This window comes from Hemitrygon akajei, unplaced genomic scaffold (genome assembly GCF_048418815.1).
Source record: "Hemitrygon akajei unplaced genomic scaffold, sHemAka1.3 Scf000078, whole genome shotgun sequence".
Classification (NCBI taxonomy): Eukaryota; Metazoa; Chordata; class Chondrichthyes; order Myliobatiformes; family Dasyatidae; genus Hemitrygon; species Hemitrygon akajei.
This window is the reverse complement of record NW_027331964.1, coordinates 1,926,919-1,999,007: the sequence shown is the minus strand read 5'-3', so window position 1 is coordinate 1,999,007 and position 72,089 is coordinate 1,926,919. Positions and strand designations below refer to the sequence as shown.

Below are 72,089 nucleotides of genomic sequence, written 5' to 3'. Positions count from 1 at the left end.
GACGTCATCTGAGGAAGCAATACACAATTCATGTTGGCTATCTTAGCAACCGGAGGGGAATAAAGTTGATGAGACCAAATACGGGCGATATTTCATTATTCAGCGTCAGACATCGTGTCAATGAGAATTTGCAGACAATTTATCTGTTTCGCAAGGCCACAGGCCCACGACAATTATTCCTCGGAATAGCATTGACTTGCTGCGCGTCGCCGCCTGACACCAGTCTCACAGTGTTACATGTCTTTCGTCTGTTAATCACTGGGCAATCCTTAACCCTTAAGAAAGATAAAAATCCTACTGAATGTTCATCATCTTGGCCTATTTCGTTATTAAATCTGGACGCAAAATATACTTTCTGAGATAATGCCTAACCATTTGGAAGTGCTCGCTGAAATTATTTCTATGGCTCAAACAGGTTTTATTAAAGGCCGTTCCTCTTTGTCCAATGTTCCGAGATTGATTAACATTATATCTTCATCATTATCTGAGAAACCCCAACGAGTTATTTCTATTGATGCAGAAAAGGCATTTGATAGAGTTGAGTGGGCATATCTGTTTAAGGTATGAGAAAAATTTGTTCTGTTGATAATTTGAATAGATGGATTCAAATGATCTATAAGAATCCTACTGCTACTGTTATTACGGATAATCTTAGGTCCTCTTCTTTGCACTTTCACGAGGTTCTAGACAGAGATGTCCATTCAGCCCTTTAGTATTTAATCTTGTACGGGAGCCTTCGGCCATAATAGTTCGTGAACCTAAAAATATTCATGGTATCTCTATAAATGGGACTACACATAAGATTTCTCTTTACGCAGATGATCTTTTGGTTTGTATTTAGAACACTGAAGAAACTATTCCTAATCGTCTGGACATAATAAATGATTTTAGACAATTTTCAGGATATAAGCTGACTTAAATAAAAGTGAATTGTTTACACTAAATGCTTCTGTTTCCATATATAACGATATTCAATTTAGAATTGTTAATTCTTTTAAATATTTAGGTATTATAATTACGAATAATATAAAGATCTTTATAAAGTTAATGTAGTTCCATTAATGGACTTTATGAAACAATTATTTTCTGGATGGAAACCACTTACACTTTCTTTGATAGGTCGCATCCATGTCGTGAAAGTGATGATTTTATCCAGATATTTATAAATTTTCAACGTATACCTATCTTTTTTAATTAAAAAAATTAGATTAAGTTGACTGTATTATTTCGTCCTTTATTTGGAATAATAAAAGACCAAGAATTAATAAGTATCATTTACAAAAATCTAAAAAAGATGGCGGACTTACACTTCCTAATTTTAGACTGTATTATTAGGCTGTTAATACTCGTCAATTATGTTTTTGGCTATATTGGCAAGACAAGAGCCAAAAACCAGCTTGGATTGATTTGGAATTAAAAGCTATCAAACAATTTCATTTAACCTCACTATTCGGAGCTCCATTACCTTTACATCTCTCTAAAATTCCAAATTTAATCTCTATCCTGTTGTTACACAGTCCTTACGGATTTCGTTTCAGTTTCGCATTTTGTTTTAAATTTTAAACAATTTAAATTGTCTAGCTCTTTATATCGATATGTTTTATTTAAACCTTCAATATCGGATCCTATTTTTCTATTATGGAGAAATAAGGGGTCTGTTTTTTGCTGATTTATATTGTGATGGTCGATTGATGACTTTTGAAGAGTTAATTAGTAAATATACTCTCTTTCATACACACTTTTTGCAATATTTTCAGTTTAGACATTTTTTCCAATAATACTTATCTAAGCTTCTATATTTGCACGAATCTGATTTGCTCAATACTACTTTGAATATGAATCCTTTAGTAAGAGGTTCTATTGGTAGAATTTATAATTTATTTTTACTACAAAAAATAACCTCTCACTAAAGGTTAAACAACATTGAGAGAGAGAACTTAATGACTTTTGTTAACGAAGATTGTTTGCGAGTTCTGAAAACTGTCAGTTCTTCTTTGATATGTGCCAATCACTGTTTAGTTCAATTTAAAATTGTTCACTGTTATTATTTAACAAAGGAGAGACTATCTAAAGTATTTCCTAACATAGACAATTACTGCGATAGGTGTAAAACTGAATTAGCCACTTTGTCTCAAATTTTCTGGTCATGTCCTTCATTAATATCCTTTTGGAAATCTTAATTTTCTACAATTTCTAAAGCTCTGAAAATTAATTTACAATCTAATACATTAACTGCTCTATCTGGAATAGTTCCGCATCATATTCAGGGTATTTCATCTTCAGACCAACATGTAATTGCATTTGTTACATTGTAGGCAAGAAGGGCTATTTTATTAAAATGGAAATACACCTCTGTCCCTACCTTAATGCAATGGTTTTCTCAAGTAATGTTATATCTCAGTTTGGAAAAAATCAGAAGTAGTACTTTTGATCCTCGATTTCATTTTGAGAGAGGATGGGGCTCTTTTGCCAAATATTATCATTTAATTTGAATTATTTTATATGGTTTCCTTCCAATTTCATTTACAATAAACATGAATTGGCGGTTGATGATTCATTTTTTATGTATATGGACGATGGTAAGTCGTATTGCTCCGGGAGTTGATTCCTAATGTTTTTTTTGTTCTTTTTTTTTCTTTATCCTTCATTTCTTTATATAATTTATTTCATTATCATATATTATCCCTTTTTTGATAAGTTTTTTTCTTCAGCTTTATTAATTGTTGAAGCTCTGTATCATCTTATTACTGTCGAAGATTATGTATGAATAAAAAGATTTTAAAAATGAAAATGAATATATTTCATAACTGAAATTAATTTCCTGGTTTATTGATTTGTTTCAGCCTGTTTCTTTGCTACAAATCACAAAACAAAACAGGTGAGCTCTACCTGCAGTCTGTTTCTGAGCCACCTGGAACCTCCTGTACACACCAAACACCGCGCCCTGTTACTGAGCTTAATTACCCTCACTCCTCTGACTCCATCTTGCATTACACACAGACACACACCCACTGTGTCTTCTCGCTCAAAGTGCGCACCTGCTCTCCTTTTCACTCTCCAGGGGTCCTCTGGTTTATCCTGATTTTACTATCAAATTACATATCCACCACCCCTTGTTACCACTGTCCATCACCTCTCAACCCCTGCCGTGGTCTCCATTTTTACACATCTGACGTCACTCCCATTTTCCAATCAGCCGCGTTTAACTGGATACCTCTGTCACGTGTCAGCTGCCATCGCACCCTCCATGCTCGACTCTTTATATAAATATCTCCCTCTTTATCATTCAGAAGATGACAGGCGATGTCAGTGGAGAATTCCTTGATACATTTTCTAACACCATTTCGACTCTCTGCTCGAAGCAAATGCCCATCAAAGCCTCGCTGCTGGATCACTTATCCCACACTAGATCTTGCACCAGCCGACTTTGTAAACTATCTCACTGCCCTGGTGGTGTTCAGTATCGCTGCAGGGTCTCGACACGACCGGTGACGGCTCATTGCCCTTCTCAGATATTGCATGACCGCTGATTTCTCAACATTTATTGTGTCCATAATTTCCACACCCTCTCTCCTGTCCTTTCCAGTAATACACTTTGTGCGTGACCTGCTGTAGTCTTAATTTCGCAGGTGCATGTTCTGTTTCCTCAATAATAGACCGCTGCAAATTCCCCAAGCTAGAGGTCAAACTTACCTCGCCTCATTTCTCCGTTTCTGCTTCTTCCGCTTTCATGAAATAGCGAAGTCTCCTTCACCGCGCTCTGCAGTAACTTCGGTAAAACATAAGGAATTGGAGAAGAGGACAACCAAAGGTTCAACACACTCCATTGTCAGACCTTGTGAAACCTCCTGTTGCAGATGGTCAGATCCAAGAGCCGAGCTTATAAACATATGTCAATTTCATTTAGACTCTGCTTTCTCTCCGCACCTGCTCCCCCACAAAGTTCCGCCTTCCCCACAAGTACAAAACAATATGCGCCAACCTCCTCAGCTATTTGCTTCTTCCTCAATTTACTTCTGTGCGCCCTTTTGCAAAGAGCTGAATTTTAACCCTTGACAGTCTTTTCTAAATATTCACAATTGCAAAGCTGGCTTTTCTTTGCTGAAGATACAAATACTGGAGGTGTAATGGACACTGAAGAAGGGTTTCAAAGCTTGCAGAGGGATCTGGACCAGCTGGAAAATGGGCTAGAAAATGGCAGACGTAGTGTAATACAGACAAGTGTGAGGTATTGTACTTTGGAAGGAAAAACCAAGGTAGAACATACAAGGTAAATGGTAGGGCATTGAGGAGTGCAGTAGAACACAGGGATCTAGGAATACAGGTACAAAATTCCCTAAAAGTGGCGTCACAGGTTGATAGGGTAGTAAAGAGAGCTTTTGGAACATTGGCCTTTATAAATCAAAGTATTGAATATAAGAGTTGAAATGTTATGGTGAGGTTGTATGAGACATTGGTGAGGCCGAATTTAGAGTACTTTGTGCAGTTTTGGTCACAGAATTACAAGAAAGATATTAATAAGGTTGAAAGAGTGCAGAGAAGGTTTACGAGGATGTTGGCAGGACTTGAGAAACTGAGTTATAGAGAAAGGTTGAATAGGTTAGGACTTTATTTCCTGGAGTGTAGGAGAATGAGGGAAGATTTGATAGAGGTGTATAAAATTATGACGGATATAGATAGAGTGAATGCAAGCGGGCTATTTCCACTGAGGCTAGGGGAGTAAAAGACCAGAGGACATGGGTTAAGGTTGAGGGGGGAAGCTTAAACGGAACATTGGGGGTGCGGTTTCTTCACACAGACAGTGGTGGGAGTGTGGAATGAGCTGCCAGAGGAAGTGGTGAATGTGGGCTCACTTTAACTTTTAAGAAAAACTTGGACAGGTCCATGGATGACAGATGTATGGAGGGATATTGTCCAGGTGCAGGTCAGTGGGTGTAGGCAGAAAAATAGTTTGGCACATCCAACAGGGCCAAAAGGCCTTTTTCTATGCTGTAATGTTCTATGGTTCAATGGTTCTATGGTTTAAGGCAAGCACAGATTATATTGATTGGGAATATTTAGAACTTTAGCTGCAGGGAGAATTTGTTTTTCAGTGCAATATCTCTCAAACTGGAACAACGAAACTCTCTAAGTAAACACGTTCTGGTTCACGACTCCAATTCCCATCACTGATGCCTAAAATATAGCAGTTTTCACCGAGGCAGTTGTGCCCGTACATTCCTGACGCCCACCAGCTGTAAGTCTGAGGTTGCAGTCAGACCGGCCGAGATCTCCTGAAGTAGGGGAGCTGGCGCTATATGGCGATGGGCCGACCTGAGTTCATGTTTGAGCTGTCAGCGGGTTAACTTCAACAGTTCGTCCGAAATTCAGTCCGGATTAAAATAAGTGACTAAATAAATTGAAACTCGTAAAAACATGCTTTTGTGATTAGTTTACAAAGGAGCATTTGTGAGCTGCAATGAGGAATTGCCAACACTGACGTCACAACAGTGAACCACGTGGGAGCTTGCGGGGATTTGGTTGGACAAGAGCACAGATGTACAGCTCCAGATTGCACTGCAGACAGGGCTCACGGCCCTCAATATAGGGACCCAATCAGAAAGAAGTAATAAGTTCTTTACACTGTTCCCTATCTGATTTTTTTTTCTTTTAATTCCCGACCAAGAGATAGAGGACTTTAAATTATGAAGATATTTCGGAGAGATAGTTTGAAAACCCTCTGGACACTGACGGGGCGATTTAGAACGTTACATCAACGCTTCTGGCCAATCAGCTACGAGGTTCTTGAGTGATGTTTTATTTACCGTGCGGGTGGAGGCGAAATGGTCATCTGACGTTTCTATTTAATATGATCTGATAATGGTCAATGGACCTGCTGCCCCAGTGACCCGCGACCGGCTGCACTGTGGTGGCGCACCTCAGAGGAAAAGGTTTTGAAATGCTTTCTGATACAAAGCACACAATCCACGACATAGTCAATTGGTCTAGCTTTCCTAATTTCATTTGTAGGCTCCTTCCTGGCATCCTTGTAATTTTCTAGAGCTCTGACAGCACCCCGTTTCCTTTACGCTCCCCTTTCTACGTCCTTTGTACATCATGGTTGTTTAGCTGGACCATCCGTTCCCTGGCTCAATGCAACACACCTCTGCAGAGTAAATGTTTCCTGAACATTTGCCACATTTCTGCTATGGATTCCCCTGAGAACACCTGCTCCCAATTTATGCTCCCAGGTTCCTGCCTGATAGCATCATATTTACCCCCTATCCCAATTACAAGTTTTCCCAAATTGTCTGCTCCATCCGTCTCGAGCACAATGTCAAAGAGACAAAATTGTGATCACTAGCTCTAAAATGGTCTCCAACCGAGGGGTCTGACACCTCACAGTGTTAATATTCCAATACCAGGTCAGGTACAGCCTCTCCCCCAGTTAGCCTATCTACATATTGCGTCAGGAAAACTTCCCCAGCACATCCAACAAACTACACCTCATCTAAACGCCTTGCTCGAAGGAGACGCCAGTCAATATTAGGAAAGTTAAAATCTCCCATTAGAACAACCCCATTATTATTTCACTGCTCCACAATTTGTTTCTCTATTTGCTCCTCGATGCCCCTGTTCCGATTGGGGTGGGGGGTCTACAATAACACCCAGTAGGGCATTTACCTCCCTCCTGTTTCTGCTTTCCACCCACACTGACTCAGTTAATAACCCTTCCATGAATTCCTCCTTTTCTGCAACCTAGACAATATCCCTGATTAGCAATGCCACGCCCTCATCTCTGTTGCCTCCTTCCGTTTCTTTTTTCAAATGTCTAAAGCCCGGCACGCTCCACATTCCGGCCACTGAGATATCGACGTCTCTGTGACGGCCACAACGTCATAGTCCTACGTATTGATCCACGCTCTAAGTACTTTCGCCTTGTGTATGATGCTCCGTGCATGAAAATAGACGCATCTCAGACCATCAGGCTGAGTGAATCCCTGTTCTATCATCAGCCAGTCCTCCCTCACAAACTCCCTGCATACTGTCTCTACTTGTGCCCCGACCGCCCGATCTTCTGCCTCTTCTTTTCGCTCCCCCGCCCCTGTATATGTAGCTTAAGCCCTCCCCAATAGCATTAACAAACCACCCCGCCAGGATATTCATTGTACATGGTTATCGTGATTTGGAGGATTTGGGGTTGGACCGACTGTTCCAAACAGATGGCGGCCATGGAACCATATCTTCCATTCTCCCCGACTGAGAATCAGGGGAATTTCTCCAAAAAAAAAAGAAAAGGAAAAAAAATCACATAGAAAATATGGAGTTACACTAATTTACGTTTGAATCATGAATCTGGAAATAAGAACATCAACTACACTCGTTCGCTACAGGTTTCATTCAATCTCATGGGAAAAATATAAAATCAACCAACTACAGTGTCCAATTAAAGTCTTCACCGGCTTTCATGATTTATTGCTGTACAGCTTTGAATCACAGAATCTTTGAATTAATTCGGCATTTTTGACACAGATCAACAAGTGTGTGTGTGTGTGTGTGTGTGTGTGTGTGTGTGTGTGTGTGTGTGTGTGTGTGTGTGTGTGTGTGTGTGTGTGTGTGTGTGTGTGTGAGTGTGTGTGTGTGTGTGTGTGTTCGGGTTAAAGTGAAAACCGATCTCCACAACGGGATCTTAATTAACAAGAAAGATAAACACAAAATAATTGATTGCATGAATATTCCCCTCCCCCACCGTTAATAGGACAGACCGAATCATTTTGATGCGGTCACTTCGCTACAGAAGTCCCAGAATTAGTTAAACGGAGATAAGTTTTTGGAGACCTCCATACAGTCCAGCTGAACAAATACACCTGCATCAGGAAGGTCCAGCTGCTGTTAGAATGGACCCTGGCAAAAAATTACACCAGGAGGACAAATGAACACTCCAAGCAGGTCCACGGAAAGGAGATGGAAAAGCACATGTCAGGAATGGGTTCCAAGTCACTGAATATTCCTTGGAGTGCAGTTAAGTCAAACGTAGGAAATGGAAAGAATATGGCACAGCTATAAATTTGACTAGAGCAGGCCGTCCTTAGAAACGCAGTAACCGCGCAAGAAGGGGACAAGGGAAAGAGACCACCAAGAGACATATGGAGTTGCAACCTTCAGTGTCTGAGATGGGAGAGAATGCTCACACAACAACTGTTACCCAGGTGCTTCACCGGTCGCAGCTTTATGGGGCAGCGACACAGAGAAAACCACTGTTGAAAAAGAAGACATAGCCACATCAAATCGCACATAGAGCTGCCAGAAGGTATGTAGGAGACTCTAACGTCAGCTAGGGGAAGGTTCTATGTTCTGATGAAACCAAAACTGGGCTTTTTGCCCATCAGACATAATGCTGTGTTTGCCGAAAGCCACACACTGCACATCATCAAAAATGCACCATCCCTACCGTGAATCATGGTGGTCGCTATATTACGCTGTGGGGATGTCTCGCTGCAGCGCGCCATGAAAGGCTGATGATGTTAGAGGGTCAAATGAATGCAGGGAAATACAGGGAGTTGTTGCTGCAGCGACACCTGCTGGTTAAGTGATGTCACAGCAGCAGGTTTGCACTTCGTGTCAGGGAGACCAAAAGGCTGATTGTGGACTACAGAAAGGGTAAGATGAGGGAACACGGGCCAATTCTCACAGGGGGATCAGAAGTGGAGAAAGTATGCAATTTTAAATTCCTCGGCGTCAGCATCTCTGAGGATCTAACCTGGTCCCAACACATTGATGCGACTATATTTTTATAAGGAGTTTGAAGATCCTTGCTTTGTCGCATAAAACACTGGAAAACCTCCACAGATGTACCGTGCTGAGGATTCTGACAGGCTGCAGTGCCATATCGGAGGTGGTGGAAGGATGATTGCAAACTGCGGAGGGTCGTAAGAAGCTACAGGAAGTTGTAAAATCTTCATCGACACCAGCCTTCGCAGTCTCCAAGACATCTTCAAGGAGCGGTGCCGCAGAAAGGGGGCGTCCATCGGAAAGGAAACCCGGCACTCAAGGCATCCCCTCCTCTCACTGCTGCCATCTGTTAGGAGGTACAGAAGCCTGAAGTCACACCCTCAACGCTTCAGGAACTGATTCTACCCCTCGGCAATACGATTACTAATTGGACATTTAACCCATGAACATTACCTCACTATTTAAATTATTTGTGCTTTTCTATAATTTAAATTTAAATACACACACACACACACACACACACACACACATATATATATATATACATAAACATTTATATATATTCTGTCCGTAATTATTTATCCTCATGTATATTTTTCAATATCATAATACATTGCATTGTACTGCTGCCGCTAAGATACCAAATTTCATGACGTATGCTGAAGGGTTATTTCTTTTCTGTAATTCTCAAAACAAAAGACGTGAGTTCCACCTGCAATCTACTTCGGAGCTACCTAGAACCGCCTGCACACAGCAAACACTCCTCCCCCTGTTACTAAGCTTAATTACCCTCCCGCCTGTGACTCCATCTTGCATTACACACACACACACTCCATTGTGATACATTGTAAAACCTCCTGTTGCAGATGGTCAGATCCAAGAGTCGTGCTTATAAACCTATGTCAGTATCATTTAGACTCTGCTTTCTGTCCGCACCTGTTCCCCCACAAAGTTCCGCCTTCCCCACAAGTACAAAACAATATGCGCCAACCTCCTCAGCTATTTGCTTTCTTCCTCATTTTACTGTTGTATTCTCTTTTGCACAGAACCGAATTTTAACCTTTGACAATCTTTTCTAAACATTCACAATTGAAAAGCTGGCTTTGGTTGAAGGCAAGCAGAGTTTATATAGATTGGGAATCTTTAGAACTTTAGCTGTGGGGAGATATTTTTTTCAGTGTGGTCTCTCTCAAACTGGAACATGGAAACTCTCAGAGTAAACAAGTTCTGGTTCACATCCAAGAGACGTGCTTATAAATAAATGCTTTCTCTCCGCACCTGCTCTCCCACAAGTACAAAACAATATTCGCCAACTTCCTCTGCCAATTGTTTTCTTCCTCAATTTACCTCTGTGAGCTCGTTTGCAAAACACAGCATTTTAACCCTTCACCATCTTTTCTAAATATTGTTATTTGCAAAGCTGCCTTTTGTTGAAGGCAAGCGCAGATTACACAGATTGGGCATCTCAGAACTGTAGCTGTAGCGGAATTGTTTTTGTTTCAGTGAGGTGTCTCTCAAATTGGAGCAGAGAAACTCCACGTAAACGAGTTCTGGTTCACGTCTCCAATTCACTTCTGCAAGCTGGCAAAGATATGGCAGTTACGGTGTCATTTATCACAGAGTGCAGTCGTGTCCGTCCGTTTCTGATGCCCACCAACTGTAAGTCTGAGGCTGCAGTCTGATCGGCCGAGATCTCCTGAAGCAGGGGAACAGGCTCTATCTGCCGACTGGCCAACCTGAGTTCACTTTGGAAATGTAAGTGCGTTAACTTCAACAGTCCGCCCGATATCCTTTATGGTTTAAAGTAAGTCATTAATGAAATTGCAACTCGTATAAACGTGTTTCTGGGAACAATTAACTGATGAGTATTTGTCAGCTGCAGTTCAGATTTACCAGTAATGACGTCACCACAGTGAACCACGTGGGAACTTGCGGGAACTTGGTTGGACAAGAGCACAGATGTACAGCTCCTGATTGCACTGCAGACAGGGTTCACGGCCCTCAGCATAGGGAGTCAGTCACAAAGAAGGAATAAGTTATTTACACCGTCTGTTACCGATCTATTTAGAACCATCGAACACTACAGCACAGTAGAGGCCTTCAGCTTTCCATGTTGTGCCGACCCAAATAATCCTCAAAAAAATGTACTAAACCCACACCACTCCATAACCCTCCATTTGTCTTTCATCCATGTGCCTGTCCATGAGGCTCTTAAAAACCCCTAATGTTTTAGCCTCTACCAGCAACCCTGGCAAGTCATTCCAGGCACTCACAGCCCTCTGTGTAAAAAACTTACCCCTGCTGTCTCCCCTAAACTTCCCTCCCTTAATTTTGGACATATGCTGTCTGGTGTTTGCTGTTGGTGCCCTGGGAAACAGGTACTGGCTATCCACCCTATCTATGCCTCTCATAATATTGTAGACCTCTATCAAGTCCCCTCTCGTCCTACTACACTCCAAAGAGAAAAGTCCCAGATCTGCTAACCGTGCTTCATATGACTTGTTCTCCAATCCACCCTGGTAAATCTCCTCTGCAGCCTCTCCACAGCTTCCACATCCTTCCTATAATGAGGTGATCAGAACTGAACACAATACTCTAAGTGCGATTTCACCAGAGATTTGTAGAGTTGCATCATGACCTCTCTACTCTTGAACTCAATCCCCCTGTTTATGAAGCCTAGCATCCCATAGGCCTTCTTATCTACCCTATCAGCCTGTGCAGCGACCTTGAGGGATGTATGGATTTGTACACCAAGGTCCCTTTGTTCATCCACACTCTTAAGTAACTGACCATTAATCCTGTACTCAGTCTTCTGGTTTATCTTTCCAAAATGCATCACCTCACACTTGTCCGGATTGAACTCCGTCTGCCATTTTTCTGCCCAACTCTGCAGCCTGTCCACAGGTGAGTCTTGCTTTTTTATATCCCTGGACCACTTGAAATGGACGCCATCGTTGCATTTGCCTTCCTCAAGCGGCAAGTGAACCTTGAGGGAATCCTGCAGCAGGACTCCCCAATCTATTTGCGCCTCAGGATTTTTTGATGTCACCCCTTCCGCCCGTCCGAACGCCGGCCGCAGTCCCAGCCATGGCCGGGTGGGGACGCCGCTGCGCCGGGTCTTTCGCGGGACGGGACTGCGGGAGAAGAGGTCCCGTTTACGGATAGACTCCCTCCTGCCCCCTCTCACCAAACCCGTCCCGCACCCCCACATCCGAGAGGGAGAAAAAAACACATCGGGCACAGGGAGAGGGAGGAAGAAATAGAGAGGCAGAGAGAGTGAGAACAAGAACAAACAAGTTTATTGGAGAGTTAGTATCGACACTGAAAGATAACAGGTGGGTCGGGAAGCACAGACGGATCTGTCCCCGCTCTCCGCCGCCTCATACTGACCCTCCAGAATCTGAAGTGGATCTGGTGAGTGTTTGTGTTAATAGAACCATAGAGCCACAGGACACTACAGCACAGTACAGGCCCTTCAGCCCTCCATGTTGTGCTGACCCATATAATCCTCAAAAAAGTATTAAACCCATACGACCCCATAACCCTACATTTTTTTCATCCATGTTCCTGTCCAAGAGGCTCTTAAATACCCCTAATGTTTCAGCCTCCACCAGCATCCCTGGCAAGTCATTCCAGGCACTCACAACTCTCTGTGTAAAAAAACTTACCCCTGATGTCTCCCCTAAACCTCCCTCCCTTAATTTTGGACAAATGCCCTCTGGTGTTTGCTTTTGGTGCCCTGGCAAACAGGTACTGACTATCCACCCTATCTATGCCCTCTGGAGTATTCTTTTCATTTCTGACGAAGAGAGAGTGGTTTTGAAATTCAGACGATATTTAGGACGGATAGTTCGAATGAAATTTGGACACTAAGGGGTAAAGTTGGAAAATGACATCACAGCTTCTGGCCAATCAGCCGCGTGGTTTTTGAGTGATGGGTTAGTCAGGGAGCAGGGGAAATGGTCATTTGAAGTTCCTATTTAATATGATCTGACAATGGCCAGTTAACCTGCGACCAGCTGCGCTATGGTCCCCATCTGAGTTGAATAGGATTTAAAATGTTTTCTGATACAAATTATACAATCCAGGACAAAGCCAATTGGTCAGATAGCATCTACGGAAACGCAAAGGAATGGTGTTTCTAACTCGGAACCATTTTACCTGAGCGCCCTTGACACATCCATGCACCAGCCGCTCATACTGCATGAGAATAACAGCGTTGAAGAGACACGTGTTCAGCAACAAATGATGCACCTTCTGCAATCCCACCAGACACCCGCGTGTTTATTCAATCACCGACCGAGTGTTGCATTTTGTCAATATCTCAGACACCTCAAACACGTCGTCCTAGTATTAATGTTCTACTCACGGTCATGGTCTGGGACAGAATTTTGTAATTCTCATTGTATTTGTCACCACAAAGCATTACCATTCTTTCCAAGACTCCTTGATTGCGTTACTATATTGTTTATTTTCCAAACCCGACCGCTAACTCTGTATTTGCCATTGCCTGGAAAATCCCTTCTGCTAAGTCTTTGCGTTAACCGCAGGTCTGTGTCTTTGCTGTCGCTTTGCTCACGCTTGAGTGCTCGGCGGCGGAGCCGATGTTTTTGTTTTTGCCGGTGGGGAGGGGGAGAGGGGATTGTTGCTCGCTGGCGCCTACGGGCAGGAGGGGGGAGCTGGGTGGGACTTTGGGGTTCTAACATTCAACTCTCCTTCATTCTTTGGGGCACTCCTCTGTTTTCGTGGATGGTTGCGAAGAAAAAGCATCTCAGGATGTATATTGTACACAATTTTCTGGCATTAGATTGTACCTTTGAAACTTTGAACCTTTGAGAATGATCCCAAAACAAATAGGGCTGGATGTCATCATATCGCTCAGTATTCAGTGAGCTAATTCTTATAACTTGCTGATACGGACAGCCGGGACGGGTCGGATGAAATCATTGGAATTATTGTCACGTGACCGTTTCAGCTGATGCTCCAGGCTCCCGGACAAGAGAAAATCGAGGCTAGTCTGAAGGTTGAGGGTCACACACTGCTACGTTTCAGATCTGAGCGAAACGTCTTTAGAAACGGAACCGCCTATAATGTGGGCAATGAAATTATTGAGATCGTAACGCACAGCAAATTTGAGAGGGCAAGTGTCGGTGGAAGGATGAGGGTGGCAAACATGGGATGTTGGAGTCCGGGTTGCGGTGAGAGAACTAAGCCGCTACGATAAAAATATGAGCCACACCCTTCAGTGATGTCTCGGAGTGAAGATGTGACACTCGAGAGAGGTATGACGGAGACATGGATAACGCTTGTATATAAAAAGTAAGAGATGTTTTGCACGGTGGCTCCTTCCAGAAGGGTTGTCCTTCTCATGTGTGAATTCCCGGCAAACCGTCCTCTTCCATTCACCAGTGACGTCATCTGAGGGAATAAATAAACAATTCATGTTGGCTATCTCAGAAACTGGAAGGAAATAAAGTTGATGAGCCAAAATACGGGCGATATTTCCTTCTTTGGCATCGGACATCGTGTCAATGAGAATTTGCAGACAATTTATCTGTTTCGCAAGGACACAGGCCCAGGACAATTATTCCTCTGAATAGCAATGACTTGCTGCGCGTCGCCGCCTGACTCCAGTCCCACAGTGTTACATGTCTCTCATCTGTTAATCACTGGGTAACTTGGAATCACTCACAGCTGGGGCTCAGCTCAACTCATCGGCTTGAAAATACTGGACACATTAGCTTTGCAAGTCACATTTGGCATCCACAGCCTCATGTTCTGCTCACTTACTTCTTCAGATCACCGTAAACAGATCGATCGCCCAGAACCAGTCCCTGTGAAACGGAAGTAAATCAGTGTGATTAGCAAAAGTTAATAACAAACGCAGTCTGTGATAGAGGAGAATTGGAAGAACACCGAAAAGGACTGGGACTCATGTAACAAATCGGCTCGGAAAGACCGTGGGACAGAGGGACCAGGCTGTGCTCCACAGTCCAGACTAACACGTGATACTTCATGAGTTCATCCGCCTTTCTGCGGCCCCCATTGCCGCCTCTCCGACGTCATTCTCGCTGTCGAATATCTCACTTCAGGGTCTGTTTCTTACTGTGTGAAGTGGAAACAATTACATCTAAAAGGGAATGACGCAAATAATTCCCTCACCGTGTAAGTGGAGTTTCCATCTTCTGCATTGTTCCTTGCGCCCTGAAAAGAGAAATTGAAGATTTCTATTGTGACGTTCAACCTTGCGCTGAACAGTTGTATTCTGTCTCTCCACATGTAAACCCCGAGTGTATCAATCTTCACATTCATTGCTGCTCGGACGCGACCCAACAAATTACTTATCTTCTCATCCTTCAAACAATGACTGAGATCGTGAACATAATACAAAGATCCAACCTGTTCCTTCCTTGAGAAATTTTCATAGGTTCCCGATGCGTTCACGGTGTTTGTATCCAAGGTGCCTGCGGGAACAATGCAGATACGTCACAGCGGTGAAGAGCATCATGGGCCGTTGTTAATACAGCCGATGTCAATCCGGCCACAAAACAAAATGCCAGCGACAGCACGAACTACATTCCCACAAACGCCAGAAACCGGTAATCCCCTGTATAGACGACCAATAATTTAGATCAGATACAGAAAGGAAAATATCATACCTCCCCTCTAATGATATTGTAATCCTGAGTTGAAAATGTCCACTTATTTAACTGGACAACCCAACAACCCAAGCAGCATTATTAGTGACCATTCGCTCGGATGAAAACCTCCAGCTTCTGTGCACCAGGAACTCCCATATCTAAATGAAATGTTAAGATTTCCAGGAGCTCAGTAGTAAACAGTTGAAATGCAGTTCACTCACCCTTCCTTCCGGAATTGACGCTCGTGTCGTATTGGGATTGTGGGGGATCATTGATCCTGAATAAACAGAAGCAAAGGTCAAAACATGAATTCGGAAGAAGTGACTTTCTTGCACTGATACACCGAATGAGAACGGCTCCTATAGTTCCATCGGATACTCCATGGTTATTCCCTGAATCTATTCCGGTTATGTGATGCCCGATTCCAGTCCTACTCGATCTTTACAACAGTGGCCATATTGGATGCACAGCGATAGTGTTTCGGGCTTTCAGATCTCAGTTTGTCAGGGGAAAGTGACACATGTATCACTGAACGCTTCCGCTTTCAGACAAATGTTCAAATTTCAGGAAAACAACGCCCACGTGAAAGCTTAATGCTGATTCTGTCCACGGACTGTCCCTGATCTGTGGAATAATTCCGGAATTGCTGATCGATTTTAGCAGCTTTTGGGAAATGAGATGTGAAAATGCAAACAGGTAGAGCCCGAGCGGTCCCCGTTTTTTTTCAATCACCAGACGAGAGGCGAGGATTGACCAACTGCAAGATGATTGTTGTCGACAGGGTAATATTCAGTCACATATGGCAAAGTTATTTCCCATGGGAGGGGAGCTTAGGACAAGAAAGCACGGGTTCAGGATTGAAGGGCGTCCATTTAGAACAGAGATGTGGAGAAATTACTTTAGACAGACTGTGGTGGTAAATCTGTGGAATTTGTTGCCACGAACGGCTGTGGAGACCAATTCACAGGACGCATTTAAAACAGAGATAGTTTCTTGGTTAGCCAGGGCATCAAAGGGTATGGGCAGAAGGTAGGTGAGTGGAGATGACTGGAAGAATTGTGTCAGTACATGACTGAATGGCAGAGCTGACTCGATGGGCTGAATGGCCTACTTCTGCTCCTATATGGTCTAACATCCCAATTGTTCTGGCATTCTGAGTCCTACTTCTCTTCCTGCATCTCATGCTCTTATGGTCTGATATGCGTTACCGCCCACAGAAAGGACATCAGTGCCTGTTGAACATCTTCACCCATGCACCGCTCGTGTTCCATTCCTGAGCCTCTCACATGTCCCGTCACCAGATATTTATCTATTTCCCTCTCCAACTTGTGTAATTTGCTTCATTCGCCTGTCGCATCACAAATTCGCATTAAAGCTTCCAATATCCCAGTTATGCTAAAAAAGAAAGAAGTTCGACCGTACGCATTAAAAGTAGAGGCGATATTTTGGAGAAAACATGCACTTACCCGCCAGTTTTCCTCGCGATAAACCATCCACAGGCACCGCCGATCAGGCCCACACCAAGTAAACCAAGTACAATGCCCACGATTGCCCCAGAGCCGAGGGTGCAATTGCCATCTGTTTTTGTTGATAACACACAAGGGAAATACGTCTTTATCAGTGGCAAATTCATTTTCACAACAATTTGACTGAGTCGTATATTGTGTCACAAGGATTATTCCCGAAATGAAAGGGTTAACATACGAGGAACGTTTAATTGCTCTGAGTGTGTACTCGTTTGAATTTAGAAGGATGGTGGGGGTGGATATCCCATTACAAATTTCCGAATGGAACCATAGAAGCATAGAACATTACAGCACAGAAAAAGGCCCTTCGGCCCTTCTTGGCTGTGTCGAACCATTCTTCTGCCTAGTCCTACTGACCTGCACCTGGAGCATATCCCTACATACACCTCTCATCCATGTACCTGTCCAAGTTTCTCCTGAATATTAAAAATGAGCCCTCATTTACCAGTTCACCTGTCAGCTCATTCCACACTCCCACCCACTCTCTGTGTCAAGAAGCCCCAACAATGTTCCCTTTAAACTTTTTCCCCTTCGCCTGTAACTCATACCCTCTGTTTATTTTTCTCCCCTAGCCCCAGTGGAAAAGGTCGGCTTGTATTAACCCTATAGGTACCATTAATTATTTTATTTTCCTCTATCAACTCTCCCCTCATTCTTCTACGCTCGGGAATAAAGTCCTAACCTATTCAACCTTTCTCTGTAACTCAGATACTCAAGTCGCGGAAACATCCTTCTAAACCTTCTCTGCACACTTTCAACCCTATGAATATGTTTTTCCTGTAATTAAGTGACCAAAACTGCATGGAATACTACAAATGTGGCCTTAGCAATGTCTTATACAACCTCACCATAACATTCCAACTCTTATACTCTGTACTTTGATTTATAAAGGCCAATGTGCAAAAATCTCTCTTTCCGACCCAATCTACCTGCGACTCAGCTTTCAGTGAATTTTGTATCTGTATTTCTTAATCCCTCTGTTCTACTGCATTCCTCAGTGTCCTACCATTTACCTTGTATGTTCTACCTTGGTTTGTCCTTCCAAAGTACAATACCTCAGACTTGTCTGGGGTAAACTACCATCAGCCATTTTTCAGCTCATTTCTCCAACTGTTTCAAATCCCTCTGCAAGCTTTGAAAACCTTCCTCACTTGTCCACTACACCTCCAATCTTTGCATCATCAGCAAATTAGATGATCCAATTTACCACATTGTCATCGAGTTCATTGATATAGATGAGAAATAACAATGGACCCAGCACTGATCCCTGTGCGCACCACTAGTCACAGGCCTCCACTCAGAGAAGCAATCCTCCACTACCACTCTGTGGCTTCTCCCATTGAGAAAATATCTAATCCAATTTACTACCTCACCATGTATACCTAGCGACTGAATCTTCCTAACTAACCTCCCATGTCAAAGGCATTACCGAAGTCCATGTAGACAACATCCACTGCCTTCCCTTCATCCACTTTCCTGGTAACTTCCTCGAGAAACTCTAATAGATTGGTTTGACCATGACCGACCACGCACAAAGCCATCTTGACTCTCCCTGGTAGGTCCCTGTCTATCGAAATACTTGTAAAGCCTTTCTCTTAGTAATCCTTCAAATAATTTACCTGCTACTAACGTCAGACCTACCGGCCTATAATTTCTCGGATTACTTTTAGAGGCTCTTTTAAACAACGGAACAACATGAACACCTCACCCGTCGATACCGACATTTTACATATATCTGCCAGGACCCCTAAAATTTCAACACAAGTCTCCATAAAGGTCCGAGGGAATACCCTGTCAGGTTCTGGGGATTTATCTGCTCTGATTTGCCTCAAGACAGTGAGTACCTCCTCTTGTTTAATTTGTATAAGTTCCATGTCCTCACTACCTGTTTGCATTATTTCCATAGACTCCATACAAGTTTCCTTAATAATTAGAGATGCAAAAAAAACATTTAATATCTCCCCCATTTCTTTTGTTTCCGTACATAGCCGACCACTCTGATCTTCAAGCCGACCAATTTTATCCCTTACTATCCTTTTGCTCTTAACATATCTGTAGAAGCTCTTAGGATTATCCTTCACCTTGACTGCCAAAGCAACCTCGTGTCTTCTTTTAGCCCTCCTGATTTCTTTCCTAAGTATTTTTTGCACTTTGTATACTCCTCAAGCAGCTTATTTGCTCGCTGTTGCCTCTATATGTTATACATCTCTCTCTTCTTCTTTATCAGAGTTCCAATATCTCTCGAGAAACAAAGTTCCTTATTATTATTCGTTTTGCCTTTAACCCTGACAGGAACATACAAACTCTGCACTCTCAAAATTTCTCCTTTGAAGGTCTCGCACTTACCAATCATATCCTTGCCAGAGAACAACCTGTCCCAATCTACGCTCTTTAGATACTTTCTTGCACTTTCTGATGACAGTGCCATAGTTGGATGCATCAGCAAGGGAGATGAGGCTGAGTACAGGGCTACGGTGGGAAACTTTGTCACACGGTGCGAGCAGAATCATCTACAGCTTGATGTGAAAAAGACTAAGGAGCTGGCGGTGAACCTGCGGAGGGCCAAGGCAACGGTGCCCCCTGTTTCCATCCAAAGGGTCAGTGTGGACATGTTGGAAGGATTACAAGTACCTGAGGATACGAATTGACAAAAAGCTGGACTGGTCAAAAAACACTGAGACCGTCTACAAGAAGGATCAGAGCCGTCTCTATTTCCTGAGGAGACTGAGTACCTTTAGCATCTGCTGGAAGATGCTGAGGATGTTTACGAGTCTGTGGTGGCCAGTGCTATCATGTTTGCTGTTGTGTGCTGGGGCAGCAGGCTGAGGGTAGCAGACACCAACAGAATCAACAAACTCATTCGTAAGGCCAGTGATGCTGTGGGGGTGGAACTGGACTCTCTGACGATGGCGTCTGAATAGAGGATGCTGTCCAAGTTGCATGCCATATCATATAAAAGAAATGGCAGGTGGAATAGTGCCATCATGCAGAAACATAGAAAACCTACAGCATAATACAAAGCCTTCGGCCAGGAAAGTTGTGCCAGACATGTCCCGACCAATGAAATTACTAGTCCTACCCATAGCACTATATTTTTCCAGCTGCATGTCCTTATCCAAAAGTCACTTAAATGACCCTATCGCATCAGACTCCACCACTATTGCCAGCAGCCCATTCCACGTACTCACCGCTCTCTGAGTAACAAACTCACCCTTGACATCTCCTCTGTGCCTACTGCCCAGCATCTTAAACCTGTGTCCTCTTGTGGCAACCATTTCAGCCCTGGGAAAAAAAATCCTCTGACTATGCACACCATCAATGCCTCTCTTCATCTTGTACACCTCTATCCGGTCACCTCTCATCCTCCGACGCTCCAAGGAGAAAAGGCCGAGTTCACTCAATCTACTTTCATAGGGCACGCTCCCCAATCCAGGAATCATCCTTGTAAATCTCATTGTAAATCTTATTTAAATCTTGCTACAAAACATATTAGGAGAATGGCCAGAGAAATGACAGATGGAATACAGTGCCGGTTAGCGAACGGTCATGCACTTTGTTTGAATAAATGGGAGATAAATCAGTGGAGGGAAATACAAAGTATTGAAGTGCATTTGGACTTGGGAGTCCTTGTGAAAGATCCAGTAAAGGTTAATTTTCATGTTGATTTTGTGCTCAGGAAGGCAAATGCAATGTTAGCATTCATTTCAAGTGGACGAGATTATAAAAGCAACGATGTAATCGTTCAATTTTTAAGCACCAGTGAGTTATCACCCTGAGTACTGTGAGCTTGGAAGTTCACTCATATGAGCATATCATTGAATGATTTTCATATAAAGAGAATTTGATGGCTTTGGGTCAGTTTTCACAGGAAATCAGAAGAAAGAGGGGCGACCTGATAGAAAACTATCGAGAGGTGAGAGGCCTTGTTGGAGTTTACGTGGAGAGGACTATGGCCTCAGACTAACCATCCGCCGATCTCCTAACAAACGACACAGATAGAGTGGATGTGGAGAGGACTATGGCCTCAGACTAACCATCCGCCGAACTCCTAACAAACGACACAGATAGAGTGGATGTGGAGAGGATGTTTCCTGTAGTGGGGGAGTCTAGCACCAGAGGACCCAGATAGAGTGGATGTGGAAAGGATGTTTCCTGTAGTGGGGGAGTCTAGGACCAGGGGACACAGATAGAGTGGATGTGGAGAGGATGTTTCCTATAGTGGATGATTACGTATCTATAGTTTCCTGTAGAGAGGATGATTCCTTTGGTGGGAGAGTCAACGTGAAGATGACACAGCTAAAAATAGAGAAACCTCAGTTCAGAACGGAGTTGGAAAGGTATTTCTTCAGAAGAGGTTGTAAATCCGTGGAATTGTTTGCCACAAACAGGGGTGGAGACCAAGTCTTTATGTATATTTAACGCAGAGGTTGATACATTTTCTATTGGTCAGGGCATCAAGGAATACGGGGAGAAGGCGCTGTTAGCATTCAATTCATGTGGACGAGTTTGTAAAAGCAATGATGTGACCTTTCAACTTTTTAAGCACCAATGAGGCTTCACCTGAAGTATTGTGAGCAGATTTGGGGCACTGTTCTTGGAAAGGATGTGTTGAAACTGAAATGCGTCAAAGGGAGTTCACTCATATGAGTCTATTGTTTTCATATGACGAACATTTGATGTTTTGGTTCTGTATTCATTGGAACTCAGAAGAATGAGGGGTGACCTGAGAGACAGTTTCCTTCCTCTCAGCTCTTCTGGATTCTAGTGAATACAGGCTCAGAGACATTAAAGGCTCATATTATGACAAGTCTTTCATTCCTGGAATCATTTTCGTGAACCCCCTTTGAACCCTCTCCAATTTCAGCACATCCATTCTCGGGTAAGGGGCCAAATCTGCTCACAATACTCCAAGTGAGGCCTCACCAGTGCTTTATAATCTTTCAATATTATATGCTTTCTTTTATATTCTTGTCCTCTTGAAATGAATGCTAACATCGCATTTATCTTCCTCACAACAGACTCAACCTCTAAATTAACCTTCAGACAATCCTACACAAAGGACTGACAAGTCCCTTTGCACGTCATTCTTTTTTGTTGTTTTTTTTTCTCCATTTAAAATATAATCAGTGTTGGACACATGGGCTAATACAGTGATACTGGCGGTAAACGTTCAGTCGATGTGGTGCTCACGGTAATCCTAACGTCAGAGCTAACTGTCCTGATTTCCATTAAAACACGAATAGGAAGCATGTTCCCCTCTTGACGTGCACTCCAAACTAACTGTGTCATTGTGTTCTACCGAGTCAGCGTCATTCGATGTGGTGTTGGGCCTGGATACGGCTTCTGTAAAAATACCACAGATCATGTATCACGTGTAACGTACTATGCTGAAATGATGGCGCCAAGGAGATATATTCTGCTTAAAGGAAAATACTGCAGAAACTGCCTATATTCTTGTCACCTCACGTCAGGAAGGATGTGGAGGCCATAGAAAGAGTGCAGAGGGGATTTACGGGCTTGTTGCCTGGATTGGGGAGCATGCCTTGTGAGAATATGCTGCGAGCACTCGGCCTTTCACCTTGGAGCGACGGAGCATGAGAGGTGACCTGATAGAGGTGTACAAGATGATGAGAGGCATTGATTGTGTGGATAGTCAGAGGCTTTTTCCTAGGGCTGAAATGGTTGCAAAGCTGATAGAGGACACAGTTTTAAGGTGCTGGGGAGTAGATACAGAGGAGATGTCAGGGTAAGTTTTTTTACTCAGAGAGAGGTGAGTGCGTGGAATGGGCTGCCGGCAACGTGGTGGAGGCGGATACGACAGGGGATTTAAAGAGACTTTTGGATAGGTACGTCGAGATTAGAAAAATGGAGGTTATATGTAAGCCTGGCAATTTCTAAGGCAGGGACATGTTCGGCACAGACTTGCGGGCCGAAGGGCCTGTATTGTGCTGTAGGTTTTCTATGTTTCTATACTGTCATAGACATGTGGGCGGCACTGGGGAGGATAGCGTCGTTAAACTTTGAGGTGGATGATTTAGAACTAATCATTTCCAGCTGACTTAAGAAACAGTCCGTTTGCAAAAATAGAGTAAAATACAGCACAAATGATCACTTGATGGCCTTGAAGACGGAACTAACATCCGGCACGGACAAGTGCGAGCAGCCCGCAAACAGAAACGGCGATACACAGCCCCGCACAACAGTGAGAACTGAACAGTCCGAGAGCAGGTCTGGCAGAGTTCACTGGAGTCCAGGTTCTGCGACCACCGTAAAGGTTGTATTGTATTCTTTCCCCACAGGAATAAAATGAAAGTTATAGTCCGAGATCGCATAACTCTGTCTCACTTACCAGTGACACGCAGAGTGACGGTCGCTGAGGTTTGAGAGTCATTCGTTGGAAACATAAACACAGTGTATTCCCCGCTGTCCCACATTTTGACCGACTTCAGCAGAAGCGACCCATTTTGAGGAAATAACTCTACCCGCGATAAGTACGGATCAACTACAGACCCGTTCCACTGGGCGAGTAGTTTCCCATTAAAACTCCAGCTTCAACTGGTGACGTTGCACGAAGGCCGGACTGAAAAAAGCGCATCAGCCCCAGCGGTGACATTTATCTGGCTGTGCTCAACGATAATAGTAAACTGCTGGGACTCACCTGAGAAAGAGAAGATCATATGAGGGAAAAGCGACAGACGCGGATAGACTTGGGAACTGCAATTAACTCAATCTGTACAGATTCCAGGGATCTGTTCTTAGCTCAGTAAGGTCGATAATTATAATCTCATTTTCATTCAACTAACTACCCGTCGTTCTGTTGATTATATGATCACCATTGGTTGGATAGAGTGATACACACCCGCCGTTATGTGGAGACAAAGAACGAGAGCTGCGAAGGGCAGTCCCGACATCCCGAGAGAGCAGCGCCGATCTCTGTTACACTCGGAGACTGAGCCGCACTTCCTGGTTCGCGGGTCAGATATCTGGATTCTGACGTCACAAGCAGCAGCGCTAATTGGATCAGGCCCAATGAGAGAATCTGTACTTTGCTCAAATCTACATCAAATCCTGTGTGCTGTTCTACAGCTATCTGCTGTGGTTTTGCATCAGATAATATTGTCAAAGAGAGTTTCTCTTGCCCACCGACATGAAGAGAGAATGAGAGAGTAAAGTGACCGTTATCTACGAGATCCCGAGAGAGCGGAGCCTGTCTCTGCCACATTCGGGCACGTCAGCGGCTGCATTCCATTAGGTGATAGAAACATAGAAACAGAGAAAGCCCACAGCACAATAAAGGCCCTTCGGCCCACAAAGCTTGAAGAGATTTGGTATGGGTATGTCACCAAAACCTGGGAAATGTACGCACATGCAAGGCGGAGAGTATTCTGACTGTTTCCATCACCGTCTGGTGTGCAGGCTGCAATGCACAGGATCGACACAGATTACAGAGGCTTGTGTACAACAATCACATTCATCACAGTGCAAGCCTCTTCATAATCGAGAAAATCTTCAAAAGGTGGTTCCTCGGGAATACCAGGTCCACAATTAAAGGTGAACACCGTCAGGTATATGCTCTTGTCTCATTACAACCATTCGGGATATACACACTTCCTATTAGTACAATACGGAATATGCTTTTTCCCATTACTACCATCCGGAATATACTCTTGTCTCATTACTACCATCCGGAATATACTCTTGTCTCATTACTACCATCCACGATATTTTCTTATTTCCTTACCACCATCCGGAAGTAGTTACATGACCCTTAAGACCCACGCTCAGAGATTTACCAAAATCTTCTGGAATCAGATTTCTGAACGGTCCATGGACCCATGAAAGCGACCTCAAAATTCATTTTTTATTTGTTACTTAATTTACTTTTCCTTTAGTTAATTAATTTGTTCATTCATTTGTTTGTTCACTTACCGAAATATTTTGTATATTTTATGCATATATTACTTATTCATGCACTGAGGACGCGTTGCGCCACCTGGCGGTTATGACAGCAGTGATGGGACTTTTTCTCTGAATTGGCCAGCCAGATGAAGAAGGATTCTCCATTGTTGGAACGGCCATTGCTGGTGAATTGTTAGAGTGGTCCGGCTTTTGTGAAAGAAGCTTAGGCGAGAACACGCTTGGACAAACACAGCCGCATGCTCGAAGTAAGGAATGAAGTTTCAAGTAAGGTGATTTTTTTTTTAATTATTACATAGCTAGTGCGCTGAGAATAGATGCGGAGTCAGTGTCATGTGTGAGATTTAGGGAAACTGAGATACCGCCTCTATCCCGCATAAATACATCTGCACAACGTGTATCGGGTGCAGCTCCTGAGGGAGCATGTTAAGGAACGGGAGCTGCTGTTCCATGAGCTTCGATTCACACGGGACAATGAGGAGGTGATAGGAAGAAGCTACAGGGAGGGAGCCACCCCGAGATGAAGGGGGCAGTATCACGGGTAACCGGCAGGAGAGGCAAAGGAGATAGACAGTCGCAGCAGTGCCCCCTTGTGGCCGGACCCCTCAATAATAGGCGTGCCACTTCAGATGCATTTGGTGGGTTGCCGGTTGTGGAGATTACCAGGAGGAAGGTACTGAGACCGGCTCTGTGGCCCTGAAGGGGATGCTGAAAGGGGAGTGTAATAGCAATTGGGGATCCTCAATTAGAGGATGAGAACGCATATTCGGTGGACATGGAAGAGACACCCAGTTGCGCTCCGAATCCATGGTTTATCATGAAGGAGTCGCCGCTGCTCTGTTCTTATCTGATGCAGCCTATCGGTCTCTGGCGGAATTCCGCCGCTCACTTCCAGGTGCAGTACTTGCATTGCTGGGAGTCATGTGCGATGAGCCGCTAAAGTTCATGTGGAGTTCGTATGACCGCCGGTGCCTGTAGAGAATTCGAGTGTTTTTGTGCATAATTGGCAGAAGACTGCGGCGATACCAGCTCAGAAAATGTACATCTTGTAGATTTGTGCCCTGCTGGAAATTGTTGCTGCATATAGAACGTAGAACACAGAATAGTACTGTACATTACAGGCCCTTCGGCCCGCAATGTTGTGCCGACCCTCAAACCCTGCCTCCCATGTAACCCCCACCTTAAATTCCTCCATATACCTGTCTAGTAGCATCTTAAATTTCACTAGTGTATCTGCCTCCACCACTGTCTCAGGCAATGCATTCCACGCACCAACCACTCTCTGAGTGAAAAACCTTCCTCTAATATCCCCCTTGAACTTCCCACCCCTTACCTTAAAGCCATCTGCTCTTGTACTGAGCAGTGGTGCCCTGGGGAAGAGGCGCTGGCTGCCCACTCAATCGCCAGTGGCATTTTAATTATTATACACGTTCTGTGCAATGTTTTCAAATCAGACAGGGCGAGGTTATGGAGACAGAAAATATCCTGGAGACAGAAGGAGACGAGGTGCGAGATCAGACTGCAAGGTTTGAGCGGCTCAGGGACCGTGTGACCATTGCTCCCATTCTGACCTCGTCTCCGCATTCCGACACTGCCCCCTTGTGGTGACACTGTGCCGCCTGCTTTCTGTGCCGTTGCTCTTTCAACTTTGCCAATGGAAGTCCGGCCGTCACTGTATTGCCACCGGCGTCAGTTATCACAGTGTGCAGTTGTGCCTCTTCTTTTGTCATGCCCAGTCACTGAAATTCTTGGGTGAAGCTGCCTGATACAGAAATACCCTTCTGATATGTAGGAAACTATATTTGGACTATAAATGAGAGACACCTCTGCATTATCGCGTCTTTAAATTGGTTCTGCAAACGGGTAGCATGTCTTTCGCTTGTTAGTTGTTGTTTGTTAGAGCTGATCCTCAAGAGGACATTTTGTAACAACAGCCGCTGTTCCCGGTGATACACTGAACACAATCTACTTTGCACAAATAGTGATTAAGCGGCATTTTGTTTCATTCATGATGGTATTCGGGAGGATTTTTTCGGCAATGTGGAGAACACGGGTATTTTGGCTTGACACTCCAGCATCTCTGAAGACAAGTATCATGGCGGTTTTAGCACAAGTAGGTAAACCTGGGGAGGTTGGAGCGAGAGGGTGAAGTGGAGATCTGGAAGAGATAAAGTGCTGAGAAGTGGCAATACAATAGGAAAGGAAATAAGACCATGGGAGAAAGGGAAGGGAAAGGAGAACCGGATGGAGGCGATGGGCAGGGAAGGAGATAAAGTGAGAGAAGGAAAAGGGAACGGGGAATGTCAGAGGGGAGCCGAGCAGAGAAGTGACAGAAATGGACCAAGTGAAGTTGAGGACAGGTGGAAGCTCGAGGCAAAGCTGATGAAATTGATATTTTTATAAGGAGTTTCAAGACACTCGAAAACTTCCACAGATATATAGCGTGGTGAGGATTCTGACAGGCCGCAGTGCCATATCGGGGGTGGTGGAGGGGTGATTGCAAACTGCGGAGGGTCGTAAGAAGGTACAGGAGGTTGTAAAATCATCATGGACACCAGCCTGCACAGTCTCCAAGACATCTTCAAGGAGCGGTGCCGCAGTAAGGGGGCATCCATCGGAAAGGCAACCCGGCACCCAAGGCAACCCCTCCTCTCACTGCTGCCATCTGTTAGGAGGGACAGAAGCCTGAAGTCACACCCTCAACGCTTCAGGAACTGATTCTTCCCCTCGGCAATACGATTACTAATTGGACCTTGCACTCATGAACATTACCTCACTTTTTGCATTAATTTTAATTTAAATATTTTATGTATGTGTGTATATATATATTCTGTCTGTAATCATTTATCCTCATTTATTTATTCTCTATATTATAATGCATTGCATTGCACTGTTACCGGTAAGATAACAAATTTCACCACATATGCTGGAGGGGTGTTTCTTTTCTGTAATTCTCAAAAAAAAAACACGTGAGCACCACCTGCCATCTACTTCGGAGCTACCTACACACACACGCACGCACGCGCGCGCGCGCACACACACACACACACGCGCGCACACAGACACAAACACACACACACACACACACACACACACACACACACACACACTCACACACACACACACACACACACACACAAACACACACACACACACACACACACACACACACACACACACAAACACACACACACACACACACACACACACACACACACACACACACACACAGACACACACACACACACACACACAAACACACACACACACACTGTCTACTCGCTCAAATTGCGCATCGGCTCTTGTTTTCACCCTCCAGGGTTCCTAGGTTTTAAACTTCAATAACTGATCCCACTTTTCTATTTTAGAGAAATAAGGGGTCTGTTTTTTTTTTGCAGATTTATTTTGTGATGGTCCATTGATGGCTTTTGAAGAGTTAATTAGTAAATATTCTCTCTTTCATACACACTTCTTGTAATAGTTCCAGGTTAGACATTTTTTACAATAATACTTATCTAAGTTTCCATATTTGCACGAATATGATTTGCTAGATACTATTTTGAATATGAATCCTTTAGTAAGAAGTTCTATTGCAGAATTGGCAATATTCTTGCCAATTATATTGTTGGCAAGAAGTGCTGTTTTATTAAAATGAAAAGACACCTCTGTCCTTACATTAATTCAGTGGTTTTCTCAAGTGATGTTATGTCTCAGTTTGGAAAAAAACCAGAAGTAGAACTTTTGATCCTCAATTTGATTTTGAGAGAGGATGGGGCTCTTTTGCCAAATATTATCATTAAATTTCAATTATTTTATATGCTTTCTTTCCAATTTTATTTAAAATAAACATGAATTGGCGGTTGATGATTTATTTTTTATGCATATGGACGATTGTAAGTCGTATTGCTCCGGGAGATGATTCCTAATGTTTTCGTTTTCTTCTTTTTTTTCTTTTTTCTTTCTCTTTTAATTAGTCGGGTTCTCTTTTTTCCTTCTTTTCTTTATATAAGATTTGTTCATTTTCATATATTATCCTTTTTGATAAGTTTTTTTCTTCAGCTTTATTAATTGTTAAAGCTCTGAATCATTTTATAGCTGTCGAAGATTATGTATCAATAAAAAGATTTTAAAAATGAAATGAATATATTTCATTGCAGTAATTAATTTCCTGGTTTATTGATTTGTTTCAGCCTGTTTCTTTGCTGCAAATCACAAAACAAAACAGGTGAGATCTACCTGCAGTCTGTTTCTGAGTCACCTGGAACCTCCTGTACACACCAAACACTCCCGCCCCCTGTTACTGAGCTTAATTACCCTCCCTCCTCTGACTCCATCTTGCATTACACACTGACGCCCACAGTGTGTTCTCGCTCAAAGTGCGCATCTGCTCTCCTTTTCATCCTCCAGGGGTCCCATGGTTTACCTGGTTTTACTGTCAGGTTGCTTATGTACCAGCCCTTGTTACCTCTGTCGATCACCTCCCAACCTCGGCCGCGATCTCCACGCTTACACTTCTGACGTCACTCCCATCTTCCAATCAGCCGCGCTTAACTGGACACCTCTGTCACGGGTCAGGTCCCATCGCACCCCCCACGCTCTACTCTTTATATAAATATCTCCCTCTTCATCATTCAGAAGATGACAGTGGAGGATTCTTTGATACATTTTCTTACATCATATCCACTCTCTGACCGTCGCAACTGCCCATCAAATCCTCTCACCTCGATCCGCTTCTCAGCCACCAGAACTTGGTAAAGTGGCTCACTGCCCTCCGGGTGTTCAGTATCGCTGCAGGGTCTCGACACGACCCGTTGACAGTCCATCTCCCTCCGCGGGTATTGCGTCACCGCTGCCTTCCCTCGCAAAGGCAAACCTGTTGCTCCAGACGTTCAGGATTTTCACACTCTCTCTCCTGACCTTTCCATTAATAGATCTTGTTCGTGACCCGCTGTACTCTTAGTTACTCTTCCCTCAGCAACACGCCGCTGCAGATTCCAAAATCCAGATATGAAACTACCCTCGCCTGACTTCTCCATTTCTCCTCTTCCGCTTTCATGAAATAGCGAAGTCTCCCTCACGGCGCTCTGAAATAACTTCGGTAAAAAAATAAGGAATTGGAGAGGAGGACAACAAAGGGATCCACACACTCCATTGTCAGACCTTGTGAAACCTCCTGTTGCAGAGGCTCAGATACAAGAGTCGTGCTTATAAACCGATGTCAATTTCCTTTAGACTCTGCTTTCTCTCCGCACCTGTTCCCCCACAAAGTTCCGCCTTCCCCACAAGTAGAAAACAATATACGCCAACCTCCTCAGCTATTTACCTTCTTCCTCATTTTACTTCTGTGCGCCCTTTTGCAAAGAACCGAAGTTTGACCCTTGACAATATTTTCTAAACATTTACAATTGAAAAGCTGGCTTTGGTTGAAGGCAAGCAGAGTTTATATAGATTGGGAATCTTTAGAACTTTAGCTGTGGGGAGATATTTTTTTCAGTGTGGTCTCTCTCAAACTGGAACATGGAAAGTCTCAGAGTAAACAAGTTCTGGTTCACATCCAAGAGTCGTGCTTATAAATAAATGCTTTCTCTCCGCACCTGCTCTCCCACAAGTACAAAACAATATTCGTCAACTTCCTCTGCCAATTGTTTTCTTCCTCAATTTACCTCTGTGAGCTCGTTTGCAAAGCACAGCATTTTAACCCTTAAACATCTTTTCTAAATATTGTTATTTGCAAAGCTGCCTTTTGCTGAAGGCCAGCGCAGATTACACAGATTGGGCATCTCAGAACTGTGGCTGTAGCGGAATTGTTTTTGTTTCAGTGTGGTGTCTCTCAAATTGGAGCAGAGAAACTCCACGTAAACGAGTTCTGGTTCACGTCTCCAATTCACTTCTGCAAGCTGGCAAAGATATGGCAGTTACGGTGTTAGTTATCACAAAGTGCAGTCGTGTCCGTCCGTTTCTGATGCCCACCAACTGTAAGTCTGAGGCTGCAGTCTGATCGGCCGAGATCTCCTGAAGCAGGGGAACAGGCCCTATCTGCCGACTGGCCGACCTGAGTTCACTTTGGAAATGTAAGTGCGTTAACCTCAGCAGTCCGCCCGATATCCTTTATGATTTAAAGTAAGTCATTGAAGAAATTGCAACTCGTTTAAACGTGTTTTGGGAACAATTAACTGATGAGTATTTGTCAGATGCAGTTCGGATTTGCCAGTAATGAAGTCACCACAGTGAACCACGTGGGAACTTGCGGGGACTTGGTTGGACAAGAGCACAGATGTACAGCTCCTGATTGCACTGCAGACAGGGTTCACGGCCCTCAACATAGGGAGTCAGTCACAAAGAAGGAATAAGTTATTAACAGCGTCTGTTACCAATCTATTTAGAACCATAGAACACTACAGCACAGTAGAGGCCTTCAGCTTTCCATGTTGTGCCGACCCAAATAATCCTCAAAAAATGTACTAAACCCACACCACTCCATAACCCTCCATTTTTCTTTCATCCATGTGCCTGTTCAAGAGGCTCTTAAATAGCCCTAATGTTTTAGCCTCCACCAGCAGCCCTGGCAAGTCATTCCAGTCACTCACAACCCTCTGTGTAAAAAACTTACCCCTGATGTCTCCCCTAAATGAGATAGTGATTTAGATGCATATCATATTTTTTACTGAGTTAAGTATTGTATGTAATTAGTTTTGCTACAACAAGTATATGGGACATTGGAAGAAAAAGTTGAATTTCCCCATGGGGATGAATAAAGTATCTATCTATCTATCTATCTATCTATCTATCTATCTATCTATCTATCTATCTATCTATCTATCTATCTATCTATCTATCTATCTATACCGTCTGGCGTTTGCTGTTGGTGCCCTGGGAAACAGGTACTGGCTATCCACCCTTTCTATGCCTCTCATAATATTGTAGACCTCTATCAAGTCCCCTCTCGTCCTTCTACACTCCAAAGAGAAAAGTCCTAGATCTGCTAACCGTGCTTCATATGACTTGTTCTCCAATCCACCCTGGTAAATCTCCTCTGCAGCCTCTCCACAGCTTCCACATCCTTCCTATCATGAGGTGACCAGAACTGAACACAATACTCTAAGTGCGATTTCACCAGAGATTTGTAGAGTTGCAACATGACCTCTCTACTCTTGAACTCAATCCCCCAGTTTATGAAGCCTAGCATCCCATAGGCCTTCTTACCTACCCTATCAGCCTGTGCAGCGACCTTGAGGGATGTATGGATTTGTACCCCAAGGTCCCTTTGTTCATCCACACTCTTAAGTAACTGACCATTAATCCTGTACTCAGTCTTCTGGTTTGTCTATCCAAAATGCATCACCTCACACTCGTCCGGATTGAACTCCATCTGCCATTTTTCTGCCCAACTCTGCAGCCTGTCCATAGATGAATCTTGCTTTTTTATATTCCTAGACCACTTGAAATGGACGCCGTCGTTGCATTTGCCTTCCTCAAGCGGCAAGTGAACCTTGAGGGAATCCTGCTGCAGGACTCCCAAATCTATTTGCGCCTCAAGATTTTTTGATGCCACCCCCTCCGCCCGTCCGAACACCGGCCGCAGTCCCAGCCCTGGCCGGGAGGGGTCGCCGCTGCTCCGGGTCTTTCGCGAGATGGGACGGCGGGAGAAGAGGTCCCGTTTACGGATCGACTCCCTCCTGCCCCCTCCCACCAAACCCGTCCCGCACCCCCACATCCGAGAGGGAGGGGCCGACCTCCGGGAAAAAAAAACATCGGGCACAGGGAGAGGGAGGAAGAAATGGAGAGGCAGACAGAGTGAGAACAAGAACAATCAAGTTTATTGGACAGTTAGTGTCGACACTGAAAGATAACAGGTAGGTCGGGAAGCACAGACGGATCTGTCCCCGCTCTCCGCCGCCTCATACTGACCCTCCAGAATCTGAAGTGGATCTGGTGCGTGTTTGTGTTAATAGAACCATAGAACCACAGGACACTACAGCACAGTACAGGCCCTTCAGCCCTCCATGCTGTGCTGACCCATATAATCCTCAAAAAAGTATTAAACCCATACGACCCCATAACCCTACATTTTTTTTCATCCATGTTCCTGTCCAAGAGGCTCTTAAATACCCCTAATGTTTTACCCTCCACCAGCATCCCTGGCAAGTCATTCCAGGCACTCACAACTCTCTGTGTAAAAAACTTACCCCTGATGTCTCCCCTAAACTTCCCTCCCTGAATTTTGGACAAATGCCCTCTGGTGTTTGCTTTTGGTGCCCTGGCAAACAGGTACTGACTATCCACCCTATCTATGCCCACTGGAGTGTTCTTTTCATTTCTGACGAAGAGAGAGTGGGTTTGAAATTCAGACGATATTTAGGACGGATAGTTTGAATGAAATTTGGACACTAAGGGGTAAAGTTGGAAAATGACATCAAAGCTTCTGGCCAATCAGCCGCGTGGTTTTTGAGTGATGGGTTAGTCAGGGAGCAGGGGAAATGGTCATTTGAAGTTCCTATTTAATATGATCTGACAAAGGCCAGTTAACCTGCGACCAGCTGCGCTATGGTCCCCATCTGAGTTGAATATGATTTAAAATGTTTTCTGATACAAATTATACAATCCAGGACAAAGCCAATTGGTCAGATAGCATCTACGGAAACGCAAAGGAATGGTGTTTCTAACTCGGAGCCATTTTACCTGAGCGCCCATGACACATCCATGCACCAGCCGCTTATAATGCATGAGAATAACAGCGTTGACGAGACACATGTTCAACAACAAAGGATGCACCTTCTGCAATCCCACCAGACATCCGCGCGTTTATTCAATCACCGATCGAGTGTTGCATTTTGTCAATATTTCAGACACCTCAAACACGGCATCCTAGTATTAATGTTCTACTCACGGTCATGGTCTGGGACAGTATTTTGTAATTCTCATTGTATTTGTCACCACAAAGCATTACCATTCTTTCCAAGACTCCTTGATTGCGTTACTATGTTGTTTATTCACCAAACCCGACCGCTAACTCTGTATTTGCCATTGCCTGGAAAATCCCTTCTACAAGCCCATGCTCGTAACCCCCACACCCGCACCTCCCGCGCTGTCAAAATGCATTTGTGCCTCTGTGACCGCGGTGTGCGGCCGAAGGTGAGAAAGTGGTCGCAGGCAGCTGCTGGCTGTAGAAAAGGGCATCGGGGTGGCCATTCCCGTCAAGGTGGGAAAATGGGGGCAGTTCTTCCTCCATTATTATTCAGAGAACCTGTGGTATGTCGAATACCGAGTGAGACGCCAAGTCTTCGGGGTAACCGCAGGTCTGTGTCTTTGCTGTCGCTTTGCTCACGCTTGAGTGCTCGGCGGCGGCGCCGATGTGTTTGTTTTTGCCGGTGGGGAGAGGGAGAGGGGATTGTTGCTCGCTGGCGCCTACGGGCAGGAGGGGGGATCTCGGGGGGACTTTGGGGTTCTAACGTTCAACTCCCCTTCATTCTTTGGGGCACTCCTCAGTTTTCGTGGATGGTTGCGAAGAAAAAGCATCTCAGGATGTATATTTTACACAATTTTCTGGCATTAGATTGTACCTTTGAAACATTGAACATTTGAGAATGATCCCAAAACAAATAGGGCTGGATGTCATCATATCGCTCAGTATTCAGTGAGCTAATTCTTATAACTTGCAAATACGAAGAGCCGGGACGGGACGGATGAAATCATTGGAATTATTGTCACGTGACCCCTTCAGCTGATGCTCCAGGATCCCGGACAAGATAAAATAGAGGCTAGTCTGAAGGTTGAGGGTCACACACTGCTACGTTTCAGATCTGAGCGAAACGTCTATAGAAACGGAACCGCCTATAATGTGGGCAATGAAATTATTGAGATCGTAACGCACAGCAAATTTGAGAGGGCAAGTGTCGGTGGAAGGATGAGGCTACCTATCATGGGCTGGAGGAGTCCGGGTTGCGGTGAGAGAACTAAGCCGCTGCGATAAAAATATGAGTCACACCCTTCAGTGATGTCTCGGAGTGAAGATGTGACACTCGAGAGAGATATGACGGAGACATGGATAACGCTTGTATATAAAAAGTAAGAGATGTTTTGCACGGTGGCTCCTTCCACCAGGGTTGTCCTTCTCATGTGTGAATTCCCGGCCAACCGTCCTCTTCCATTCACCAGTGACGTCATCTGAGGGAATAAATAAACAATTCATGTTGGCTATCTCAGAAACCGGAAGGAAATAAAGTTGATGAGTCAAAATACGGGCGATATTTCCTTCTTTGGCATCGGACATCGTGTCAATGAGAATTTTCAGACAATTTATCTGTTTCGCAAGGACACAAGCCCAGGACAATTATTCCTCTGAATAGCAATGACTTGCTGCCCGTCGCCGCCTGACTCCAGTCCCACGGTTTTACATGTCTCTCATCTGTTAATCACTGGGTAACTTGGAATCACTCACATTCGGGGCTCTGCTCAACTCATCGGCTTGGCAATAATGGACACGTTCGCTTTGCAAGTCACATTTGGCATCGACAGCCTCATGTTCTGCTCACTTACCTCTTCAGATCACCGTAAGCAGATCGATCGCCCAGAACCAGTCCCTGTTAAACGGAAGTAAATCATTGTGATTAGCAAAAGTTAATAACAAACGCAGTCTGTGAGAGAGGAGAATTGGAAGGACACCGAAAAGGACTTGGACACATGTAACAAATCGGCTCGTAAAGACCGTGGGACAGAGGGACCAGGCTGTGCTCCACAGTCCAGACTAACACATGATACTTCATAGTTCATCCGCCATTTCTGCGGCCCCCATTTCCGCCTCTCCGACGTCATTCTCGCTGTCGAATGTCTCACTTCAGGGTCTGTTTCTTACTGTGTGAAGTGGAAACAATTACATCTAAAAGGGAATAACGCAAATAATTCCCTCACCGTGTAAGTGGAGTTTCCATCTTCTGCATTAATCCTTGCGCCCTGAAAAGAGAAATTAAAGACTTCTATTGTGACGTTTAACCTTGCGCTCGACAATTGTATTCTGACTCTCCACAGGTAAACCCCAGGGTATCAATCTTCACATTCACTGCTGCTCGGACGCGACCCATCACATTACTTATCTTCTCATCTTTCAAACAATGACTGAGATCATGAACATAATACAAAGATCCAACCTGTTCATTCCTTGAGAAATTTTCATAGGTTCCCGATGCGTTCACGGTGTTTGTATTCAAGGTGCCTGCGGGAACAATACAGATACGTCATAGCGGTGAAGAGCATCATGGGCCGTTGTTAATACAGCGGATGTCAATCCGGCCACAAAACAAAATGCCAGCGATAGCATGAACTACATTCCCACAAACGCCAGAGACAGGTAATCCCCGGTATAGACGGCCAATAATTTAGGTCAGATACAGAAAGGAAAATACCATACCGTCCCTCCAATGATATTGTAATCCTGAGTTGAAAATGTCTGCTTATTTAATTGGACAACCCAACAACACCCAAGGAGCATTATTCGTGACCATTCGCTCGAATGAAAACCTGCAGATTCTGTGCACTAGGAACTCCCATATTTAAATGAAATGTTAAGATTTCCATGGGTTCAGAAATAGAACAGTTGAAATGCAGTTCACTCACTGTTTCGTCCGGAATCGATGCTCGTGTCGTTTTGGGATTGTGGGGGATCTTTGATCCTGAATGAACAGAAACAATGTTCAAAACATGAATTCCAGAGGAGTTGACTTTCCTGCACTGATACACAGAATGAGAACGGCTCCAATCATTCCATTGCATTCTCCCCGGTTACTCCTTGATACTGTCCCGGTTATCGGATGCCGATTCTAGGCCTACTCGATCTCAACAACAGTGACCACAATGGGTTTAACAGAGAAAGAATTGTTTTGGCCAATTGGATCACAGTTTTCCAGGGGAAAGTGTCTTTCAGACAAATGTTCCCATTTCAGGGGGAAAGCTCAATGCTGATTCTGACCACAGGTGACCCCTGATCTGTGGGATAATTCCGGACCTGCTGATCAATTTAACATGTCCTTGGGAAGATAAACTCTTGTTCCCCCGATCCTGTTCCCGTTTACAACACTGTCCTTTATGAATATCTTTCATCCTCGTTCATCCCACCGAAAGACTCTAAGACCATAAGATATAGGAGCAGAAGTAGGCCATTCGGCTCAGCGGGTCTGTTCCGCCATTCAATCCTGGGCTGACCCAATTCTTCCAGTCGTCCCCTGTCCCCTGCTTTCACCCCATACCCTTTGATGCCCTGGCTAATCTAGAACCTATCGATCTCTGTCTTAAATGCATACAATGACTTGGCCTCCACAGCCGCTCGTGGCAACAGATTCCACAGATTTACCCCCCTCTGATGAAAGAAATTTCTCCGCATCCCAGTTCTAAAAGGACGTGCTGAATCCTGAAGTCGTGCCCTCTTGTCCGAGACTCCCCTACCGTGGGAAATAACTTTGCCATATCTAATCTGTTCAGGCCTTTCAACATTCGGAATGTTTCTATGAAATCCTCACCCTCCTCCACCCCTCCCCCGCTCATTCCCCTGAACTCCAGGGAATACAACCCAGACCTTCCCCAAACGGTAACACTTTCATTCCTGGAATCATTCCCGTGAATCCTCTCTGAACACTCTCCAATGTCAGTACACCCTTTATAAAAATAAGGAGCCCAAGACTGCAGACAATGCTCCCAGTGTGATCTCACGAGTGCCTTATCGAGCCTCAACATCACATCCCTGCTCTTATATTCTATACTTCCAGAAATGAATACAAACATTGCATTCACCTTCTTCACCACCGACTCAACCTGGAGGTTAACCTTTAGGGTATCTTGCACAAGGACTCCCAAGTCCATTTGCATCACTGGAGTTTTAATTCTCACGCCATCTAAATAATAGTCTGCCCGTTTATTTCTTCCACCAAAGTGCATGACCGTACACTTCCCCACATCGTATTTCATTTGCCGCTTCTTTGCCCATTCCCCTAAACTATTTAGCTCTCTCTGCAGGCTCTCTGTTTCCTGAACGCTACCGGTTCATCCACCTATCTTTGTATCAAGGGCAAACTTAGCCGCAAATCTATTAATCCCTCAGTCCACATCATTGACATACAACGTAAAAAGCAGCCGTCCCAGCACCGAGCCCTGTGGATCTCCACTAGTAATCAGCAGCCGGTCAGAATAGGATCCCTTTATTCCCACTCTCTGTTTTCTGCCGAGTAGCAAATGCTCCACCCACACTAGTATCTTCCCTGTCGGTCCATTGGCTCTTAACCTGGTGAGCAGCCTCATGTGCGGCACCTTGTCAAAGACCTTCTGAAAATCCAAGTACACCACGTCTATTGCAGTTCCTTATCGACCCTGCTTGTAATTTCCTCAAAGAATTACAGTAGGTTTGTCCGGCCAGAAATCCATACTGGCTTGTCAAGTGCTACCCGGTACTCTGTAATCTGATCCCTAACAACCGATTCCAGCAACTCACCAGCCACTGATGTCAGTCTAACATGTCAAAAGTCTCCTTTCTGCTGCCTCCCACCCTTCTTAAACAGCGGAGTAACATTTGCCGTGTTCCAGTCATCCGCTACAATGCCAGAATCTTTCGATTAATTCGTCCTGGACAATCACTGCAGATTTCCCCAACGTGGCCGAAAGGGACTCAGTCCATTCTGTCCTTCTGGTTGAATACTATTATCGTCCATTACGTTGTTCCTGCAACTTCACAAGCAGCCGTCAAACATCAGCATCTATTATCTGCATCTGAGGATGGACTATTAACGCCAATCCTCTGACCATCGAATTCTGAGAGCATCAGATTTTCTATTCTATCCTCCAGTAAACACGGACCTGTTCCACTCTTCTCTGAATCGATCAGCCACCATCACCCCTGTTCTCACCACTCAGCATTTCCCACGATTCCCACTCACTCGCATCATGACCTGTCCGTCACCTCACTCCCCTGTCGATCCATCGAGCCTGTCAGCGCTTGCTCCAACCGCTGCCCTACCACTTTGTTGCCCCTCTTTCCTGTCACTACCGAGCAACAATCTCCTTCCACAAAGGCCGTCGGTTCATGTTCCCCCACCAGTAATGCCCGACTCGCCAGTTTCCTCCAGCTCCGGCTTGTGTAACTTGCTTCGGTCACCGGTTCCCGTTAAACCTTCCAATATCCCACTCCTGCAAAATAAAGATCTCCTGCAATAACTAGAAGAAGAAGAAGCGATATTCGGAGAAAAGGGCATTTACCCGCCAATTTTCCGTGCGAACAACCATGCGCAGACTCCGCCGATCAGACCTCCGGCAAGAGAACCCAGTACAATGCCCACGATCGCGCCAGCGCCCAGGGTGAAATTGTCGCCTGTTTCTGGGTCTAACACACACAAAAAAAACCCAAATATGTATCATACATTGCGCAAACCCGTCTTTTTCGGTGTCAAATGGATTTTAATCTGCCTGTGATTCTAACAACGGTATTCTCAAACACGAATAAAACTTATCCGTTCTGAATGGATGCTGTGAATTTAAATTAGTGGGTGCCTTGTGAATGGAGAAGTCATTTTAGCTTCTCCATCCGACATGCAAAGCTTCTGCCATCGTTAAGGGAACATTTTAAAAATTATTCTTATATTTTTATCCGGATAGGAGCGTGGAGTGAGGAGTTTGGAAAGGGAAAAGTTTGGATCTATGATCATCGTGTTTCTGTGCAACAGCGAGAGAGACTTTAACTCACTTTGGTAAACTCGACAGTAAGATTAAAACTGCTCTTGGTTACGCCGTTAGAAACCCGAGATGTATAATTCCCGTCGGTCACCCAGCTCCCTGACACAAGGGTGAGTTCCTGCCCCGACTGCAGGAGATTGTTCCCGTTATACCATGAATATATACCCCAGGGGACTGACAGAGCAATTTCAGGTTTAACACAATATTTTAAACAACTAGACGCTCCGATACAATTCTGACCTCCTTTGGCCCATCTACAAAAATGAGGAAATATGTTGATTATAATCCTCTCCGATAAAAAAAAATGAAGGTTCATGTTTACCAGTGCACCCGCAGTAAACTTGCACGTCAGTCTCTCCAGCGCCACTGCTGAACGTGTTGCTGGCGATACACTTGTACGTCCCTGCGTCGTTTCTGTTCACATTGATTACAGTCAGTTTCGCCTTGTCGGGAGATGTGAATATTCTGCCGTTTTCCTGGATGGGTTGGTCATCCTTGAACCATGTCCGTGTCTGAACAGTGCCCGACGCGTCACAACTTAGTGCGATGGTATCGAGGTTTTCCAGGGGAGTGGAATCATTGGTCACCACGGCAACCCCACTCACTGTCTCTGTAAATACAATTAAAATACAAAATCGTTTTTCACTTGCTTTGGTCTACAACACGTGCACAATATTTGGCTGCCGCCAACTCAAGATTCTCGCCATTCCCAGCTCTTATCCCCCATTTCTTTCGATATCAGGTTACATTGCAGGCTGAACTAAATTCCGGCAGAGAGGTCAAAGTTTTACAGCTGTCACTTAAGGTGAGCAACATACTAACCATGTAACCATGTAACAATTACAGCACGGAGACAGGCCATCTCGGCCCTTCTAGTCCGTGCCGAACGCTTACTCTCACCTAGTCCCACCGGCCCGCACTCAGCGTCATTCAATGTCTGCAGTGAGATGCTGAAGATGTTCTATAGGTCAGTTGTTGAGAGCGCCCTCTTCTTTGTGGTGGCGTGTTGGGGAGGAAGCATTAAGAAGAAGGACGCCTCACGTCTTAATAAGCTGGTAAGGAAGGCGGGCTCTGTCGTGGGCAAAGTACTAGAGAGTTTAACATCGGTAGCTGAGCAAAGGGCGCTGAGTAGGCTACGGTCAATTATGGAAAACCCTGAACATCCTCTACATAGCACCATCCAGAGACAGAGAAGCAGTTTCAGCGACAGGTTACTATCGATGCAATGCTCCTCAGACAGGATGAAGAGGTCAATACTCCCCAATGCCATTAGGCTTTACAATTCAACTGCCAGGACTTAAGAACTTTTTTTAAAGCTATTATTAATGCTTTTTGAGTTAGTGATTTAGATGCATATCATATTATTACTGAGTTAAGTATTGTATGTAATTAGTTTTTGCTACAACAAGTGTATGGGACATTGGAAAAAATGTTGAATTTCCCCATGGGGATGAATAAAGTATCTATCTATCTATCTATCTATCTATCTATCTATCTATCTATCTATCTCTATCTATCTATCTATCTATCTATCTATCTATCCATCTATCTATCTATCATAACCCTCCATTCCTTTCCTGTCCATGTACCTATCCAATTTTACATTAAATTACAATACCGAACCTCCCGCTACCACTTCTACTGGAAGCTCGTTCCACACAGCTACCACTCTCTGAGTAAAGAAATTCCCCCTCCTGTTACCCTTAAATTTTGCCCACTAATTCTCAACTCATGTCCTCTTGTTTGAATCTCCCCAACTCTCAATGGAAAAAGCCTATCCACATCAACTCTATCTATCCCCTCATAAATTTAAATACCTCTATCAAGTCCCACCTCAAACTTCTACGCTTCAGAGTGTAAAGACCTAACTTTTTCAACCTTTTCCTGTAACTTAGATGCTGAAACCCAGGTGACATTCTAGTAAATCTTCTCTGTACTCTCTCTATTTTGTTGACACCTTTCCTATAATTCGGTGACCAGAACTGTACACAGTACTCCAAATTTGGCCTTACCAATGCCTTGTACAATTTTTACACTACATCCCAACTCGAATACTCAATGCTCTGATTTATAAAGGCCAACATACCAAAAGCGTTCTTCACCACCCTATCCACGTGAGATTCCACCTTCAGGGAACTATGCACCATTATTCCTAGATAACTGTGTTCTACTGCATTCTTCAAAGCCATATTATTTACCATGTATGACTAATCGTCATTGAAGAGATTTGGTATTGGTGTGACACCAAAGACCGGGAAATATGCAAGAAAATAGTTTTGAGAAAAATGCTACGTGAGCTGATAGAGGACGGCAGAAGAATATCAAGGGCCGAATAGCCTCCTGTTCCCGCAGAGTTTTATGTGCGTTCAGTGCATTGGTCACCTGGACAATGCAAACACCAATGACAGGACGCTGTTCATCGGCTGCAGCTCAGCATTTAACATCATCATAAATTGGATTAGTAAGTATGCAGATAACGCTAAGGTAGGTGGCGTTTTAGATAATGAGGTAGCTTTTCAAAGCTTGCAGAGAGATTTAGACCTTTTGGAAGAGTGGGCTGAACGATGGCAGATGGGATTTAATGCTGATATGAGTGAGGTGCTATATTTTGGTAGGAATAATCAAAATAAGTCATACATGGAAATATGCAAGAAGGGTAGCACTCTGACTGTTTCCATTGCCCTCTGGTCAGCAGGCTCCAATGGCCAGGATCGACAAAGCTTGCAGAGGGCTGTGTACACAATCACATCCATCACGGTACAAGCCTCACCATAATCCAAGACATCTTGAAAAGGTGGTCACTCAACAATACCAGGTTCAGAAATAAGGGCCACCACCTTCTGTGACCTGGTCTCGTCTCATTACCACCTTCCGTGACCTGGTCTCTTCTCATTACTACCATCCGTGACCTGGTCTCTTCTCATTACCACCTTCCGTGACCTGGTCTCGTCTCATTACCACCTTCCGTGACCTGGTCTCTTCTCATTACTACCATCCGTGACCTGGTCTCGTCTCATTACAACCTTCCGTGACCTGGTCTCGTCTCATTACCACCTTCCGTGACCTGGTCTCTTCTCATTACTACCATCCGTGACCTGGTCTCGTCTCATTACAACCTTCCGTGACCTGGTCTCTTCTCATTACTACCATCCGTGACCTGGTCTCGTCTCATTACTACTATCCGTGACCTGGTCTCTTCTCATTACCACCTTCCGTGACCTGGTCTCTTCTCATTACTACCATCCTGGATATGCTCTTGTCTCATTACTACCAGTCGGGATATGCTCTCGTCTCATTACTACCATCCGGGATATGCTCTTGTCTCATTACTACCATCCGGAATATGCTCTTGTCTCATTACCACCATCCGGAATATGCTCTTGTCTCATTACTACCATCCTGGATATGCTCTTGTCTCATTACTACCAGTCGGGATATGCTCTCGTCTCATTACTACCATCCGGGATATGCTCTTGTCTCATTCCTACCATCAGAAATAAGCTCTGGTCTCATTACTACCATCCTGGACATGCTCTTGTCTCATTACTGCCATTCAGGACATGCTCTTGTCTCATTACTACCATACGGGATATGCTCTTGTCTCATTACTACCATCCGGGATATGCTCTTGTCTCATTACTGCCATGCAGTACATGCTCTTGTATCATTACTACCATCCGGGACATGCACTTGTCTCATTACTACCATCGGGATATGCTCTTGTCTCATTACTACCATCCGGGATATGGTCCGAGAGAGCAGCGCCTGTGTCTGTTATACCTGGGGACAGAGCCATACTTCCTGGTGCTCGGGTCAGATAATTGGATGCCGTGAGTCATAAGCGTCAGTGTTGAACAGAAACAATAATTTCTTCAAAAAATGATCAATTCTTGTGAACTATTCCACAAACATCTGCCACTGTCTCAGAATGAATTGCTCGGTCTGATGTCTCGTTGGAGGAATACTGAAGTACTCAGGACATCTTCAAGGTGTGGTGTCTCAGAAAGGCGGGGTCTATGACTAAGGTACCCAGAACCCAGGACATCCCGCTATCTCACTGTTACCGTCAGATATGAGGCAGGCAGGCCAGAAGGCGACCACTCAGAGATTCAGGAACAGCTTCTTCCATTCTGCCATTCGATTCCGAAATGGGACATTGAACCCTTGGACACTACCTCGCTTTTTAATATATATCATTTATGGATTTTAACACGGTTTATAATCTAATCAATATATGTTTACTGTAACTCAATTCAATAATAATAATAATAATAATAATAATAATAATAATAATAATATTAGGTAACATTATTATTAGTAGTAGTAGTAGTATTTTTCCCTCTTCTTCTAATTCTGTATTACGTATTGCACTGAACCGCTGCTGCGAAGTTAAACAAATTTCACCACAGGTGCCGGTGATAATAAACCTGATTCTGATTCTGAATCCACTGGTGGAATGAGGTTGAAAATCTCACCGCGGACAAATATTGTCCCTGCACTGGAGTTTCGTCCTTTGGCTCCTCGGAACAGAAGCCACGATAAAACAGAGAGTGGACAAAGAACGTTGAACCAAGTGTAACTTACTGCAGTAAACACAGATTCTGTTTACAAACGGAGCAGCCACTTGAAGCGGGGTTGCGACCAGACCTAAAAGGGGGACCGGTAAATGTCACTGGAGGCTGGAACCTGTGGCTCTGTCTTGTTAAGTCGATATCGTTTCTCTTTCGCAACGAACAAACAGTAAAGGTGAAATTGTATTCTTTCACCACAGGAATAAAATGCAAGTAATCTTCCGGGAATGCGTGACTGAATACGGCGAAATCTCACTTACCGAGGACTTGCAGAGTGACGAACGCTGTGGTCCGGGAGCCGCTGGTTGGAAACATTACCACACGGTAATCCCCACTGTCCGCGCTGTTCACCGACTTCAGCAGAAGCGACCCGTTGGAGGCGAATAACTCAGCCCGAGAAGTGTATTCTTTAGTAACAGTCACTTTCTGTCTGAACCAGGAGGCGACTGTTTTATACTTAACACTCCAGACCCAACTTCTGACCGCGGCCGACGGCCGCACGGAAAAGAACGCATCACCCCCCTCGGGGACATTTATCCGGCTGTGCTCCACGTGGATGGTAAAGTTCTGAGACTGACCTGAGGAAGAGAAAACCGTATCAGGGAAAAGCGACAGAGGCGGATAGACTCGGGACTACACAGATACTTACACAGAACAATAAGTACCGACATTTAAGCTGTAACTTCTCTCGTAATCTATTTTCTACAGCAACCACCCGCCGCTCTGTCGGTTCTCTGAACACTACCGGTCTGTGAGAGAGAGACCCTCACCCGCGGGAATGAAGAGACAAAGAACAAACGCCGAGAAGGACAGCCCCGCCATCCCGAGAGAGCAGCGCCTGTCTCTGTCACACTCGGAGACTGAGCCGCACTTCCTGGTCCCCGGGCCGGATCACTGCAGCCCGTCATCGGAAAAGGCGGAGCTGAATGGATCGCCGAGCGAGAACGTGTCGGGGAGAATGAACGAGCCTGAAACACGGAAGATGTAGAAGGCCCTTCAGTCCTCGCTCCTCTTCTTTCCTCCTCTACCAGCTCACGTGACATTTACCTGAAAACTACTTTCCAACCAGATAGGTAGACTGGCTGCGTGGCGCCGCCACGACAATTTTGCACACAAAGACAACACGACGAAGGAGTTGATTGTCGACTTCACGAAAGAGAAACCGGGAGAACATACACACGTCCACATTGAAGTGGTGCAAACGGCGAGCAGCTTTAAGATCTTTGGCGCGGAACTTCGTGGAAGATCTCCGCTTGGCCTGACATACTGATACATTCACAAAGAAAGGCACATCAGCGGCTGCAGCTTATTAAGAGTGTGAAGAGACTCGGCATGTCAGAAATGACACGGGGTGGTGTACAGCATGGACAGAGGCTGCAGAGGATTGTAGGCACAATCACATACATTAACGGCACCAACCTCACCATCACGGAGGCACAAAGTCGAAACGCCCCGCAACACAGAAACAGGAGCTTCTGTCCATCTGCATAGACCCATCGACCTCGATGTTGTACATAGTTAATGCTTGATATCCCACACCCCATCGCTGCTTATTTGTTCATTTGTCATTCTTTCTGTGTGTTTTATTCCTACAGTGTGCAGTCGTTTGCACACTGCTGGAACACGTAGTGGATTTGCCGTTTCCCTGATTCTAATACGGTTATTAATCCAGATTTACTAAGGATGCCGCAAGAAAATTATCCCCGGGGTTGTATCTGGCGACAAACGTGGACTTTGATGAACGTCCTTGAATGAGATGGAGCAAGTACATTTGTGTGCAATTAGCTCCTCCTGGTTCGTCACCATCGGTGGCGTCGTCAGCAGACGTCAACATGTCATTGGAGCTGGGCATAACCTCATTGTCTTCCATCAGTGTGAAGCAAATAGAGCAGGGAAGAGAAACTCGCTTCTGTGAAACCTAACTTAATGTACCAAAGACAAACAGCCACCGTGAGATGTTCCAGAGCTGACCTCAGCATCCTGGAACGAAGCAGAAATCAGGATGTGTCAGTGAAGATGTCCCACACCTCCCTTGGGAGGACTGAGAAGGTTCATGTGTGAGTTTGTATCTGAGAGATCAGTGGGTCAGTGAGATCACGTTTGACACCGAGGAATTTAATTTGCACGATTTCAGTGGAGGTGAGGTCAGAAAATTCAAGATAGTCTGCACGTACAGACACATGAGTGGAACCCCATTTTACCGGGCGCGTCCAGAAACACCGCTGTTTAGCCCCTCGTTAACAGGCCAATCAACACAACGGTGAGAAAACTATTTTTCTCGAACTCCGCACCTCTAGCCGTGATATGACTTGTTTCTCACCAAACAGAGAGACCCGGGATATATTGTCCACCCGCACCCCAATCTGAGCGAAGACTGTGTAAATGCTGCCCTCTTGCAATTTCCCGTCCTCAAGATATCACCGATCGTACACTGCATAGAATAGAAAAGGATTATTTATGAATGCCGACTTAATCAAACAGTGGTTCAGGAAGAGAAGAAAGGGATAAAAATTAAATATTATTGCCCATTATAATCAAAAAAAAATAAAAATGTGCACAAAGTTGGAGCTCAAATTTTCCGGAAGCTGGATGTTTCTTCCCGTTCACGGCGACAACTCCTTTTCGCCGATCACCGACGGAACTTTACACCTTGCACCCCACTGAAACGTGGATCAAACCGCACCGCCGCTTCTCTCCATCTTCTTCTTGGGCGCGCTCAGCTGCATCCCCAGTTACATTGGAGTCCAACTTCCCTTCATCGTCGAACATGGAGTCTGCCTGTCCACTGCTAGTCCACCTCCCACCCCTACTACCTCTGTCAGCGTGGGGAGGTTCCGGAATATCTTCATCAATGGTTGGGACGTTTGCATAAAGTAACGTTTACCACACCCCCAGTTCCTCATCCTCTGATTCCAGTGATTACTAGAGTCTGGATGTTCTAGTCACAACGTCTAGTGATTACGTCCCTTGCAAGTCACACCGCTGATTGCCGTTCCCCCTTCTGCAAGAATTCTCCTATGAGGTGCAGGGTCAATACAGGCTCTAGTTCAACATGTACCGTCTAGCCAAGAGGCAAAATGTGATTCCGATGGAGAATATTAACACGCCCTTTACTGTCTTCTGCCTTTACCCGGCAAACAGGCCAATCTGGCATCCGACTCTCCAGTCCGGGATGTGTCGCCACCAAACGTCAGCCAATTTAATCCGCAAACACGAGGAAATCTGCAGATGCTGGAAATTCAGGCAACACACACAAAGTGCTGGTGGAACGCAGCAGGCCAGGCAACAGACGTTTCTGACCGAGACCCTTCGTCAGGACTAACTGAAAGGTAAGATAGTAAGGGATTTTAAAGCAAGAGGGGAGGGGAATGCGAAATGATAGGAGAAGACCGGAGGGGGTGGGGTGAAGGTGAGAGCCGGAAAGGTGATTGGCAAAAGGGATATAGAGCTGGAGAAGGGAAAGGATCATGGGACGGGAGGCCTCTGGAGAAAGAAAGGGGGAGGGGAGCACCAGAGGGAGATGGAGAACAGACAGAGTGATGGGCAGAGACAGGTAAAAAAAGGGAGGAGGGGGAAACTATAACAGGGATGGGGTAAGAAGGGGAGGAGGGGCATTAACGGAAGTTAGAGAATTCAATGTTCATGCCATCAGGTTGGAGGGTACACAGCCAGTATATAGGGTGTTGTTTCTCCAGCCTGAGTGTTGCCTCATCTTGACAGTAGAGGAGGCCATGGATAGACATATCAGAATGGGAATGGGACGTGGAATTAAAATGTGTGGCCGCTGGGACATGCCGCTTTCTCTGGCGGACAGAGCGTCGGTGTTCACCGAAACGATTGAGCCAATTTACCAAATGCCTGGTATGGTGACTGTATGTGTTCCTCTTGTTGATATCCATGGCTCCGAGCAGGTCTCGCCGTATCCGGTTGAAACCACCAGGCTGGGGATCATCCTGAGGGCGATGAGACGTGGTTTCCACCGGATCAGTCCTTCGCGAGTCTCTTGTGTTACCCACAGAATCTAAGGGACGGGCGGACAGCACGCATATTCCTGAGCCGTGATTTTAGAGAAGAACATTACAGCACAGAAACAGGCCCTTCCGCCCTTCTTGGCTGTGCCGAACCATTTTGCCACCCAGTCCCACTGACCTCCACCTGGACCATATCCCTCCATACACCTTTCATCCATGTACCTGTCCAAGATTTTCTTAAATGTTAAAAGTGAGCCCGCATTTACCACTTCAGCTGGCAGCTCATTCCACACCCCCACCACTCTCTGTGTGAAGAAGCCCCGCCCCGATGTTCCCCCTTCACCCTTAACTCATGTCCTCTGCTTTTCTTTCTCCCCGAGCCTCAGTGGAAAAAGCCTGCTTGCAAATTGACCATAAATCCTGCCTCTCGCGATCTTCTCCAACATCCTTCCCACCGTTGAGGTAAGGCTCACCGGTGTATAATCTCCTGGGTTAATTTAATTATTCGTTCATTCATTTCTGTCATCAATTTACTCATTTATGTGCTTCGTCTGTCTGCCTGTTTGTTTATTCTGCAGCTACGTTCGCCCGGAGAATAGAGACGATTGTCTCACCAATCCGCACAGGTAAAGTCCACCACAGCGAGAGGAAGGACAGATCGGGGTTGTATTTTGGACAGTATTTTAATAGGCAAATGACACCTGAGTCATTGACTCAGAGACGGGGTCTGACTGTCACGTGACAGCTGAAGGATTATAGTTCAACTTAGCAAGTAAATCAAAGTCAAAGTAAAACATATTATCAGTGTACATACATACACGTCACCACAAGCATCCTCAGATTCTTTTACTGTGGGCATATTACCAAATCTATAGAACTGTAACTGTAAACAGGATCAATGTAACTGTGCAAATGCAGATATAAATAAATAACAAGGAATCACGACTATGAGATAACAGGATAACAGGGTCCTTAAATCAGAATGGTAATCTACTTTTGGTGAAGAGTCTGATGGTTGAGGGTCAGTGACTGTTCTTGATTCCGGTGCTGCCAGTCCCGAGGCAGCTTTACCTTCTACCTCATGGCAGCGGCGGGAAAAGTGCACACACTGGGTCGTGAGGATCTTTGTGATGGTGGATGATGCTTTTCTCCGACGCGTTTCACGTGGATCTGCTCAGTGGTTTGGAGGGTTGTGCACGTGACGTGCTGGGACGACAGCGCCACCTGCTGGGTGATTTGCCGCTCGAAGACATTGGTCTTCCCACACGATGTCTGACTGCAGACTCTCAGTGCACTTCCCGCAACACATCCACAGAGGTTTGCCGCGGTATTTCATGACATGCCGGATCTCGGCAGGCTCCTGAAGAATTAAAACAGTTCTCGTGCTTTCCACGCAATTACATCTCTACTGTGGCCGCAGGACCGGACCTCTGAGTGAGTAGCTCCCAGAAATTTAAAGTTACTGACCCTCTCCACCTCTGATCCTCCGATAATTACTGGCTCATGGCCCTTTGGTTTCTCAAAGGCCGAACATTTATGTGATGATTACGGAGCTTTGTTCGTGACTCGCCCTCCAGTAAAAACAATTTACTATCACACATAGAACTGTACAGTGCAGGAGCAGAGCCTTCGCCATCGAAAAAAAAGTAAATCACATGCCCTCTCCATGACCCGGTGGAACTGACGCCGCGCCCTCCTCTTCATGGGCTGTCATTCATTTGCCATTAGGACCAATACATCGGTCACGATCGGAATTTTGTCTACAGCTTCGCAGCTGAAATGATTGGACTGCAGTAGAAAGGAATAATTCCGTTCCTCTTTCAGTTCTATTGGCAGAGCCCGTGTCTCGTGTCAATGTAAACATCAACTATTACACTCTCAGAAAAACAACGATACAGTTGTATTCCCCTGTGACGCTAAGGGCTCAATTCAGATAGAACATGCTGAGAAGACATCTAACCAACCCAATATATTGTAGGTACGCAGTTAGGTCATTACGTTAGTTTACACTCAATATCACCGATCACAGAAACAGTATACAATATCTTTTTCTGTTGTAGATGGGTCAGGCAACATCGGGATTCAGCCGCAGGGTCCTGTTGTCACAGATACTGTCACAAGTCTGAAATTAACTTGTTCTGTCCAGTCATTTCCCAATGCTGTCTCTAGATGGCGCAGTGGAGCTGACAGCAGACAGGACAGGGCGACACCATCGAGTCAGTTGTCAACGTTGCCAGGGGAAATTGTACTTGCCAGGTTCAGAACAACGTAACGGTGAAACGCAGCGGCTTTTCAGTAAAGATCAGCCTGTCACGTAAATAAAAGTTTCTGCCGATATTCCGCTTCAATGGACAGCTTCATCGTCCAAGTAATTTTATTTTGCAATTTTGCAATTTTCATGCTGTGGTCTTCTGTCGACGTCGGTCAACAGAGGAAAAAAATATGTAGTGAATATGGAGCAGAGTTGCAGATATCATGGAGAGTCGGAAGGGATTTATTTAGAAGTCAACTTGCCGAAAATTTAAAATGTTCATTTAATTGTACGGCAAATAATATTTTATGTGTCCCAGAGGATACAGAACTAAAAAGCAAGTAGAACTCTCCGGTTAAAATTATGGAGAGCCATGTCGGCCTTTCTGCCTCAGTAACCGAGGGCCGGTGCTTGTCATCAGGATCGCTCAAAGCCGCTCTTCACAGTAGCAGCTTCACTTGACATCACCACATATTGTCGAGTGAAACTCCTGACGTTTTGAGAAGTAGATGCGTTTCTCAGAATACAGATCCCCGAGCAGTGCAAGCCTGACTTCACTAAGTTAAGGAAGCTACCCCTTTGTGAATAAAATGCAGCCGCCGGAGACAGTGAGCGAACCAATCTTGGAGCCAATTACCGGGGGTAGGAGAAACATAGCAATAAGGGGTAGAAACACAAACCGCTGGAAACACTTAGCAGGTCGGTCAGCATCTGTGAAAGGAGAAGCAGGAGTCGAGATGCAGTGCAGGACGGGAAGGCGGGGAACAACAAAGCAGGACTAAAATATTCAATGAACCTTCACCGGAGCGGGACGGACATGGGGCCGAAGGGATTCGTCCAGCAGTTCTGACGGAGGATGTCAACTTGAAATCTTTAACGTCCCTTCTCCACAGAGACTGCCTGACCGCCTGTGTGTATTCCGGGGTGTCCTTTTTCCTTGATATTTCCAACATCCCCAGCGCCTACGTTGTCATAAAATTCATTCAAATCCAATTTATAGGTGAAAGGAAAGATCTCTTCAGGTAACCCGTCCTGATGGGTGACCACTGGGAGATCGCGATTTTTCAGGTGATCGAAGCTTAGGTCCAGGCAACAGGGTCTCCCAATCCTTGCCGGATCTCACCGCTCTCTGTCAGTAAATCCGTCAAGACCGTACACCCCTCTATCCGAACCTCCCCTCCCCTTTACCCTTCCTTGTTTCTGAAGCACCCGGCAAGCACTACACAGCTCCCCATTTCTGTCCCCTACAACCACCCTGTCTCGGTAAACACCTTAATTGCTGCTTCCATTCGGGTCTCTGTAATCCCCTTTGGTCCCGATAACCTTCCCCATCTCTGTAACTGTCTACACTGTTAATGTTCCGTCAGAATCTCTGTAAACCTCTCTGGTCCCGATAACATTCCCCATCTCTGTAACTGTCTACACTGTTAATATTCCGTCAGAGTCTCTGTAATCCCCTCTGGTCCTGATAACCTTCCCCATCTCTGTTACTGCCTACACTGTTAATGTTCCGTCAGAGTCTCTGTACCCTCTCTGGTCCCGATAACCTTCCTCATCTCTGTAACTGCCTACACTGTTAATGTTCCGTCAGAGTCTCTGTAATCCCCTCTGGTCCCGATAACCTTCCTTATCTCTGTTACTGCCTACACTGTTAATGTTCCGTCAGAGTCTCTGTAACCCTCTCTGGTCCCGATAACCTTCCCCATCTCTGTAACTGCCTACACTGTTAATGTTCCGTCAGAGTCTCTGTAATCCCCTCTGGTCCCGATAACCTTCCCCATCTCTGTAACTACCTACACTGTTAATGTTCCGTCAGAGTCTCTGTAATCCCCTCTGGTCCCGATAACCTTCCCCATCTCTGTTACTGCCTACACTGTTAATGTTCCGTCAGAGTCTCTGTAATCCCCTCTGGTCCCGATAACCTTCCCCATCTCTGTAACTACCTACACTGTTAATGTTCCTTCAGAGTCTCTGTAATCCCCTCTGGTCCCGATAACCTTCCCCATCTCTGTTACTGCCTACACTGTTAATGTTCCGTCAGAGTCTCTGTAACCCTCTCTGGTCCCGATAACCTTCCCCATCTCTGTAACTGCCTACACTGTTAATGTTCCGTCAGAGTCTCTGTAATCCCCTCTGGTCCGATAACCTTCCCCATCTCTGTAACTACCTACACAGTTAATGTTCCGTCAGAGTCTCTGTAATCCCCTCTGGTCCCGATAACCTTCCCCAACTCTGTAACTGCCTACACTGTTAACGAAACTTTTAAGATTCCCAGGGAGATGTGAACATTCTGTTGTGACGATGCATTTTTCACCCTCTTCGTTACTATTTGTGGATGGGACAGGATTACAAGATCGAATCCGTTGTGTTTGGGAAATTCTGTTCTGATTTCAGGATTCATCTACGTAGGATGGAAGTTGATGTCCCATGGAAAACAACGTTAAGGTTGAAGTCACTTGTGACGAACAAGGGAATTCTTCAAAGAAGAACATGGATAAATGATAACAAACACATCCAGGATAATGACAGGAGGTCTCAATCTTCAGAAAAAGCTGATCTGAACATAGCCCATCTTCACAGAAACGACACAGGAAAATATAAATGTACCGTAAACAATGATTTCAGTCGTGACCGCACTGAGATCTACCTTCAAGTGAACTGTAAGTTTGCGGTAGCTCATTACGTCAAACTGCCTTCCGGATTACTGATCAAAGCAACAATGATTACAGACGCTGACACTAGAGGGCGCAATGGGACAAGTTATGTGCAGACAGGACAGGACTACGCCACCGAGTCTGTAGTCAACGTTGACCGTAGAATTATACTTGTCAGGTTGAGAATAAAGTTACCATAAAACACAGCGGCCTGTCGGTAACGATTACAGTGCTGTGCAAGTGAAATTTTCTGTCACTATTCCACATCCAACAACCGCTTTAACATCCGAGCAATTTTATTTTGCAACTTTCACGCTATTCTATGCTGTCTACTTTAATCGGCAAGAAAAGAAAAGCAAGCTGTGTTGTCAGGGACGGGGAAGATGGAGCAGATATACCAGAGGCCCTTAGGGCACTGTCATGATCTGGTCCATGAAATTCCCATTCCTGTTCACGGTCCGGTCCAATTCCTTATTCCAGGTTTTCCGGGTTTCCCCAGCTTCTGTTGAGGCAGCTGATTCTTGTTTGCGCTGGCCTCATAAATAGCTTCAGAATTCAGCCCCTGCACACGCACCCTGCCTTTATCCCTTCCCTTCAAGTCCCTCCTGCAGCCTTGCCTCGCCTCGCTTTGCGTCTGCCTGGAGCGTTGCCTCGCCTCGCCTTGCCTCTGCCCGGAGCCTTGCCTCGCCTCGCCTTTCCTCTGCCTGGAGCCTCGCCCTGTTTGGAACTGTCTATCTGTGTTCACGCCTTCGCTAGGTAGTTCCGGCCGTTTTGCAACTGCAGAGCGTTGAGAACTGTCTCGTCGTGTTCAGCGTTCTGAGTAATGAGTCCCGGCCCTATGTCCTGTACCCAAGGAGGGGTCCCGGCTCGGTGATCAATGTTTCTGTTTCTCCCTTGACCAAGGCTCTGGGTTCTCGTCATGTCCATATACCTCGCCCAGCACAGGAGCACCTTGACCAGCCCGGTTCTGGGATTCCCTCGTCCTGTGCTGGGGTTCCCTTGTCCCGTCCAGGAGTCTCACGTCCAGCCCTGTGCCTCTCCTCGTCCTGTAGCCACGTCTTGTCCTCGCCGGGTTCTGGAGTCCGAGCCCGAGTCAAGACCCAGAGTCCAGTCTCTGGCACGGAGTCTAAGCCCAAGATCCTACTCCCCAGTTCCATGTCCTGGTTTCTTATCCTAGTCAGGTCCTAGCCCAGGCTCCTAGTCCCCAGTTCCATGTCCTGGTTCCCTATCCTAGTCAGGTCCCAGCCCAGGCCCGGAATCCTTGTCTCGTTCGGGGCCGGTGTCATGTCCAGCGTCCTTTCTTCCTGTCTTCCCCTGCTTCCTTCTCACACCTAGTCCTGTTCCTGGTAGTGCACTATCTGTGTCTGGCTTTTGGGTCCGCTCTCGACGCCCACATTATGACAGAGACATAGTTATAAGTCAAAGTGCCGGGTTTATTTTAAAACCAGTTTGACTTAGATGATCATTTACGTCAACCGCGAATAATGTCCCATGCTTGCCGGAGCATTTCAACTCTGAAGCTAAAATAATGGAGAACCGTGCCGGTTTATCTGCCTCTGTCACAGAGGGACATTCTGTGCCCAATGCTTGTAAACAGGATTGCCCACCGCTTCTCTTCACACAGACAGCTTCATTTGGAATCGCCACCGACTGTGCAGTGAAGCTCCTGAAGTTTTGAGAAGTAGATCTGTTTCTCAGAGTACAGACCTCCGAGCAGGGCGGGCGTGACTTCACGAAGAGAAGGAATCGATCCCTTTGTGACTGAAATTCAGCCGCTGGACATACTGAACGAACCAACCTTAAATCAAATTAAAATATGCAGGCAAGGAAAAAGAGGCAAACGAAATAAAAGGCGTCTTCTCCATGATTCCGTACGACTGTAGCCGGGAACCTCTTTTCATAAACTCCACGTCATTTGACATTCAGGCCAATCTGTCGGTCCCGATTGTAACCGGGTCTACAGAGCCCAACTGATAAGATCGGACTGCAGTGGGAAGGAGCAATTCCATTCCTCTTTCAGTTCTATTGACAGAGCCCGTGTCTCGTGTCAATGTAAACATCAACTCTTACAGTCCTCAGGAAGAGAACAATAAAGTTGTATTCACCTGTTACACTAAGGACACAATTCAGATAAGAGACGGTGAGAAGACACCTGACCGAGACAATATCTCTGCTTTCTGAAAAACCTAAACTGAACATAACCCGTCTGAGCAGAAATGACATAGGAAAATACAGACGTACTGTCAGTATTGATGACAGCACCTACATCTCTGACTATCTTTCCTTTCAGTTAGTCCTGACGAATGGTCTCGGCCCGAAGCGTCGACCATGCTTCTCCCTATAGATGCTGCCTGGCCTGCTGCGTTCCACCGGCATTTCGTGTGTGTGTTGCTTGGAGTATTGTGTCCAGTTCTCGTCGCCTCTCTATAGAAATAATGTGGCAGCGTTGGAAAGGGTACAGAGGAGATCAGAGAGTATGTATTACGATCAGAGGTTTAGGGAGCTAGGGCTTTACTCTGTGGCGAGGAGGAGGATGAGAGGAGACATGATAGAGGTGTACAAGATATTAAGAGGAATAGACAGAGTGGACAGCCAGCGCCTCTTCCGCAAGGCACCACTGCTCAGTACAAGAGGTCGTGGCTTTAAGGTAAGGGGAGGGAAGTTCAAGGGGGATATTAGAGGAAGGTTTTTCACTCAGAGAGTGGTTGGTGCGTTGGACTGCACGGCCTGAGTCAGTGGTGGAGGCAGATACACTAGTGAAGTTTAAGAGACTATTATACAGGTATATGGAGGAATTTAAGATGGGGTTTATATGGGAGGAAGGTTTAAGGGTTGGCACAACATTGTGGGCCGAAGGGCCTGTTCCGTGCTGAACTGTTCTATGTTTTATGTTCTATAGAGGAGATACTGAGTTGCTTAGACCGTATTTCTGGTTCAATTTTGAACGGCTGAAAAAATGAGGAAATGGTGACAATAGCTTCCCATTCTGTTTTCTGTCATTAGCAGACACTGTAGTTTGAGACAATGCTACAGAGCAAACGAATTCAATTACAACATGAACCTTCCCTTGCTCCAGCACCAGCAGGTAATGGCCGATGTGTGCACTGTCTATAGAATGCAGCACAGTTACTCGCCAGGACTATTCTGCGAGATCATCCCGACCACCATTCACACCACTACCAACTACCTCATCCCCAACTAACAACCGTGCTCGCCTGGAGGGCGAAGGTCAGCAAGGAAAATGAGGAACAAGGCGAATAAACGTCACTTTTGCCAGCAAGACAATCTTTTGGACTGCACGGAGAGAGAAGATTCTTTCTCGCTGCCCATTCCCTTCAGGAAAGATGAACGAGACATTGCTGGATCACAGTCCTCCTGTCCCTCTGCAAGAATGGTCACAGTGGGTGCGGCCTCTGCTGTGCAGCTCCCCAGTACAGGGTTCAATCGCTGTGTGTGTGTGTGTGTGTGTGTGTGTGTGTGTGTGTGTGTGTGTGTGTGTGTGTGTGTGTGTGTGTGTGTGTGTGTGTGTGTGTGTGTGTGTGTGTGTGTGTGTGTGTGTGTGTGTGTGTGTTTAATCAATGTGCTTGGGAAACTTGCTGGCGGATTAGTTTTGTGGCCTATAGTTTAATATTCATTACATTTCCATGGAACTGATTCAATGCTTGAGAGTGGGTTGAGAGTGTCTTGTGTGGGGTGTGAGTATTATACTTAGTACAAGCTCCAATCATGATGGAAAAAGAAGCTGTTATTTATATCGATGTGTAAAACTGTCTGTATTTAGTTCAGCATGATCTTGGGGGTTGGGGGAGCGATCGATAGAGGAGGAACCGGTTTGCTTTGGCCGTATTTCTGGTTCAATTAGAACTGCTGAGTAAATTGTGGAAGTCATTACCGCAGCCTCCCAATTCTCTGTTCCCTATTATTAGCAGACTGTGCAGTGTTGGACCCGGCTACAGAAGAAGCGAATTCAATTGCAACATGCAAGTTCCCTTCCTCCACATAATGGCCGATGTGTGCACAGTCTATAGAATGCAGCATAGCAACCTACCAGGGCTGTTCCACGAGAATCCCCGGGCTACCACACACACCACTAACAACTAACCCTCCCCTACCAACTACCCTATCCTATACCACAACAACCGTTCCCGATCTGAGGGCGAAGGTCAGCAAGGGAAAAGAGGAACAAGCCAAGTAAAGAATACTTTTCTCCCCAAGATTCCCCGCCACTCGGAAACCTCTCTGAGCTGCCTGCATCACGGTGCGGGTCCGATTCCCGGAATTCCCTCCCTGAGACAACTTTGGGAGCAGCTTTCCCAGACAGCGTATGACAGTTTAAGTGGGGAGCCGACCACAAACCGCTCAGTGAGGGGTTTGTTAAGGGAGGGGTGATAAACTCCTGCCTTGCCAACAACACCCAGACCCATCCCTTAAATAAAACAAACAATCCCCCCACTCTTTGATGAAAACATTCCTCTGGAAATTGTTTTGCTGGTGACCATTTATCGCTGAGATATGTCTCAGAGGAGAGAATAAGCTCACTGTGTAATCTATCAACACACAATGATATTGGAAAAATCAGCCAACCTCATTTAAAACCAGAGCCCGAGAAACGCACCCCGTACTGCTGAATCTCTCTGCTCCTCACTCAGCTTTCTGTACGATAACAACTGGAACTGGGTGCCTGGATCAAGTTTAAAATCAGCAACGAGTTCATCATATATTTTGATGTATGTTATTCAATGTGTTGTTTTCAGGCGGAGATCTTGAACTAGCATAAGAACGAGAAGAAAGTTGCGGTAGTATTCATGGGTGCAGAGATCATTCAGACCAGGCACGCCCGGGATCCGCTTCAGTTTGCGTATAAGGAGAAGGTGGGAGTGGAGGATGCTATCACGTATTTGCTGCACAAATCACTCTCTCACCTAGATGGGGTCAGTTGTGCTGTGAGGATTACATTCCTTGACTTCTCTAGTGCCTTTAACACCATCCAGCCCAAGATCTTAAAGCACAAACTAACGGAGATGGGAGTAGACTCTCACATGGTGGATTGGATAGTGGACTACTTGACAGAGAGACCTCAGTATGTGCGGTTGGGAGACTGTAGGTCGGACACGGTGGTCAGCAGCACAGGAGCGCCACAGGGAACCGTACTCTCTCCGGTCCTGTTCACCCTGTACACATCAGACTTCCAATATAACTCGGAGTCCTGCCATGTGCAGAAGTTCGCTGATGACACGGCCATAGTGGGGTGTGTCAGGAATGGACAGGAGGAGGAGTATAGGAAACTGATACAGGACTTTGTGATATGGTGCAACTCAAACTACCTGCGTCTCAATATCACCAAGACCAAGGAGATGGTGGTGGACTTTAGGAGATCTAGGCCTCATATGGAGCCAGTGATCATTAATGGAGAATGTGTGGAGCAGGTTAAGACCTACAAGTATCTGGGAGTACAGTTAGATGAGAAGCTAGACTGGACTGCCAACACAGATGCCTTGTGCAGGAAGGCACAGAGTCGACTGTACTTCCTTAGAAGGTTGGCGTCATTCAATGTCTGCAGTGAGATGCTGAAGATGTTCTATAGGTCAGTTGTTGAGAGCGCCCTCTTCTTTGTGGTGGCGTGTTGGGGAGGAAGCATTAAGAAGAAGGACGCCTCACGTCTTAATAAGCTGGTAAGGAGGGCGGGCTCTGTCGTGGGCAAAGTACTGGAGAGTTTAACATCGGTAGCTGAGCGAAGGGCGCTGAGTAGGCTACGGTCAATTATGGAAAACCCTGAACATCCTCTACATAGCACCATCCAGAGACAGAGAAGCAGTTTCAGTGACAGGTTACTGTCGATGCAATGCTCCTCAGACAGGATGAAGAGGTCAATACTCCCCAATGCCATTAGGCTTTACAATTCAACTGCCAGGACTTAAGAACTTTTTTTAAAGCTATTATTAAAGCTTTTTTTGAGTTAGTGATTTAGATGCATATCATATTATTACTGAGTTAAGTATTGTATGTAATGAGTTTTTGCTACAACAAGTGTATGGGACATTGGAAAAAATGTTGAATTTCCCCATGGGGATGAATAAAGTATCTATCTATCTATCTATCTATCTATCTATCTATCTATCTATCTATCTATCTATCTATCTATCTATCTATCTATCTATCTATCTATCTATCTATCTATCTATCTATCTATCTATCTGTTCCGGGTGGACTGAACGAGTGCCTTCATGTTCATATACCACCTCCCTGAGAGTAACATCCATACTTGGACATAAATGACCTAATGATTCATGCATATTAATGGAAATAAAACAACTTCAGAACGTTTAATAAAGAGGGAATAATACAAAATGATGGACACTTTCCCTGTCTCTGAAATTCCAGCCTCTACACCACTCCCTCTCTGAAACGGCACCCAGTCTATGCACACACTCCCTGTCTCTTTAGACATCTTGCCCCCACGCCTCTCCGACTCTATGAGTGTTCCTGCAGCAAAAGCCCATCTATTTCTCTGTAACCACAGCCACCCCCCAACCACCATCAGAACCACTACACAGCTCCCGGTCTCTTAAAACCCCTCCCGCCCCGCATCTGCAATCTAGACCCTCCTCTAGTTCCGAGACCTTCCCTGTTTCTGTGTCATTCTTCAAGCATTAAACCCTTCCCCGGTTCTCTGCGGCCTTCCGGCCACTTCACAGTCTCAGTAACCCTCCCTGGCTGACCGAAGTAGTTCCCGCTGTTGCCGTTTCCTTGTATACATCCGACAGGAGATATTGTGGACACTGTAGGCATCCAACCAGGCCTGGGGCATGATCTCTGATCTGACAGCACAGGACTAAGCACATTAAATTCTGACATTCGACAGGAGTTATTGTGGACACTGTAGGCATCCAACCAGGCCTGGGGCATGATCTCTGATCTGACAGCACAGGACTAAGCACATTAAATTCTGACATTCGACAGGAGATATTGTGGACACTGTAGGCATCCAACCAGGCGTGGGGCATGATCTCTAATCTGACAGCACAGGACTAAGCACATTAAATTCTGACATCTGTTGGGCTTGAAATTCTGCCCTGTGTTCGTTTAGGAAGAGAGACAACCAACACCGGAATATTACAAAACTTGGGTTTATTGCAGAATTCGTAACTGGCACAGCGAATCCACGGAGTCGCTGGAGAAGGCGCGTTCCGACTTCCCCTTACAATCTGCTGTTATTTATACCCCTTTTCCCCCCAGCACAGCCCCCCGCTACATATTAGGTAATATCGGGCACTTGTGTCCATCTTATTGGCCCGATGCCATACATTCACGAGTTACCTGTTTCTTTTGTTTACTGAATCGCGTGACACTAGCAGTTTCGGTGTAGCGGAATCCCCAGTTTCGCTTCCCCCCTCCCTCGCATTCCGGTCTCCTAATATTACGTAAGCCACTCCTGACCTGTAATGGCAGTCTCGAATTAACCCTAACATTAACCCTAACACTCCCTCCCTTGGCCTCCCAGAGGCCAAATCCCTTACAATCTTTTCCGCGGCTGCCGGGATCAGGCAGGGAGGTGAGCGTCCCCCGGCACTCTTTGGCGTGTCCTCCCTATTTCCTTATCCTGATTTGTCCGACCTAGGGTCACAAAATATGGGTAGGGGTTCCCTAAACATCCGCAATTTTTACAAGTAGCATGCAACATTTCAGAAAACTTATTCAAGAACAAATTCACAAACCCCCCCCCCCCCCCCTTGCCATGGTCCATTTCAGTCCGTGTCCTCCCATAGCGCGTCCGCTTTCCGGGAGGGCCGTGTCCTCCCCTTCCACCGGGAACAAGGGTGCCTGGTACGACGGTGGAGGTCCATTCTTTCCAGTCAAGGCTCGATCTATAGTCCGGATGACTAGGGTCCTGATACAGGGTATGCAACAACAACCACACGTGATAAAGATAGCAATTGAAATAGACAGTCCTAGAGCCGACTGTCCCAGAAACGCTCCCCACTTGCCAGAGGTCTTATTTAGCCAGTAGAAAATGATGCCAGTTATTGTCCCCCTCCCTTCTTACCTTTTAATGCCCTGTTGGAGATCTCGGTGACAGGGTATGGACCATGCCACCGTTTTTCATTCCAGGTGAGCTTCCCCGGGCCTCGGAGGAACACTTCCACTCCTACCTTGATGGTGTCCGACCCCTGCGGCTGCTCACTGTTAGATTATTGAACTCGCACAGTTATCAATTTTACCATATTTCTAAAAACTCTCATATACTCTGTTACTCAACACACAAATGTCTGAGTTTTGGTAACTCGAAATTGAAGTGCTTCATGGCTCTCTAGTACACAGAGAGGATCAAATGTGGGACGGTCGCCTTTCAAAACCTGACCTTCGCGTGGGAGATTTCTCCTCTTAACAACCAGTCTAAGGTAGGCGCCGTCAGTATCCCTGTGTACTACGGTATACCGCGACACTTTTCTCCTCACTCCTGAGACTTTTATGCCCATCGTGGGCGGCGGGTACCCTCACTCAGAAAACTTTTCCACGGGCGGAGGATCTTCCTAAAAACAGATAAGAGTTAGTACTTACCAGTCACGATTCTGCACCGGGAATGATCTCTCCCAGGGTAACTTGGGGTTGGTGAGGATCCGTCAGCAGACAAGATCTAACTCAATGATTTAACTATCTAGTGGAAGTCTTCGATATAACAGGCACTTCCTAACCTTAGTCGAGCTTGCGGCCGCAAGTTGTCTGCTGTCGGACCCACCAGCCTGTGTTGTCTCTCCCTCCCCACGTCGGGGTCACCAAATGTTGGGCTTGAAATTCTGCCCTGTGTTCGTTTAGGAAGAGAGACAACCAACACCGGAATATTACAAAACTTGGGTTTATTGCAGAATCCATAACTGGCACAGCGAATCCACGGAGTCGCTGGAGAAGGCGCGTTCCGACTTCCCCTTACAATCTGCTGTTATTTATACCCCTTTTCCCCCCAGCACAGCCCCCCGCTACATATTAGGTAATATCGGGCACTTGTGTCCATCTTATTGGCCCGATGCCATACATTCACGAGTTACCTGTTTCTTTTGTTTACTGAATCGCGTGACACTAGCAGTTTCGGTGCAGCGGAATCCCCAGTTTCGCTTCCCCCCTCCCTCGCATTCCGGCCTCCTAATATTACGTGAGCCACTCCTGACCTGTAATGGCAGTCTCGAATTAACCCTAACATTAACCCTATCACATCCGACTGGAGATATTGTGGACACTGTAGGTCTCCAACCAGGCTTGGTGCATGATCTCTAATCTGACAGCACAGGACTAAGCACATTAAATTCTGACATCCGACAGGAGATATTGTGTACACTGTAGGTATCCAACCAGGCTTGGGGCATGATCTCTAATCTGACAGCACAGGACTAAGCACATTAAATTCTGACATCCGACAGGAGATATTGTGGACACTGTAGGTCTCCAACCAGGCTTGGGGCATGATCTCTAATCTGACAGCACAGGACTGAGCACATCAAAGTTTGACGTTCGTGAGATAATTTTCACTTCTTGTTTCTGAGAATTAAGGGTTCGTTGAATTGAGATCGGCAAGTGCTTGTTACGCAATACGAGACTGTTCGGAATCAACTATTTTTATAACAAAGAAAGCGGCCGATTGAAAACTGGAGAAACTAGATCAGCAGCAAAACTTTATTAACTCTTTATAAACCCCCAGAGAGATAGAGAGGGCAAAGTGCGGGATTGAACACGGGTCTCCGCAGCGGCGCCACTGGAGACCACAACCATCTCTGATCTCCAGTCACTGCTCTGTTTCCGAGTGTCATTTCGTCCTGCAAATGGCACAAATGTAGAAATTACTCTAAAGAAAGGACGGTTCAAGCAGCAACTGTGGAAAAAGACACAGTTTGCGTTTCGTGTCTGGATCAGCGATGAAGGTACCAGGATCCAGGAGCATGAATTTGGTCTCCCACCGAGACGTTGTTTCCGACAATTTCTGTTTGCACTTCAGATTTCCAGCAGCTACGGGGATTTTGTTTTAAATAATTATTTACTGGAAACTTTCCTGCAACGAACAATTGAAATTTCAGTGATGATTTAACAAATGACTGCGGAGTTGTTGGATAACCTGAGGATAATAGGCCGGGTGGATGGTCCCTGTTTATTGCACAGGGTGGGATAACCTATATGAAACTCTGCTGGTATCCTTGGCTGCGGTAGCAGTGAAACCTTCCCAAGGGTGATTAAAGTGCGTGGGGGTTTAAAGTGTGGAGATCTGTGGCACATATGGATATATGATAGATATGTACGTTAAATGAAATATGGAAATGATTGTTGATGCTGAATTTCAAAAAAAAAACAACAGAATAGGTGTTCCTCATTTTCACGTCAACGATTTAGATGACGGCATTGAGAATAACATCAGCAAGTTTTCTGATGATACTAAGCTGGGTGGCAGTGTGACATGTGATGAGGATGTTAGGAGAATTCAGGGTGACTTGGATAGGCTGGGTGAGTGGGCAGATACTTGGCAGATGACTCTTAATGTGACTAAGTGTGAGGTTATCCACTTTGGGAGTAAGAACAGGAAGGCAGATTATTATCTGAACGGTGTAAAGTTAGGTAAGGGAGAAATACAAAGAGACCTAGGAGTCCTTGTTCATCAGTCACTGAAGGTGAATGAGCAAGTGCAGCAGGCAGTGAAGAAGGCTAATGGAATGTTGTCATTTATTACAAAGGGAATTGAGTACAAGAGCAAGGAAATCCTCTTGCATTTGTACAGGGCCCTGGTGAGACCACAACTGGAGTATTGTGTGCAGTTTTGGTCTCTAAGGTTAAGGAAAGATATCCTGGCTGTAGAGGAAGTGCAGCGTAGATTTACAAGGTTAATTCCTGGGATGTCAGGACTGTCTTACGCAGAGAGGTCAGAGAGACTGTGCTTGTACACGCTGGAATTAAGGAGATTGAGAGGGGATCTGATTGAAACATACAAGATTATTAAGGGATTGGACAAGACTGAGGCAGGAAATATGTTCCTGATGCTGGGAGAGTCCAGTACCAGAGGGCATGGTTTGAGAATAAGGGGTAGGTCATTTAGGACAGAGTTAAGGAAAAACTTCTTCTCCCAGAGAGTTGTGGGGGTCTGGAATGCACTGCCTCGGAAGGCAGTGGAGGCCAATTCTCTGGATGCTTTCAAGAAGGAGCTAGATAGGTATCTTATGGATAGGGGAATGAAGGGATATGGGGACAAGGCAGGAACCGGGTATTGATTGTAGATGGTCAGCCATGATCTCAAAATGGCGATGCAGGCATGAAGGGCCGAATGGTCTACTTCTGCACCTATTGTCTATTGTTTATTGTCTATTCACATGTTGGGAGATGGGTCTGTTCAATCCTGCGAATACTTGGCCTCCACATCTGCCTGTGGCATAAGATTACCCGGTTTCATCACTCTCTTTCTAAAGACATTCCTCCTCATCTTCCTTTTAAAAGTACGCCCCTCAACCCTGAGGCTGTGTTCTCTGGTCTCAGAGTCTCCCACCACAGGAAACATCCTCTCAACACCCACTCTAACAATTCCTTTCACCGTTCGATAGGTTTCAGTGAGGCCACCCCTCAGGCCCAGAGCCATTGAAAGCTCTTCATATGCCATGCCATTCAATTCTGGAATAATTTCTGTGAACTTCCTTGAGCCCTTCTTCAATTTCAGCACATTGTTGGTCAGTTAAGGGGTTTAAACCTGCTTACAATGCTGCAAGTGGACCCTCACCCGTGCGTTATAACCATATAACCTATAACCATATAACAATTACAACACGGCGTTATGAGTGATGGACAGACCTGATGGACATTGGGGTGCAGAGTTAACCATTCCCAACCCTTCTCATGAGAACTACGAACTATTGCTGTTGTTATGCTGCTCATGAGAGAGATATAAAGCACAGGTAAGAACATCTGCTACAGATAAGAGAGGGGAGAGAGACTGTTGATTTCCTGTATTATGACTCTTTCTGGATTATTTACCTTCTACTAGAAGGATTTGGCTCGTTAACATTCCTCAGGAGATAGCAGGAGTGGCCTGAACTGATGGACACTGTCATTCAGAGTTGATGGATTGGTGAGACCCCGTGAGTGGGGATAAAAAGACAGGTCTGGACAGACACCCTGTAGACACACCAGTGGACACTGATTGAGTGTTGGGAACCCACAGAAAGGTGGGGGCTTCGAAGACCGAACCAGGAGATCGGTCAGTGAAGCTCACAGTGTTACAGCAAGGTCGGTGGGGACTTGTGTGTGTGTCCACTCATGCCAGAGTGACAGAAGAACGGTCTAGCTGAAGACCAGAGGGGTCATAACTGAATGACCACAACGATACGACGGATTAAGTAACCAAAGGAAGGTTTGGCTGCTGTAGCTGTTACCTCTCGCTCGCTCTCTCTCTCTCTCCAACGATTTCAACACAACAACCATAACTACTTCAGCATTTATGAACTGAACTCTATACTTTCCTATGACAATTCATTTACCCCTAGACATCGATAGACCTTGCTTATTATTGTTTATTATTATTATTCCTACACTTTTAGGTTTATTACTGCTAACTTGTGTTATATGTATATTTGCATTATTGATATGGTTTTGCTTATTTTTATTAATAAACACCTTTCAATATAGTACCACCAGACACCAACTGATTCTTCTTTCTCTGCTGGTCTGACACCCAGTTACGGCGTATGTTACAAATTGGGGGCTCGTCCGGGATAAAAGTCGCTTATCTGATCTGGTTGTGAGTTTTAACCGACGGGAAACCAGCTGAGATGGAAATTGACAAAATTTTAACAGACCCGACTATTATTAGCAGACTGTTCAGTGTTAAACCCTGCTACAGAGCAAACGAATGTAATTGCAACATGCAACTTCCCTTCCTCCACCACCAGCACATAATGACCGATGAGTGCACAGTCTACAGAATGCATCATAGTAACCTACCAGGACTATTCTACGAGAAACGCCGGACCACCACACCTATCACTACCAACTGTCTCACCCCTACCAACTACCCCACCCCTACCACTTACCCCTCCCTTACCAACTACCCCACCCTACACCTTAACAACCGTTCTCGAACTGAGGGCAAAGGTGAGCAAGGAAAAAGAGGAACATGGCAATTAAAGACTACTTTTGTCCCCAAGATTCCCCGCCACTCGGAAATCAGTCTGAGCTGCCTGCACCACGGTGCGGGTCCGATTCCCGGAATTCCCTGACTGAGAGACTTTGTTAGCAGCTTTCCCAGACAGCGTATGACAGTTTAAGGAGAGAGCCCAACAGAAACCGCTCAGTGACGGGCTTGTTAAGGGAGGGGTGATAAATTTCTGCCTTGCCAACAGCAACCAGACTCATCCCTTAAAATACAAACAATCCGCACCACACTTTTATGTAAACATTCCTCTGGGAATTGTTTTCCTGGTGACCATTTATAGCTGAGATTTATCTTAGAGGAGAGAATAAGCTCACTGTGTAATCTATCAACACACAATGATATTGGAAAAAATCAGCCAACATCCCTTACCACCAGAGCCCGAGAAACGCACCCTGTACAGCTAAACATCGCTACTCCTCCCTCAGCTTTCTGACCGATAACAACTGGAACTGGGTGCCTGGAGAATGTTTCAAATCAGAACCAGATTTATCACCACTGATATATGTCATTTAATCTGTTCTCTTGTGGCAGAAGTACAGAGCAATAGATAACCGTGTCTACGAGCTAAGATAAGAAGCATAGCATAAATAAGTATTGCAAAACGAGAAGAAAAGTTGCGGTAGTGTTCATGGGTCCAGAGACCATTCAGAAATCTGATGGTGGCGGAGAGAATTGAGCGTGTGTCTTCAGGTTCATATTCCTTCTCCCTGAGAGTAACATTAATAAGTCGAGTTAAACGTCATAATGAGTCATAAATGTTAATCGTAATGGAACAACTTCAGAACGTTTAAAAAAGAGTGAACAATACAAAATGATGGATACTTTCCCTATCTCTGACAATCCAGCCTCTACATCACTCCCTCTCTGAAACCGGAGTCTATGCACACACTCCCTGTTTCTTTAGACATCTTGCTCCCACGCCTCTCTGACGCTATGCGTGCTCCTGCAGCATAGACCTTCCCTGTTTCTGTGTCATTCTTCAAGCACTAAACCCTTCCTCGGTTCTCTACGGCCTTCCGGCCTCTTCGCAGTCTCAGTAACCCTCCCTGGCCCCTATCCAGAGGTTGGCTGACCCAAGTACTTCCCGGTGTTGCTGTTTCCATGAATACATCCGACAGGAGATATTGTGTACACTTGTGGTCACTATCAAGACAGGTTTGGGATATGATCTCTAATCTGACAGCACAGGACTTACCGCATCAAACTCTGACATTCGTGAGATAATTTTCACTTCTTGTTTCTGAGAATTAAGGGTTCGTGGAATTGAGATCAGGAAGTGCTTGTTACGCAATACCAGACTGTTCGGAAGGAACTATTTTTATAACAAAGGAAGCGGCCGATTGCAAACTGGAGAAATCAGATAGGCAGAAAAACTTTATTAACCCTTTATAAACTCCCAGAGAGTTGGAAATGTAAGAGAGCGGGATTGAACGCGGGTCTCCGCAGCGGGTCACTGGAGCCCACAACCATCTCTGATCTCCAGTCACTGCTCTGCTTCCGAGTGTCATTTCGTCCTGCAAATTGCACAAATGTAGAAATTACTCTAAAGAAAGGACGGTTCAAGCAGCAACTGTGGAAAAAGACGCAGTTTGCGTTTCGTGTCTGGATCAGCGATGAAGATACCAGGAACCAAAAACATTAATTTGGTTTCCCTCCCAGGCGTTGTTTCTGGCAATTTCTGTTTGCACTTAAGATTTCCAGCAGCTACGGGGATTTTGTTTTAAATAATAATTTACTGGAAACTTTCCTGCAACGATCAATTGAGATTTCAGTCCTAATTTAACAAAGGACTGCGGAGTTGTGGGATAACCTGAGGATAATAGGCCGGGTGGATGGCCCCAGTTTATTGCTCAGGGTGGGACAACCTATATGAAACTCTGCTGGTATCCCTGGCTGCGGTAGCAGTGAATCCTTCCCAAGGGTGATTAATGTGCGTGAGGATTAAAGTGTGGAGATCTGTGGCACATATGGATATATGATAGATATGTACATTAAATGAAATATATCTTATAGAAATGATTGTTGATGATGAATTAAAAAAACAAAAACAAAAAAGGTGTTCCTCATTTTCACGTCAACGAGTTAGATGATGGCATTGAGAATAACATCAGCAAGCTTTCTGATGATACTAATCTGGGTGGCAGTGTAACATGTGATGAGGATGTTAGGAGAATTCAGGGTGACTTGGATAGGCTGGGTGAGTGGGCAGATACTTGGCAGATGACGTTTAATGTGAATAAGTGTGAGGTTATCCACTTTGGGAGTAAGAACAGGAAGGCAGATTATTATCTGAACGGTGTAGAGTTAGGTAAGGGAGAAATACAAAGAGATCTAGGAGTCCTTGTTCATCAGTCACTGAAGGTGAATGAGCAAGTGCAGCAGGTAGTGAAGAAGGCTAATGGAATGTTGGCCTTTATTACAAAGGGAATTGAGTACAAGAGCAAGGAAATCCTCTTGCATTTGTACAGGGCCCTGGTGAGACCACACCTGGAGTATTGTGTACAGTTTTGGTCTCTAGGGTTAAGGAAGGATATCCTGGCTGTAGAGGAAGTGCAGCGTAGATTCACAAGGTTAATTCCTGGGATGTCAGGACTGTGTTACGCAGAGAGGTTAGAGAGACTGCCAGGACTTAAGAACTTTTTAAAAGCTATTATTAATGCTTTTTGAGATAGTGATTTAGATGCATATCATATTTTGTTTTACTGAGTTAAGTATTGTATGTTATTAGTTTTGCTACAACAAGTGTATGGGACATTGGAAAAAAGTTGAATTTCCCCATGGGGATGAATAAAGTATCTATCTATCTATCTATCTATCTATCTATCTATCTATCTATCTATCTATCTATCTATCTATCTATCTATCTATCTATCTATCTATCTATCTATCTATCTATCTATCTATCTATCTATCTATCTACACGCTGGAATTAAGGAGATTGAGAGGGGATCTGATTGCAACATATAAGATTATTAAGGGATTGGACAAGATAGAGGCAGGAAATATGTTCCAGATGCTGGGAGAGTCCAGTACCAGAGGGCACGGTTTGAGAATAAGGGATAGGTCATTTCGGACAGAGGTAAGGAAAAACTTCTTCTCCCAGAGAGTTGTGGGGATCTGGAATGTATTGATAAATATAAATATTTACAACCATAACAGAACGGCGGAATATTGTTTTCCATCTTCGGAGAGCAAGGGGTTTAGATGAGTTGAGTTTGTTAGGTGTGTTCATTGAGGGTTCCTGGCACGCTATGTGGATAAGCCTACAAGAGTAGAGCCTGTACTTGATCTGGTTTTGGTCAACCTGCGCGGTAGCTTTGAGCGTCCAATGGACTCGGACCACAAGATCCCTCTGATCCTCCACACTGCCAAGAGTCTTACCATTCAGTTCAGCATTCAACACAATCATCCCTCAGAAACTGATTGGAAAGCTGAGCCTACTGGGCCTGAACACCTCCCTCTGCAACTGGATCCTAGACTTCCTGACTGGGAGATCTCAGTCAGTCTGAATCGGGAGCAGCATCTCCAACACCATCACACTGATCACGGGGGCTCCGCAGTGCTGCGTGCTCAGTCCACTGCTGTTCACTCTGCTGACCCACGACTGTGCTACAACACACAGCTCGAACCATATCATCAAGTTCGCCGATGATACGACCGTGGTGGGTCTCATCAGCAAGAGCGACGAGTCAGCTTACTGAGAGGAGGTGCAGCGGCTAACGGACTGGTGCAGAGCCAACAACCTGTCTCTTAATGTGAACAAAAGAAAAGAGATGGTTGTTGACTTCAGGAGGGCACAGAGCGACCACTCCCCGCTGAACATCGACGGCTCCTCGGTAGAGGTCGTTAAGAGCAACAATTTTCTTGGTATTCACCTGACGGAGAATCTCACCTGGTCCCTCAAGACCAGTTCCATAGCAAAGAAAGCCCAGCAGCGTCTCCACTTTCTGCGAAGGCTGAGGAAAGTCCATCTCCCACCCCCCATCCTCATCACATTCTACAGGGGTTGTATTGAGAGCATCCTGAGCAGCTACATCACTGCCTGGTTCGGAAATTGCACCATCTCAAATCGCAAGACCCTGCAGTGTATAGTGAGGTCAGCTGAGAAGATCATCGGGGTCTCTCTTCCCGCCATCACGGACATTTACACTACACGCTGCATCCGCAAAGGAAACATTATGAAGGACCCCATGCACCCCTCATACAATCTCTTCTCCCTCCCGCCATCTGGGAAAAGGCTCTGAAGCATTCGGGCTCTCACGACCAGACTACGTAACAGTTTCTTCCCCCAAGCTATCAGACTCCTCAATACCCGAAGCCTGGACTCACACCTTGCCCTATTGTCCTGTTTATTATTTATTGTAATGCCTGCACTGTTCTTGTGTACTTTATGCAGTCCAGTGTAGGCCTGTAGTCTAGCGTAGCTTTCTCTGTGTTGTTTTTTTTTGTTTACGCAGTTCGGTCTAGTTTTTGTACTGTGTCATGTAACACCATGGTCCTGAAAAACGTTGTCTCATTTTTACTATGCACTGTACCAGCAGTTATGGTCGAAATGACAATAAAAGCGACTTAATTAGACTTGACTTGATTCGAAGGACTCGGACATCAGACTTCTTGTGATTTTAGCAAAGTCTGGGACATATATGTCCTGATATGGGAGCTGACATCCACAGGTTAGATGGGCAAATGTTTTAAATGTGTAATTTATAGTTCTATTACTGAGTAATGCACTGCACGCTGCCATCAAAAAAAAATATTTTACGACCTATGCCGGTGATATTGAACACGATTTTAATTCTATAAGCCCATAGGATCCGAAAGTATAGGGGCAGAGTTCGGCCATTTTGCTTATGGCGCCTGCGCGGCCATTTCATCATGGCTGATCCCATTTTCCTCTGAGTCCGAATCTCCTGCATTCTCCCCGTATCTCTTGGTGCCCTGGCCAATCAGAATCTATCAACATCTGCGTTAAATATACATAAAGACATGGTCTCCACCGCTGCTTGTGGCAAACATTTCCACGGATTCACCACCTCTTCTGAAGAAACACGTTTTTAGCTCCGTTCTAAAAGGAGGTCTCTCGAATTTCAAGCGGTGTCATCTTGTCTTTGACTCTCCCACCACAGGAATCACCCTCTCCACATGCACTCTATCTGTGTCCTCTGGTCCTAGACTCCCCCACTATAGGAAACATCCTCTCCACATCCACTCTATCTGTGTCCTCTGGTCCTAGACTCCCCCACTATAGGAAACATTCTCTCGACATCCACTCTCTGTCCTCTAGTCCTAGACTCCCCCACTACAGGAAACATCCTCTCCACATCCACTCTATCTGTGTCATCTGGTCCGAGACTACCCCACTATAGGAAACATCTTCTCCACATCCACTCTATCTGTGTCCTCTGGTCCTAGACTCCCCCACTACAGGAAACATCCTCTCCACATCCACTCTATCTGGTTCCTCTGGTTCTAGACACCCCACTATAGGAAATATCCTCTCCACATCCACTCTATCTGTGTCCTCTGGTCCTAGACTCCCCCACTATAGTAAACATCCTCTCCACATCCACTCTATCTGTGTCCTCTGGTTCTAGACACCCCCACTATAGGAAATATCCTCTCCAGAACCACTCTATCTGTGTCTTCTGGTCCGATACACCCCCACTATAGGTGTTTAACCATTCGACAGGTTTCATTGATGTCACGCTTCTCGATTCTAGTGAATACAGGCCCAGAGAAATCAAAGACTCATCATATGGCAAGTCTTTTAATCCCGGGATCATTTTCGTGTACTCCCTTTGAACCCTCTCCAATTTCAGCACATCCATTGTCGGATATAATGGGCCAAAAACGGCCTCACCAGTTCTTTATTATCTTTCAATATTACATGCTTACCTTTATATTCCTGTCCCCTTTGGGGCACCAGTGAGGCCTCACCGGGAGTATTGTGAGCAGATTTGGGG

General features: G+C 45.3%; 1 protein-coding gene across 1 annotated transcript; it reads right to left on the bottom strand.

The window, feature by feature from the left end:
- Positions 1–34,711: 34,711 nt before the first annotated feature.
- On the bottom strand, positions 34,712–44,747 carry LOC140722499 (cell adhesion molecule CEACAM7-like). The gene is made up of 9 exons (XM_073037221.1): positions 44,726–44,747; positions 44,337–44,654; positions 39,828–40,115; positions 39,032–39,155; positions 36,407–36,462; positions 35,941–36,005; positions 35,705–35,746; positions 35,333–35,376; positions 34,712–34,960 (listed from the first exon to the last, which is right to left on the bottom strand). The coding sequence occupies exons 1-9, from the start codon at positions 44,745–44,747 to the stop codon at positions 34,957–34,959; spliced, it is 963 nt and encodes a 320-aa protein (XP_072893322.1). The 3' UTR covers positions 34,712–34,956.
- Positions 44,748–72,089: the final 27,342 nt, after the last annotated feature.

What these genes read in the sequence shown, in the direction of transcription:
- LOC140722499 (XM_073037221.1), bottom strand. Translation starts at nt 44,747, where the DNA reads ATGTCGGTACTTATTGTTCTGT. An exon ending in TTCGCACGGAAAATTGGCGG is followed by an intron (nt 36,463 to 39,031) that starts GTAAATGCCCTT and finishes CTGTTCATTCAG; the next exon opens with GATCAAAGATCCCCCACAAT. An exon ending in ATGGAAACTCCACTTACACG is followed by an intron (nt 35,377 to 35,704) that starts GTGAGGGAATTA and finishes TCCGTTTAACAG; the next exon opens with GGACTGGTTCTGGGCGATCG.